Source organism: Anolis carolinensis, chromosome 1 (genome assembly GCF_035594765.1).
Source record: "Anolis carolinensis isolate JA03-04 chromosome 1, rAnoCar3.1.pri, whole genome shotgun sequence".
Lineage (NCBI taxonomy): Eukaryota > Metazoa > Chordata > Lepidosauria > Squamata > Dactyloidae > Anolis > Anolis carolinensis.
The window spans coordinates 169996863-170068951 of record NC_085841.1 but is presented as its reverse complement, the minus strand read 5'-3'; the positions used below and the strand labels follow the sequence as shown (position 1 = coordinate 170068951).

Here is a 72089-nt window from a genome sequence, read left to right as displayed (position 1 = left end):
TCCAAATAACCGAAACACAATCAACTCTTTGGAAGTTTGAGTGGGGAAAGAGCAAGGTTTCACAGGGAGATTCTTGAAGTAAAGTCCAGAACAAGGATTCAAGGCTAGGCAAGGTATTTTGTGGTGGATCTGAAACGCAGTCCAAACTTGACAAGGAGTGGAATGCAACTCCCGGTCTACTCGTGAGTAGCGCATGGGAGGGCCGCTTGGAAGCTCAGGAACAAGAGACAATGTTCTTCTATGAATAGTCACGTCGACACCGCAATAGGGAAAGCTCAGTGCAGAACTTTTATGGAAGTTCAAGAACTCCCCGCAAGCAGGTGTTCAACTCCCCAAATCTTCCCAGAGAATGGAGATGTTTCAACATCGTACCAGATACCTGCCTCCCCGAAACTTCCCAAGGGAAACAGTTTAGTCACAATCGTCTCTCTCCGCTAATCTCGCACTTCACCTTAAAAACTGCTTTTGGGAGTGATGTGTTTTGAGAAAAGCCTTCCTATCAAACACCAAGCTTTCCGGAGAAACAGGCTCTGTTTCAAGGGTGTCCCTAATTGGCTCTGGCACGAAAATGTCAACAGGAGACATCTGGAATGGAACAGAATCTTGCTGAGATGGAAAAAAGCCCAAATCCTCTTCAGTTTGATCTATGATGGTTGCGGGGTCATGGGGCAAAGGTCCTTGAGACATCACACTATCTCCCCCCTGAGGGCCCCACTGAGGGCCCCCCTTCAGCCCGCCCTGAGGAAGCGGCTTGGAAGGGTAGGCGCGATGGAAATGTTGCACCAAGTCAGGGGCATGCACTGTGGAAGCGTCCTCCCAAGAATGTTCTTCCCAGTTAGCATTGTTCTCATTTGCTTTTGAAAGGTGACTTGGTGCTCATTTTTAGAGCCAAGGAAAAGCACTTTATAAAAAGTAATTTTCTAATTACATATTATAGCAGTGTGTGTTCTGGGATGCCCCCACTCCCAAAAGCACTTTTTGTACTGACCTGTTGCAATATTTAAAAGGTAACTTGCTGAATTTCTTATTACTTTTCATAACTTTTTGAAAATAACATCTAAAAGCAATATAAAAATTGAAAAATCCATGCAGGAAAATGCCCTTAAGAATTACTTTTAAAGTAACTGATTTGTGTGTGTGTGTGTGTTGTGAGGAAACCCTTAATTCTTGAGTTACTAGTAATCAAGTCTGACATCCTGTTCAATGTTGTAAATCCAAATTATGACATCACAATTTCACAAATTCACTTTTATAGTTGTCACACAATCATAATGGTCCAAAGTGCCCAAACCCACTACATTTTAAGCTGTTTTTCCAACAGAGTCATTTAGGAGGTTATGGAGAGGAGGGCAATGAGGTATGATGCAACCAGCCCTTTCCTTGTAGCAGACTAGATGGTCCCTGTTGCTGCATTGGGAAAGCTTTCCCAATGCAGAATCTCATTCTAAAGACTTTATTACTAGAGTTGTGCATGGAACCTATGTTCCTTTGTTTCATCCATTCTTACCTTAGTTACCTTTGGGAGCACATAATGGGAAGCCCCCTCCCCCACACAAAAATTAGCTAGTCATGAAAGCAAGTGGGAGCTGATCATCGACTACCCTTCTGCTTTCATGAGCACGTAGTGCTCCATTCCTCCTTGCCTTAGAAAAAGTGTGTGTGTGTGTGTGTGTGTTATGCAGACCCAGCGCACGTGTCTGCCTGCAGCCAAGTGCCTCCTCTAAAGTAAGAAAATCAGAACTTGCCTCCTTGCCTTGAGAGACTGCACGTGTGGCATGCAGGCCTGTCTGCAGCTGACCATCTTCTCTAGAGTAGAAGCAGGTAAGAAGCCTCCTTAAAGCATGCATCTTCCTGCAGCAGAGCACCTCTCCTCTAGAGTAAAACAGCTTCAATGCCTAAAATGATGGGAAGGGGAGCCTGGGGAGCCTGGGAAGCCCTACCCCCCAATAATGGGCTGATAGAAAATTGATCTTTTGGAACTCCAGAGGAAAAAAAACAAATACCTGTCCTCCTGATTTTGGGAGGCTCCCAAAAACGGATTGAGGCCCTCACTGAAACCAGGACATGAAACGGGTCAAGGTTTACCCCGAAAGCACAACCCTATGTATTGCATAAGGTAGGCAAACCAGTGCTGCAGTTAGTAAAACATAAAGGTTTTCTCCTGACATTAAGTTTAGTTGTGTCTGACTCTGCGGGGTTGGTGCCTATCTCCATTTCTAAGCCAAAGAGCTGATGTTGTCCATAGACGTCTCCAAAGTCGTGTGGCCAGCATGACAGCAAGGAGCACCGTTATCTTCCCGCCAGAGCAATACCTATTGATCTACTCACATTTGCATGTTTTCAAACTGCTAGGTTGGCAGAAGCTAAGGCTAATAGCAGGAGCTCACCGTGCTCCTCGAATTTGAACCTCTGACCTTTTGGTCAGCAAGTTCAACAGCTCAGTGGTTTAACCCACTGTGCCACTGGGGGCTCCAGTTGGACTATAACCTTTTACCAGGGTTGCTATTGAATGATGCCATATGCACCACTCTCCTGATTTGCCTCTTTTTTGTGATTCTCCTATCTCTAATTATTAACAGCTAAAACCCATCAGTACTTTCCAGTCCCATAACATTCACCTACCTTGGTGTGATAGGTCTCTTCTGCTTCTGTGCTGGCATATCAGCAGTAAAGTGGGGTGGGATTCTCCTCCTCTTTCATCTACTCTTCACTCTTCTCTAGCTGGCTACTTTCCTTTTATATTACATTTATATTTGTCTTTTCTACACATTGATGCTAAAAATAAGAATTAAGGAACAGCAGTAGTGCAAGAAGACACGATCATGAAAGTTTGTTGAAGTACAATTGTGGGGGCTATGAGCAAGTAAATCAGCGCAGTTGCATGAAGGATGAGAGATGTAATATTGAAATTGCCGAAGCTGGCAATGATGATGCAACTGTAGTGGAATAGCAGGATCATGCAATAATGTTCTACATTTCCAACATGATGACACTTTTTAAAATAGAATTTCATTATGTACTTGTTACTACAAATTTAACTTAGCAATAACCGCATTACCCATTGGCACGGTTTATTGCTTTATTAGTATGCATTGGCAAGATATTCCTTTTAAATGTATTTTTAAAATCTTTAAAAGGTAGAAAATGGCTCTGAATGGTCCTTCATCTGGTCCAATGTTTAGGTGTAACGAGTAAATATTAGTTGTTGTTACACCCAAAATGTAGCAAATTACTTGGCACTACAATATTGCATTAGAGGAAGATTGTTGTACAATCATAAACCCTCAATAAAAGCATGATTACACTTAACTACTACATTGGCACTTGGTATTTGCTGAGCTTTGGTTCCAGGACCTCCCCCTGTCTTCCTGTAGATACAAAATCTGTCGATGCTCAAATCCCAGGATATACAATGGTGTCCCTTTTATATAATATCAAAGTTTGCTTTTTGTCTTTTCAAACAATGAATGATTGAATCTGTGGATGTAGAATCTATGAATGTGGAGGGCCAATTGTACATTACTTATAATATTATTTTCAAGATCCTTAAAACAGTATCTAAAGTGATTTCTCGATTCATTTTAACTGCTTTATTGGCTAGTATGAGCACTTCAAGATAGACAATGAAGAAAAAGGGAACAGAAACAGAACATGAGTGAATAACCAGATAGCAACTTCCCCTGGCACCATTCGATATGGTGCAGGATCCTATTTTCTAGTCTTTCCCTCAACTCTTTCCTCCCTGCCTCCATGCAGTGAAGGAGTCCAGGAATTGAGAAGGAAAATGAATGCACTGTGATGCTATAGACGATCCAACTGTCATCACTCAGCCTGTCACCAGAGGCCCAGTTGCTGCCATTGGCTCTTTGCTCTATGCTTTTGGGCAGTAAAAATAACCGCTTTCTTGAGTTGGAAGGGGAGCAGTGCTACAGGGCAGAAGGAAAAGAAGCAGCCCCAGTATGATTTCATGTAAACTATCCCGTAACCATCTCTAAACTACCTTTTGATGAACTTTGATCTAAAGGCAGACAGAAACCAAATCAAATAAATATATAAGTAAAATGATTAATTTGCTGTGAGTCCCTGTTGAAAATAACTAAAACTCACAAACTGTCAGTGGTTGTCAACACCTATGAATGAAGGTGATATTTTTGTATTTATATGAATAAAAGGACACTATCCACTTACAGAGAAAAAGGAAAGGTTTGGACACAACAGGGAGGAAGGGATTCAATATTCTGTTTCCCTGGAATGAAGGTATGGTTCTATCTTTTAACTTTTGTCTCAGATTGTGCTGTGCGGACTCTCACCATGGGAGTTCAACGTGATATGAGCTAGTCATAATTTAGAGCACTCATCATAGCATAAGTTTTAAAATAAAATAAAGCAACCACAAATATACACATGTTGCTCTTGCAGTTGGACTGGTCACAGCAAGAAGGGTTTTTGCTTCAAATAAACATTTCTGACAATGTGTTTAGGATAGGAGACTAACTGGAAGAATTGTTAAAGACAAATGGATTCCCACTGGGAAAATTGTAGGAGATGACGGGAGAGAGAGAGTTTTGTTCCAAACTTTCCATTTTGAAAAGCACAATTTATGCAATTAGCTCATGCAAGAACCAGTTATGTATTCACAGGGCCGGCCGGAGATATTTTTAAATGTTAAGCGGGGGGCTAAAAAGCGCCCCCGCCACCGGCCCCGCCTCCCACGCCCTGGCCCCGCCCAGCGTGCCCTGGCCCCGCCTCCCACGCTGTGTGGGAGGCGGGGCCAGGGCGAATAGTGCGGGGGCGGGGCCAGAGTTGGCCCCGCCCCCCGTGCCCTGGCCGCGACCAGGAAGTAAGGCCCGAATGGCCTAGCTGTGCTGTGCGCATGCGCACAGCACAGCTAGGCCATTTTGCCCTTAGTCAACAAACTAAGGGCAAAAATGGCCTATCTGGCTGTGCGCATGCGCACAGCCAGATAAGCCATTTTTGCCCTTAGTTTGTTACTAAGGGCAAAATGGCCTAGCTGTGCTGTGCGCACGCGCACAGCACAGCTAGGCCATTCGGGCCTGACTTCCTGGTCGCGGCCGGCGACCGCCCGGGCGATCGCCGGCCGCGACCAGGAAGTCAGGCCCGAATGGGCTATCTGCGCTGTGCCCGTGCGCACAGCGCAGATAGCCCATTCGGGCCTGACTTCCTGGTCGCGGCCGGCGATCGCCCGGGCGGTCGCCGGCCGCGACCAGGAAGTCAGGCCCGAATGGCCTAGCTGTGCTGTGCGCGTGCGCACAGCACAGCTAGGCCATTTGCCCTTAGTTTGTTACTAAGGGCAAATGGCCTAGCTGTGCTGTGCGCACGCGCACAGCACAGCTAGGCCATTCGGGCCTGACTTCCTGGTCGCGGCCGGCGACCGCCCGGGCGATCGCCGGCCGCGACCAGGAAGTCAGGCCCGAATGGGCTATCTGCGCTGTGCGCACGGGCACAGCGCAGATAGCCCATTCGGGCCTGACTTCCTGGTCGCGGCCGGCGATCGCCCGGGCGGTCGCCGGCCGCGACCAGGAAGTCAGGCCCGAATGGCCTAGCTGTGCTGTGCGCGTGCGCACAGCACAGCTAGGCCATTTTGCCCTTAGTAACAAACTAAGGGCAAAAATGGCTTATCTGGCTGTGCGCATGCGCACAGCACAGATAGGCCATTTTTGCCCTTAGTTTGTTACTAAGGGCAAAATGGCCTAGGTGCTTGGCGCGGGCGCGGGGATTGAAGCCCCGCGGGCCCGCGCCAACACCGGAGGCGTCGGTGGCGCTACGGGTCGCTGTCGACGCCTCGACAGCGCCCCTAGCAGCCAGCGCCCGAGGCGGCCGCGTCAGCGGCCGCCTAGTATCAACCGGCCCTGTGTATTCATATTTCTCCCCCTTAGCATAATTACTAGCAGACTTCTTAATGAATCAGTTGAGGTATCAATTACATTACGTAACTATAATGACTAAGGACTTTATCGCATGATGCTGTGTGCATCCTGTTGCCAGTCTGACACCTCTCCACAAATAATCCATCCCTTCGAACCAGTGGGCAAAATTCACAAATAGCTCATAATATCACAAGGTTCCCATCACCTCCCTAGGTATAATGGGTTATTTTGGCTTCTGTGCCAGAATGCCAACAACAACATGTCAGGGGGTGGAATTCTCCTCTCTTTCCTCCCCACATCACAATTCCAGAGCTGTCTGTTTCTAATTTATTTTATATTTTATGTATATGTTTGCCTTTTTCAAGGGAGGATGCCATTGCTGAAAGCAAAATTACTATAAAAACAAAAAAGTTATGAAGCAGTAAGAAGTTAGCCATGAAATGCCACATAACACCAGTGCTGCAGCATCTGCATTGGCTTCCAACTGATTACCGTGGTCTATATAAGATGCTAGTTCAGACCTTTAAAACTCTTTACGGCCAGGGCCCATCGTACCTTAGGGACCGTCTCTCCTTCTCCCATCATCGGAGGTCGCAACGACCATCCCAACGAGACTTACTTTATGTACCGGGTCCTAGAGAAGTGCACTTGGAAAGGACCAGACACAGAGCTTTTTCTATTTCTGCCCCTGCCTTATGGAATGCCTTGCCGCCCTATATGAGAGCCATGAGTGAGTTAGGGCCTTTTACCCTAGCACTCAAGACCTGGCTCTTTACTAGAGCTTTTAATCTATGTTAATTTTATTAATATTTTTATGTATGTATTTTTATCCTTTACAATTTTATCTTGTAAATCGCCTAGAGCATCGTGGATGGAGGGCGATTAATAAGTAATTAAATGATGATGATGATGATGATGATGATGATGATGATGATGATGATGATGATGATGATGATGATGATAGTGGTATGATTGAAGAATTGATGTAACTTTTTCTGGCACAGTTGAGTGAATGAAGAAAAATAAGTATGATATCAAAGGTTCTCCTCCTGGTATGTATTTGCTATCAATGATAGTGCAAGTGACATGGAATACTGGCTATTGATGAAGTCCTTAGAACCCAATCTGTTAAAATTGTGGGATATATAATAATAATAATAATAATAATAATAATAATAATAATAATAATAATAATAATAATAAATGAACAAGCCAGTAAAGGTGGTCCCAGGGTGATTGGCACACTGGGTGCAGTGTCTAAAGATCTTGGCCAGCACTTGGAAACAATTGGCTCTGACAAAATTACCATCTGTCAGCTGCAAAAGGCCACTCTACTCAGATCTGCATGCATTATTTACTGATACATCATATATTCCTAGACATTTGGGAAGTGTGAAATGTGTGATCCAATACAAAATCCAGCATAGTGATCTTGTTTGCTGTGTACTTATCTTGCTGTTTATCAAATGATGATGATGATGATCATTATTCCACTCAGCCATGGAAATCCACTGGATTACCTTAGCCAAGTATCACAAAGAGGAAGAGAGATCACGGACATGGATAACTATAATTAAGGCAGGGCAGACCTTTCCACTCACCTAAAAGATCCCACCCCTGTGCCTATAATGTGATAGCAGGACGATGATGGTTATGTGTTAGGGTAAAGTGAACACTGCTTGTCTTTTAAACTTTGTTTTGAATTAAAGCTGCCATCAACCTAATAGGTTTTTGGAATTTTCCAAGGTATTTGAGGTAAACTGCTCCCACTCTTGCCAACACTACTTTCACCCCTGGCTCCCAAACAACTGTTTATTAAGAGGTTTTTCTGTAGTAACTGGATGTTAATGATGGAACTATCACAAAGGCTTGACGATGGAATGATGCGCTGTAGAGACCTTTTGACAGTTAAATAGAATAAGATTTATTTATTTTAAAACAGACAACTAACCACTCCTGAGAGGTACAAAAAAGCGTGATTTGTTACAAAAGCACTTCAGCTTGAATTGGCTGCTTGTTCAGTTCTCTTCACTGTGTTATAGACAGATCTAAACAAACCGATCTAACTGTTATTAACAAAACCTTTGCTCTATTTCAGCGAATAGTGACGAGTTTGACTAATCTAGCTAGTTAGCACCCTGGGTTCTTAACTAACACTACCTTAGAGTTCTTTCTGTTAACTAACCCGGCCTGGAGAGTCAATCTCTTGTGCTAACTCTCACAAGAAATCAAACTGCTGTCTGACCTTTTCCTGTCAACTCACAGCACTCCACTCTTTCCCTGTGAACCCAGTTTTTTAAATCCTACACCTTCACACACCAGCTCTCTCAGACCTCTTCACTTCCCACCTTCTCCTCTTCTTTTCCTCTTGGCCCTGGCATTCTCTCCCAACATGGAGGCCTGCCATACTGTTATCCAGGTTCCCTTTCCGGCCTACCAGGTAAGATTAACTACACCAAGCCACACTCTCTCCATCTTACCGGAAGTGAATGGCAAACCTCATCTAAATACAATTCACCAAGAAAGCCCCATGATGGAATTGCCTTAGGGTTTCTGTAAAACAAAAATGAAGATAGGCAATAACTAATAACAAAGATAGGGATAGGAATTCTGCAACCTTCCAGAACTTCCAGCAGCCACAACATGGAAATGCAATGATAAGGAGCATGGGGAGTTGCAATTCAATATGATATGGAAGACCCCATGATCCCCATCACACACTGGGTTGAAAACCATGGAACAAGTGGCAGATGCTTGGATTTGTGGGCAGGATTTGCTGAGAATCACAGCAGTTATTTCTCCTGAGGCATAGAAACCCATCCTCCTAGTTATAAGACAAAATTGTGCACACCATACCAACTTCTCCAGCATCCCCTAAGCCTGTTTGATGCCCTTGTGTGTGATGGAGGATGTATTAAAGTCAATTCCATTGATGTCAGCCAATGAATGGTGAATTAAGATTCTACTGTTAATTGAACTGTATCATCCTGAGCTTGGCAGGAACAGTTCTTGGACTGCTTCTCATTCTGTTCAATCAGTATGTAATGTTGTGAGACCTCAAGTCATTTCTAAGTTATGGTGACCCTAAGGTGAATTTATCATAGGATTTTCTTAGAAAAAATGTACAGACGGGATTGTCATTCCCTTGGTTTGAGGCTGAGAGAGTGTGACTTTCACAAGGTCATTCAGTAAGTTTATGTGGCTGAACAGAGATTTAAGCCTTTGTTTTTCAGTGTTGTAGCCCAACATTCAAATGTGGGGTTTCTTATTGAGTATCGTGTATGCACCTTTATGTTACCTGTTCATTTATGAATTTCATAGGGATTTCTTAGACAAGAAATACCCAGAGGTAATTTTGCCAGTTCCTTCCTCTGAAATATTGGCTGGCACCTGGTATGGTTGTTGGTCTCCCCTCCAAGTACTAACCAGAGCTGGGATTTGGAGCCTCCAGGGTATTGAGGCAGTATTATTGCTAATTAAATTAAAAAGAGTGTAACCTGCACTGATCTATAAAGGTATTAGTTAAAACTATTACAACTAGTTTTCTTTCATTTCAAGACTGAAACATGTTGTTTTTGTTGTTTTGCAATTCTGTTTGTAAAGTTAGGTGTGTTTCTGTGTAGTACATAATCTGCATTTACTTATTAAAAGGAAGGGTTATGAACTCATTGAAAAAGGAAGAAGGAAAATTGACTGCCTGTTTCCTTGGGAAGTCTGACACACATTAATCTCCTCTGTATCCTGTAGACAATTTCTTCCATCAGTGATAAAAGATGCCCTGTATTTGAGGGCCTAAAATTACTTACACTCTCGCAGAGTGTGGCATAAACCATTAGGTAGTAAGTGAGCTACAAAGCCTAAAGGGTTGGGGGGAGCAGCGAAGTTCAGAGAAAACAGATTTCTGATTAGGCATCAAAGAAAGGGGAAAATAATAATTGCTCATTTATTTAAATAAGCTTTGCTTTTGATTGAAATGTACACCTCTGGAGAACTTTTAGCCTGCAGTGTTGAATAGCTTGCTGAAGAGCTAATAATCAAAAAATCTACAAATGTATATACAGTACTTGAAAAAATGTTACTTTGTTTATCTCCAACAGGCTTCCTTTCCCTCCATTGCCATAAAATATTTCCATGACACATTTTCATAACTTGCAGTTGAGAAAACAGTTCTGTTAACAAAATGCATATTTCCCCCTGATTTTGTACATTCTATATATTATCTTTTAAGTCTGCCTTGCATTAAGTGTAAGCCACAGTTTACATGGAGATGCATAACAATGAAGTCTCTCAGCTCCAGCTGCGTGTGTAACTCCCATTAAGCAGTACACACACTGCCGGTTCAAATGTCGGTGGTGATTAGAAGTTATTACCATCCAACAGCTGTTCGGTAGTCTACGTGAAGTGAGCCAGTCTTCTCAGTTCGGTACCTGATGTCCATATTATAAAAATTACCACCACAGCTGGCATTAATTGCAGAGTACTTGGCAGCAACCCTGGGGTGGCCAAAGTTTCAATGGATGCTAGAGGGCTTCCTGAGAAGCGGTGGTCCCCTACTGATCCAAACTAGCCTTGACAAACTCTTTTAGGGAAGTTTGTACAGCATGAATTAAGCTTGTCCTTGTTGTCACCAGGCTTTTAAAGAGGTTGCCCTATATTTGCAGTCCTTGAAATATACTGCACATAAAAGCATGTTCCTGCTTCTATTTGTTGGTGCTCTTTCATGAATATTTATAGAACGCAGAAGGGGGAAAACAAAACTTTCATGCATCAAGAGATGATATAGAAAGCACCTTTCCTCTGATAAGGTGGCAATACTAGCAATGAAGAAAGCTTTCTTCTCTGAACCCATTGCGTCTGCAGATTTACGTCCAGATGAGCTATTTAGAGTGTTGAGAATCTTAACTCAGATCCCCTCCCCTCTGAACCCATTATTAAAACCTTCAGTAGCTCACTGTGATGCTTTTAACAACCATTTCGTAAATAAATATCTTGCATAAGAACTGACTTAGGGCCCATCCAGACAGGCCTTAAAAGCGAGACCTGTCACGGTTTTACCAGAGGGTTTCCTTGCTTTGTTCCATATTAATTAAACACATGGGAAGATCTGGATGTTAGGTAAATGGACCCTGAGTGGATTGGGCCTGAGGACTACATCACACGACGTAGATGAAGTATGCTGCAAGCAGCCTATGTTTCTTCTAAAGCCCCGTGTGGTAAAGTGGTAAAATAAATCTCTGTACCGCACCTTTGTATCATACTTTGAATATGAGCAGAAATGGAGTCCTAAGCATTCACTAAATGGAACAGAATTACCATTTAATTATCTAGGAATTTTAAAAAAACAAGCCACAATTAGCTAATTTAGAGGAACATAAGAGACATGCTTAAAAATGTAGAAGTTAAGAGGATATGTTACAATGGGAATATATGAACTTCTGAGAGACCCAGAACACGATAATGCAAAGACATAAACTGGGCTATGCCTGTGTAATTTACTGTGACACTTAATAACACTCTACTAAAATTTCTAAAGCAAGGCTATCTCAGATATTTTAAGGTTGTGTATCATTTAATGTCTAGGTCATCCCAAGCATCAGCAAAAAGTACAACCATCTTTTCTATGAAGCATTTAAAAAGTAAGGGAAAGTGTAATTGTTTGGGTCATATTTCCCAACTATACCTGGTATGGGAATGTTTCACCTTGGAAATTAAAGTAACAGTCTGTAATAAGTGAGCCAGCTATGATATTTCAAGGCACATCAAGGACAGGCTTTACAACAGAACTATCAAAATGCTATTAATAAGAGAAAAAATATGAATGATACCTACATTCTATTAGGAGTAGAAAAAGTTATTGACCGTTAAGTTGATATTCTAGATGGCCTCAGTTTTTTTATATGTCCCCCTGAATGTAACAAAATCCATATAATTCTTTTATTTAATTTCCTTCACTCCCCAGTTACTACAGAATAGTGCTAGAATTGAGTGAAACACTTATTGCTATAATTTGGGAAGGGGACGATGTCACCGCTGATCTATGCCACAAATATGTACTAAAAAAAGTTTACAACTGTAACTATGAAATATCTGCAATCTAAGTTTCCACAAAGGCTGTGGGAATTCATTTGTATTTACCATTTTCTTCTCTTAAAAATAGATGGCAACAATATTCTAGACAGACTGTTAAATGGAAATCAACAATGGATTAGCCTCATGGGGCTATTAAATTAATACAGGAGCAAATAGAATTCCCAACAGAAGGTGGGAATAAGATCATTTTGGGTAAAGCTTGAAACATTACTTTTAAAGAAGTAATCATGTCCCCAATGTTTGTTATGGTGCTTGAAAAGCAATCCATTGTCATTATACATGGTTATTGTTTTTGTGTGCCTTCAAGTTATTTTCCATCTTGTAGTGACCCAAGGCAGGCATGGGCAAACTTTTTTGCCTTGGGGCTGCACTGTAGGCCCGACCGAGAGGGCCCGGCCAGGAGGGAGGGCAGATGGACACACATTGGGTGGGACGGGCCTGGGAGGGACAGGGCCTGTGAAAGGGTGGGGCTGGTAAAGGGCAGGGCAGGGCCTGGGTCATCCTCAGGTTGTCCTCCTGGCATAAGGATGATATGTGGCGACTGCCCCGATCCTCCTCCCCAATCCTCCTCCCCTGATCTTTGGACTGGCCTCTCAGCATTATGCCAGGAGGGTGAGACATGTGGTGGCTGAGAGTGCTCTAGAGGGCTCTCAGCTGCTGCGTGCCTTCCTCCCCCGTCCTTCTACATAAGGATGCAGCGGGCCACTGTGTCCTTATGCCAAGAGAACAGGGAAAATAAGAAGGGCCTGAAGTAAGTGTCCAGGGCCTTAGTTTTCCATGCCTACCCTAAGGCAAAACTATCATTTCTACAAATTAGATATGCCTTTGCCTTCCTCTGAGGCTAAGATAATATGACTCGTGCAATATCACTCAGTGGGTATCCAATGCATGAGTGAGGATTCAAACACTGGTCTCCAGAATTGTAATTTCAATGTTACACATGCTGACTTTCTATTACATATTACAGTGTTTTAAAAAATAAATAATTACATTGTTCAAAACTTTTTATTACTTTTGGGGAGATGGAGACAAAGGCTAGATCTACACAGTGATATAATCCAGTTCCAGAATGCAGATTAACTGCATTGAACTGGATTATATGATAGTGTAGACTCAAATAATCTAGTTCATTTCAGTTAAACTGCATTCTGGAACAGGATTATATTGCAATGTAAATCCAGCCAAAGACTGAGAGATCAATGGTATACAACCTCAAACATTTCTATCAAAATGCTTCTAAATAAATAAATAAATAAATATTTTAATAATACCAATCAATTCAAGTCGCATATCTGGTGACAAATAAATAATTTAATAACACCAATCAATTCAAGTCATATATATACAGTAGAGTCTCACTTATCCAACATAAACGGGCCGGCAGAACATTGGATAAGCGAATATGTTGGATAATAAGGAGGGATTAAGGAAAAGCCTATTAAACATCAAATTAGGTTATGATTTTACAAATTAAGCATCAAAACATCATGTTATACAGCAAATTTGACAGAAAAAGTAGTTCAATATGCAGTAATGCTATGTAGTAATTACTGTATTTACGAATTTAGCACCAAAATATCACGATGTATTGAAAACATTTACTACAAAAATGTGTTGGATAATCCAGAACATTGGATAAGCGAGTGTTGGATAAGTGAGACTCTACTGTATACCCTTAAAATTAATGTTAAAAAGTATGTCAAAAAGTATTACTAATTTCCCCAATAAGTGGCATTCACACTTGTTTGATTTCACTTTGCTCTTGGTCTTCCAAAATGTGTTGTAAAGGATTAATACAAGATTCTGAGCAAAAGTGAAGCCATACTGGCTGATAAACACACCACTATCAGAGCAGAAATTATCTGGACTGGCTCCAGAAGTGGCCACATGCACCTTGGTGAAACTGCTTGGTGAACAGCACTGCATTGGCATTGACATAGGTTATTTTACCTTCTGTGTTACCATCCTTGCTCTCACTTCCATTAAGGAGAAGTTCTTGCACATGGCATTATGCAATAGGGATGAATCAGTTTCAATACTACATTGCTTGCCTTGCTAGTATAGTCCTAAAGACATGTTTAACTTCAGCATTGATTAAGGAATTCAGTGGGTGGGGGAAATCATTAAAATCAATAAAGAATCAATAACTTAGTGGATAATTCCAAGCTCTGGGAATAAACCCCTGTGTGAATGTCTGTGTTTATACCTCTTGCTAAGTTCTATTTGTAATAATCAGAGTGGCATTATGGTGCTGGTGAGGAAGAAATACATTTTAAGAATGTATTTATTTATTTATTTACAACATTTATACCCTGGCCTTCTCACCCGAGGGGACTCAGGGCGGCTTACAAAAATTGGCAAAATTTAATGCCCAAAATACAATCATAAAAACAAAACAATATAAACAGATCCATTAATAACATTGTTAAAACACATTATAAAAACCTTAAAAATGTATATATAATTAATTCCAAGAAAGACTTGTTCTTTATTTTTTTTATTTTTTATTTTTAAAAACCAAATTTCTAATAAAGTGGGATATTAGTGGAGAATTATTTGAATAACCTAAAAACACAGGATATTGTAAAATGAAATAAGTATTCAACAATACAAGAAATAAGTGTTAATATGACACTAATCAGAAATATTTTAAACCAAAATCATAAACATATTAACATGTTTTGAAATAAATTATGAAGTTTATTTATAAAGTGTGCAGACAAAATTGTGGCAATTGGTCAGGCAATTCAGAAAGAGTGCCAAAATTGTTTCACCTGACCAACATGTTATTGATACTCTAGAAAACATGTAACTAATGGTACTGTTCTATTATCTGGGCGGAGGCCACCAGGGAATGGTAGAGAGAGAAGGATAGTCCATTTTATGGGGGTGGAGGGTGAGTTGAAGGAGTAAAATCATTTTTCCCTGTTTCCTGTTATTCCCCCCCCCCCCCCCACACACACACACACACACATGTCACTATTGTGGAAACAACCCTAGTTTATTATATGAGAAGGGGAAAGGGGGAATAACTAACGAAAACGGGTTTTCCTCCTTCAGCTCCCCCCCCTCATAAAATGAACTATCCTTCTCTCTTTAACACCCCCTTGTGGCCTCCACCCAGATAATGGAACAGTACTCATGTAACATAAAATAGTAGTGGAATCTGTGTTACTGATATGTCATTTTTTTCAGAAAGTTCTTCACTTTGTACAATTTGAAGGAAAGAGAAGCCATGGGGGAATGCAAAAAACAAACAAACAAACAATTTGATTACTCCATAATGTAAATGATCCATAAAAAGAGGATGAATATAGCATAACTATAGTGGGCCCTTGATATCTGCTGGGATTCTGTTTCAGCGCTCCTCCTTGCCTTCTGTAGTTACCAACATTTGTGCATGTTCAAGTCCCATTATATACAATGGCATATACAATAGTCAAATAGGGTCTCTTGTATATTATAGCAAAATTAAGCTATTATATACATTTTGGGATGTTGTTTGTTTTGAAATATTTTCAAGCTGTGTATGGTTGAATTCACCGATGTAGAATCTCTGTATATCGAGAACAGTATATTCTAGTGCAGAATCACCTATAAATAGTTAATATAACGCGATTATCCATCTGTTGGTTGTTCGTAACAGTACCTCTGTGAACACAGATATTTCTCAAACCAATTTAATTTCATGATAATGTGCCAGTTTTGGGGAAAATAACAAAGCAACACAGCAAGTGTTCCAATGAAAGGTAGCGGGTCACACTTTATTTCTGGTCTAAGATTCTTTGGGCCCCAGAATTGCTGGCCATCAGTGCTAATGATTTTGATCTTCGGTGATGCTATTTATCCCACTGAGGGAAATGCAGAAGGGAAATGCAGCTGGTACAAGGAAGCATCAGTCTGTGTCCTCTCTGTACAATATGGGTGGTAAGAATGCTGCTGAGCTCTGTTTATGCTCAGCTGTGGTGATAACCAATCTTTCCAGCCCTAACTATGTGTCCATAATGCCAGGGTCAAATGAATGCTTTCTATTCTTCCTTATCTCTAGCCAATCTTACTGACTCTTGGTTTCATTCCTTTCACAGTACAATCCCTATCTGTGACATCAATCCAATACTATCTTTGCTACCCTCTTCCTTTTGCCTTCCAATTATACATTCTTTATCAAATTCTTCAGGAGATCTAGTTCTTATCACTTGACCAGATCATTTAACCTTATTTCTTTGAGGTAAGTTTCTGTGCTGGTCCAAAGCATGACTCAAAAACAAAACAGTTACTGAAGCAATCATGGAAATTAAAAAGCTTGTGAGTTTTCCCATTGAACAAATGACTCAAGAGCTCATAATCCTGTCAACATATTATGTATTTATTTATTCAATTTGTACTGCAGATTTGTCTCAAAAATGGACTTAAGATGGCTCACAGTAAGACTGTATTTTAAAATTTTAAAAAGTTTGTTCTTTAAACAATGAAATGATAATAAAATACAAATTCAACTGTGTCAACATGGAAAATACAGTACTCACTTGATTTAAAAAAACTTCACCAATTCCATATTTGCTAAAGAAATTCCAAAGTACAAATCTATTTGTTGCTAGTGGAAAGACAACTGGGAGACTTTGGCCCTTCCACACTGTCCCTATATTCCAGGATCTGATTCCAGATTATCTTGCAGTGGAGACTCATATAATCCAGTTTAAAGATGATAATCTGAGATCAGATCCTGGGATATAGTGACAATGTAGAAATGGCTAGGCAGAATGTCAAATCATTGTTTCAGGTATCTTTTATTTCTCCAAGCTCTGTAGCAGTGTATAATTACATTATTTTGCTTTCACACTAACAACTATATCACACTGGCCACCGGAATCACCATGGATTGTGGGGAATCCAGCAATTTCCATTGGGGGTGTGGGGAATCAGTCACTCCACAGCCCACATCACCCATTTTATCAGAAAGTCAATCCCATGAGGGGAAGCGTCAGCCCCCCAGCTTCCCCCATTGTTGCTGGTGCAATATGGGAAGCCTCCTGTGTTGCAGCTGTGTTGGTATACACTGGTCCCACTGTAGTTTAGCCATGAAGCCCCACCACAAATTCCTCTATGTCATGGGATGGGAGCCAGCAGGCTTCTTGGCTAAACTACAGTTGAACTGGCATATGATGCCTAAAAAAGCACTGTATTATGAGGTCGTAAGAATAGGGGAAAAAATCCAATATTTTTCTCCTCACTGTGTCAAATTATGAAGGCCTTTGGGCATTGGGGTGGGTGGGGCGAGTGGGATGTAGGTCAATGTGAAAATATAGGGGAGACTATAAGGCAAAATGAGGTTTCCACTTCTGGCTGCAAACTGTTGTGGGTTTACACAAGGCCAGAAAGTGGCTAGTTATACAGGTTGATGTCCTAACAATTTTATTTAACTATATGTAAATTATGTTTTTACCTTTGGTATTGATGTATTTGTATTTTATTGCACCATGTGTATTGTTACATTACAAGTGCTCTGTAAGCCACCTCAAGTCCCTTTTGGGAGATGGTGGCAGGATAAAAATAAAGTTTATTATTATTTTTATTTTGTAGTAAAACAGTAGTGGGAATTTTGTGGCCCTCTGAATATTATTGACTTTCTGCTACACTTGCACAGTTTGCAAAATCATCCTCCATTCTGTAATACCAGGATTGGAGGGAATGGAAATTATCACACAAGAAAGAATGGTGGAACAACAATAATACTGGAATCATTGACATTTTTCCCTGCAATGAAAAGAGACAATCCAATCATGTTACAAGTGCAATGTGACTATGAGAGGGCCATGATGTCCTTGTGATAATCCCCATCAAAAACCGCTTTTATTTGTTGTAATTGCACTTTAGCAGCCTTGTGTGATACAGTTTATAGAAATGAGCAGTGAGTACAAACCAATAGTCTTCAAAGTCCAAATAGGAAAATTAAGTGAACCAACTCCCTGTTACTAAAGATCTGTTCCACAGGAGAATATATTTCATTTTAAGGAATTCCAAAACTTCTGAGGATTTCATAAACTGAATATATTTTAATCAGTTTTTCTGCCAGTAAGATATTTGACCTTCTTGAACCTAAACAGTATGAAGGGAGGAAAGTGCTTATAAATTCCTTGCAGATTAATGACAAATAACTCTTTGCCTGCACAAAACTTGAAAGATACTGGTTCATAGGGGCTGCAAATCCTGTGTATGTCAAGATCAGTAGGTGCTGAGCAATTCAATAAAATAGGAATTATAAGCAATTTTAATTAAATTTTAAAACCTAAATGATAATAAATTCTAGTCAAAATGTGTTCCTCACCTTTCCATATAACTCTATAGATCATATTCTGGACAAAGAATAATAGGCATGCAACTATGGCATACCAACACAAACACTTGGCAAAAGGCCATTTTAGTTTTTATTTTACAACAGCTTTATTAATTGTAAATTGCTCTGCTCCAGCATAAGATCTATGTACTATACAACCAAATAAACTTGTGATGTCATCAAAACTAACAAACACATTGTGGCATAAACTTTCGTAGAATGAAGCTCATCATCAGGCACATGAAGCATTTCCCCTCAGAGAATGCACACACAGGTACAGACAAGAAGAATTTGGGTGACATTCATTTCTATGTGATGAGACCTCCTCTTCCAGACCTTCAGTCACCCAATCCACATAAGTGTGGGAATGGCTGGGAAGTGAGGAGGAATCTACTCCTCCAATTGCCTCAATTTATCTGGTGGATGGACACAGTTAAATACAAACCCCTTAGAAGGGGAAGCTAGAAATGCCTTTCAAAGGCACAATTGTGGGAATTCCTTTTGTACACTTTATCTAAGCTTGTAGGGGAGAAATACGATGGGAAGTTCACTGCCAATGAAGTCACTGTACCTGGACAGCCTGTCTCCCCATCTCAATATGTTTATATTCAGTGTCTCTTACAAGAGGTACGTATTACGTACCTACATGTTAACAGCTATATGTATATAAACATAGACCCATCAAATCCGGAACTCTTTTGTGTGTATGATGAAAGTTTGTGCAATAACAAATTTGTCAATACATATATATTTTTATTTTGAACTATAAACTATTTTATGAAGCTTTTTAATATGCTGTTTTAATGTTTGAGACATTTTTATCTCTTGTATATTGGATTTTTTGGCATCACATCACTGAGATCACATCACTGTGATGTTGGAAGGAGTTAGTAGTGGGTGGAAGTGAACGGTTGAAACTTAGGCCAGTTGATAACCTGCTCATTTCTACCAGAAGTGGTTCTTTCCTAGTGTGAATTTTAAATATTTGTTTGCCTGTTTAGGAAGGTGCAAGTGTGTAGGTAATTACTTATCAGTATATCAGCATTATGGGCCCCTGGTGGCACAGTGTGTTAAAGCGCTGAGCTGCTGAACTTGCAGACCAAAAGGTCCCAGGTTCAAATCCCGGGAGCAGAATGAGCGCCCGCTGTTAGCCCCAGCTCCTGCCAACCAAGCAGTTTGAAAACATGCCAATATGAGTAGATCAATAGGTACCACTCTGGTGGGAAGGTAACGGCGCTCCATGCAGTCATGCCGGCCACATGACCTTGGAGGTGTCTATGGACAACGCCGGCTCTTCGGCTTAGAAATGGAGATGAGCACCAACCCCCAGAGTCAGTCACGACTGCACTTAACATCAGGGGAAACCTTTATCTTTACCTTATATCAGCATTAATACAGAGACATACCTCACTAAATAGAACATTTGTATATTTGCATGCATGACAGAGCCAGTGGCAGCACAGCAGCCAAATCTTGCAGATTGTTGACTGCCTCCTTGTTTACCAGGGGAGAATGTGTGGCCAATTATGGCATTAATGTGTATCATTGTAAAATGGGAAAATGTGGTGCAAAGGTAAGATAAAGATAAATGCTTTGCCCTGACATTAAGTCTAGCCGTGTCCGACATCTCCATTTCTAATCCGAAGAGCCGGCATTATCCGTAGACAGACACCTACAAGGTCATGTGGCCGGCATGACTGCATGGAGTGCTGTTACCTTACCGCCGGAGCAATACCTATCGATCTACTCACATGTACATGTTTTCAAACTGCTAGGTTGGAAGAAGTTGTGGCTAACAGCAGGACCTCACCCCACTTCCTGGATTCGAACTGCTAACCTTTTGGTCAGTAAGTTCAGCAGCTCAGAGGTTTAACCTACTGCACCACTGTGGTGCAAAACAGTTTTTTTTAATCCCTGTTTTTTAAATCCTTAGCTGATTGCCTGGCTAGGTTGATGTCCCCTTCCTTCCTTCCTGCTCCATGTGCATCTCTTCTAAAGTTGTGCACTAGGTGTAAGAGGATGATCATCCCAGATAAGAGAGAACTGTTCTTCAGTTTCCCTTACCAAATAAATTAGCTTATTGAGCCAAGCTGCCTCATACAATGAGCCTCTCAAAGCCACATCACTCAAGTAAAAAAAAAAAACCTTTGGAATGCAGTACAAAGGAAGGAAGTAAAGTGAGAATGTAAAATTGGAGGGGAATCACATAATACTAATGACATGATGACATGGAGGAATTACTGTTAGGAGACAGGGTGAGGAACGTCCTTCCCATTATATATATTACAATACAACATTTTCTTTATTTTTAATGTAGTAGTTATCTATAATCTCAGTCCACCAGAACACCCAAGGCAATGTACAACAGATAAAACATTTTAAAACATCTCACACATAAATAACAACATTTGGAAATAGATTAAAACAACTTCTCCAAAATGGTGATAAACCACAAACAAATGAAGCAGCCAGCTATCCCTAGTTTGGAGGAATGAAGGCCAGTCAAATTCCATAAAGCAACATTTTTCAAGTCTCTTGATAATAAACTATCTTTTAGCACAATTAGCAAAATATTTGGGGTATCTTTTCTTGAAGAGCAATGTAATTAGGTCTGTCATTTGCTCAAGTCCCTATTATCTTTCTTATCAAGATAATTTTAAATTAAAATTATGAAAATGACCAAATATGCAGAAAACCATGGAAGGAAACCATGGAGTGTTGTTGAAGGCTTTCATGGCCAGAATCACTGGGATGCTGTGAATTTTCCAGGCTGTATGGCTATGTTCCAGAAGCAGTATCTCCTGACATTTCACCCACATCTATGGCACACATCCGTAGAGGTTGTGAGGTCTGTTGAAAATGAGGCAAGTGGGGTTTATAAGTCCAGGGTGAAAGAAAGAACACTTGTCCATTGGAGGCAAGTGTGAATGTTGTAATTGGCCACCCTGATTTGCACAGAATGACTTGGTTACTTCCTGCCTGGAGGAATCCGTTGTTAGGAGGTGTTAGCTGGCCCTGATTGGTTCATGCCAGGAATTCTCTCGTTTTCTGACTGTTGTTCTTTATTTACTGTCCTGATTTTAGAGTTTTTTAAATACTGGTAGCCAGATTTTGTTCATTTTCATAGTTTCTTCCTTTCTGTTGAAAATGTCTACATGCTTGTGGATTTCAATGGCTTCTCTGTGTTGTCTGACATGATGGTTGTTAGAGTGGTCCAGCATTTCTGTGTTCTCCAATAATATGCTGTGTCCATGTTGGCTCATCAAATGCTCTGCTATGGCTGACTTCTCTGGTTGGATTAGTCTGCAGTGCCTTTCATGTTCCTTGATTCATGTTTGGGCATTGCTGCGTTTGGTGGTCCCTATGTAGACTTGTCCACAGCTGCATGGTACTCCTGCAGAGGTGAGAGGATCCCTCTTGTCCTTTGCCGAATGTAACTGCTGCTGCAGCAGATAGTTGAGCTTCTTTATCAGCTGCTCTACATGGTCAGTGGTTCCCTTGACGTATGGTAAGAACAGTTTTCCTCTGGGTGGATCTTTGTCTTTACTCTCGTGACTTGTTCTTGGCTGTGCAGCTCTTCTGATGTCTGTGGTGGAGTCTCCATTGGCCTGTAAGAGCTCAGTTTAGGTGCTTCAGTTCTCCTTGGAGGAGGTGGGGTTCGCATATTCTTTTTGCACTGTCTGTCAGTGCTTTGATTGTGCTTCTTTTTTTAACTTGTGTGATGGTTGGAGTTTTTATGTAAGTATCTATCCATGTGTGTAGGTACTTGTGGAACAGGGAGAATTAATAGAAGTTAAGGTATTAGCATCCACAGTGTTATAAAACGCAGAGCATCTCCCTCTCTCTAGAACAGTCATTTGCTCTTAAAAACAAAACACAAGCCCAAACTTATTGACAATAGCGTAGAGAGAATTTAATATATTTATTTGTGATGCCATTTATCTAATGAAGACTATAGTCTTAAGTATGGACTATAACATATTAGTAGGAGTGAAGGAAACAAAATAAAAACATCAATGATGACAGAGCTGCCAGGGTTTTTTTCTGTTGTTGTTTGACTTTCTTGCTTTCATTAGAGTAATTAACTGATTAAATCAATGTTTCACAGCTTCGCACGGCAGTTGATGCTTGCTTGTAATGCTTATTGGGTGGCCTTGGCCAAATTGCTGTTGTGGCACTAATCTTGTACTGTCAGCTGGTGTTTAAAAGGGTCCACCCGCTGACTTGACCATGTGTGCTGGGAAACAAATGCTGAACTGTGCCTTACATGGGAAAGCCATGATCATATCTCCAAAGGCTGTGTTCACCCTACTGAAAAGCAGTTGTCAGAGTGCCTTTGTGAATTGCATCAGGGCTTAGGCAGTAAGCATTGAACACCTCCCACACATGTGCTGTTTGCATCATTTAAATCCCTCCCTTCAAAACTATGATTAGATACAGATGGGAAGAAGGATTCAAGTTTTCTTCCTTGTGGATCATTTTTTCAGTCCAGACACAGCATTCCTTTCTGGCTAACCTGCTGAGAAACCCTATGTGTGGACCATATCCCCTCTTCAAAAACATAAACATCTGTATATACTCCTTCTTTCTAGTCACATGGGTGTCTTCACCAGAAGGAGGCACCCATACACCAGAGAGAAGGAGGTGAGATGCTCCTTTGCTCATGAAAATCATGTGACTGACCTTTTCTGATGTCATCTAGAAGCTTGCATGGGGGGTCCATGGCCAGCTAAGTGTGGTAATGGCAGTGGCATGAAGGAGGTAAGATATGGGCCACCCTAGCAGAGGAGGTGTGCTCCCCAGCTATCTGAACACAATCCTCGGATTTGGTACAAAACTGCAGATCTAGGGCTGTTTCAGGGCATATTTACACTGGACTAAATTGACCAGTGTACATGAACTCAAAATGAGAACACTCTGACAGCAAAGCTATATAATGTGCCTTCTCTACTCTGTTAGTTATATGCTAGACCAGAGAGACCTATGTGTTCATTTACATTTTCTCATTTGACTCTAATGCATACCTGAGCTTTAGGCCACCACAGGGGCCTTCCAGACAGGCCCTATAGCTCAAGATCTGATCCCAGGTTTTCTGTTTATCCCACATTATCTGGCAGTGACGACTCATATAATCAAGTTTAAAGCACAGTCTCGCTACTACAATATTTTGGCTTTATCTGTGCATCTAAATAGGAGAGCAGAAATGTGTGAAACATCAAGACACACAATCATACTGTGACAGAGATGAGATTGAATGCAAGTGTTTGAAATCCATAAACTATGTAGAAGTCACATACACTTTTTGTCATTTGTGACTTTTTTCCAGATAATATATTTTCTAAAAATGGAACTCATATAATTTAATTTATTAAGAACTGCAATAAGTTTTCAGGATGGTTGGCAAGCAATGAATGACTGTTTTTGTTACATACTATCTAGAAGCCTCAAATCTTTTTTGTTCTTTCTGTCAATGTAGTTTCAAGAAGAGTTACTGCGAAATGTACCATTAAAATTTCACAGACTTTGTTATCAGCTTCCTCCTTTCTTCCTCCTCCCAGCTGGTTCAAAACCAGAACTGAGAACTCCCATCAGCACTCGGAATCTGTTGCCATCCCCCAGAAGAGAGCTGTACCACAATTAGCCATTGATCCAGCTGCTTGCATCATGACAAGGGGACTCAAGCTCCCTCCTCCTTGAGGCAATCACTCCACCGGGACATCTTTGAACATCACCAATTCTCACAACACATTTCTTAACTGAATAATCAGATGCATAGCCTATTTTCTAGAGTACAATAGGATACACACACCACTTTCATTAAGTTAGTACTTTCATCAAGAGCTTGTGCACAATTTCTCTATATAGGAAATGCATTTGAATCAGATCTTTAAAAACACACAGATTTGAGTGAATTCCCTGAAAATGATGTTTGGCTAAGGATACAGGACCCCATGAAAGTAGAACTACCATGATTTTTTAAAAAATGCCATTTGTTTTAGTCGGAGATATACTGCTCTAATGATATCTAGGACTTCCTGATTAGTTGACCATATAGTCGTGCTGGAGGACTAGAGTTTCCTAAAGAGAACATGAATTATTATAATAATTCAAATTCATGAATAATCAAATCTGCAAAAGTGAAACCTGGAAATGTGGAGGGTTGACTGTACACATAATATTTCGATTACAGAACGAATACTTGGAAGTATTTGGAAGCAAGTGTCTTTGATTTTTCATAGACTTTATTTCCTACTTAGTGTTTAAGAATAATTATGAAAATAATGATAATATGTTAAGCAATTTATTTCAATAAGCTTCTGACTAGCTCCATTTGCATTATTTATGTATTTCAGATGTTTCATATCTCCTTCATTTCAGACATAAATATCCATCCATTACTTTCCTATCCTTGGTAGATTTTTTTTCGTGTCAAGAGCGACTTGTGAAACTGCTTCCGGTGTGAGAGAATTGGCTGTCTGCAAGGACGTTACCCAGGGGACACTCGGATGTTTTGATGTTTTTACCATCCTTGTGGGAGGCTTCTCTCGTGTCCCTGCATGGGGAGCTGGAACCGACAGAGGGAGCTCATCCGCACTCTCCCCGAGTTGAATTCGAACCAGCAACCTTCAGATCAGTAACACAACCTTCAAGTCATCAGTCCTGCCGGCCCAAGTGTTTAACCCACTGTGCCACCAGTAGATGTTGTCATCAATTGCAAAGCTAATCTCCAAAGGTGCAAAAACCTTTGCAGTAAATTCTATTAAGCTTTCAAACCAATCCAATGGACCAATCTGACAACAAATTTCTACTAAGGCCCCTTCTACGCTGCCATATAAACCAGATTATCAAAGTATATAATCCACATCATCTGCTTTGAACTAGATTATATGAGTCTACACTGGCATATAATCCAGTTCAGAACAGATAATATTGCAGTATAGAAGGGGCCTAAGAAGGAACTACTTTCTCTCCCCACTATTTTCTTCTCAGTGTTAGCAGACTAATCATATTGTGATTTGTAGTTTTTCAGTAACCAGTTCTTATTATTTCATGCACTTACCTGGCCAATGAATCATTGTTTCTTTGATTATGAGAAGTTGACACAAGCCAGGATTGCAGTTAAATAGTTTAGCTGAGAAGATAATATGTTTTTATTCTGTCCACACTACATGGAGGGGGCAAGTTTTATTTACATTTGGATACTTTATTTAAATTTAATGTATTTCTAAGTAGAATTAATTTTCAGAAGAGCTTTGCTATGTGAACAGTTTGTGCACCTTTTGTCAAAATCATTTGAAAAATAAATTATGTTACTTTTTTCTATTTTCAGTTTTTAAGGATGGATCGAGTCAAGCGAGCAGGGCTGCTTAATTCTGAAGTGCTTTCATTGGTGTACTTGACACAGTCCTGCATAGACCCTTGCATTCCTCAGAGGAGCTATTCTTTTCAACAAATCCTCCTGCTGAAGCTTGTTCTGTAGATTGGCTTGCCATACTTTTAGCTTCATGTCTTGCCTGTTAAACAGGAAGGTACTGTAGAGCCGGTTTCCTGTGTACTGTTCAATTTATGACAACCTGTTCAAATTCGCACCCTACACACTCCTATTTTTAATCATATCTATCTCACCATGTAAAATGATGTTGAGAGAAATAATGTGTTGCAAAGAGGTCACCCAGGCTAACCCATTAACCTTTGAAATATGGAGGTCAGAACCTGAGTTTTGAACAAGGAAAATGTATTGTAGTAAAGTGTGAGAAGTAAAGAATTTTTCTAGTCCTTGAACTTTCTCCTTCTGGCAATTTCCAGGTGTGAATGAGAAATGTCATAAGGCTTGTTCAAACATAACAATGGTTTCTTAACCGACTGAAGGAGTTAAATTTTGCAGGTAGACACCAGCATGATATAGGATTTTCTTCTTGTTCTAAGTATAGCACTCACTTTATAAATCTGTATCATAGTGATATTCTTTATCATTGTCCTAGCCACATAATATCTTTTCTTTTGTTTTATCCTTTCTACAAAACTGCTGAGTGATCTAAACTATAGACCTCTACTGAAACCAGCATGACTTTCTTCCAATTAAATGTTCATGGTAGAAGTAAAAGAAAATATTTGATCCACCATGCAGTGAGTAAAGAATAACACTGGGATGAGAAAATCAAATCCAAATCACTTTCACCTGTTGTGGTTTAACAAATGAGAACAGATAATAGTGCAAGATATTCCCTGCACCTTTTCAGTCTATTTTTGCTAAAACAGATTTGGTCTTTTTGATGAAGCTTTTATAAACACTGAAAGATGGTTCCTTAGGAGAACATTAGCCTGCAGATAACAACTCTTCTTTGTTCTTTCTTCTTTCCTGTTATATCCATTTCCCCTTTAAATTCTTCCTCCCAGTCTGTCTTTTCTGTGAGATTTTTGACTTATTCAGAAGAAGAAAGGGAGACATTTTCCTAATCCAACAATCAAAAAATGAGGAAATCTAAGTAAGAGCATGTAAACATAAATGGTGAACAGACATGAATGGTTTAATTAATTATATAAGAATCTTGAAAAAATAATAAAATTAATATATAAGAATATTTTAAAATGTTTTCCTGAAATAATACATATAATACAGCCAACCTCTCATCAATTTTCATTTTTACTATAATAAAGCTGCAAGAATAAATGTATAACCATCATGTGCTTTGCCTACTGGTAGTTCTGAAGGTACATATTAAGCAAGCAGGTGGTAATGTGAAAGCCCATTGCATGAGACTATGGATACACCCAGTCATCAGTTTTGAAAATACTAGATTAAATGCAGAGTTTGGAAACGTATCTAGAGTATTCTGGGAGCTGCAGTCCAAAAGAGTTTTCTTTATGAACAAGTAGTCTGAGCTAGTCCAAGTCAAACTTCTTAAGTATGTGAAACTCTCTTAAATCTTATTGTTATATCAGATATAGGGGGAGCCCCTGGTGGCGCAGTGAGTTAAATCCTTGTGCCAGCAGAACTGCTGACTTGAGGTTGGGTTTCTGACCTGAAGATTGCTGGTTTGAATCCAACCTGGGGAGAGCGTGGATGAGCTCCCTCTATAAGCTCCACCTACATGCGGGGACATGAGAGAAGCCTCTCACAAGGATGGTAAAAACATCAAAAACATCCGGGCGTCCCCTAGGCAACATCCTTGCAGACAACCAATTCTCCAACACCAGAAGCTACTTGCAGTTTCTCAAATTGCTCCTGACACGAAAAAAAATCAGATATAGGACACCAATTGAACTAATGACAACCCTGACACAAATTCCATAGATCCAATATATTAGATAGTACTAACAAGAGGATTCAAGCCTTAATTTGGCCATTTTTCCCCTTCCCATATTTATTTCCCCATTTCCTTCCCTTTTCAAACCACACGTCTCGGAATTCTATAGTATTGAGCCAAGGCTGCAAGATGTATCAAACTGCATTTATTCTAGAGTGTAGGTGCACCCAGTATCTAATTCACAATCACAGCTTTGAGTCAATGTAGAACAATGTCATCTCTTGGCACATGTTCAAAGCATCTAACCATATTTATTTTATGTTTTGTTTAGTCCTGAAACAAGACACTTCAGCCTGGGACACTGAAAGAAGCTAATGATGCCTGTTTCATAAGCATCCCTCAGATCTTTCTGAGAATTAAAACCTAAAGTCTACTTCTGAAAAAGAATTTGTAGTCTATTATTATATTGTATTAATAAATGTGTATTATTAAATGAGATTTTTAAAAAGAAAGTGAAGCAGGAAAGGAATGAGACCACTAATAGCTAGCTGTATGGTATATTTCCAAAACTTAATTGTATCAGATGTTAATTCCTAAGGAAAAACTGTACAGGCACAATAGATTTTTTTTTTTGCTCCCACTAACCAGCCCCCTATCCCATCCCCTTAATTCTACAGAGACTTTTTGGTATAAACAGCATGAATTTATTTCATTTATAAAATTTAGCAGGATTATTGAGGCTATCAAGACAAACACTTAGTTCATTTTTTATGTTTAGCACTATATACATTCAAACAAATTGTCCATGGGTTTAGAACACATTTGACTACAAATTTGTGTTGCTGTTGTTGTTGTTGTTATTATTATTATTATTATTATTATTATTATTATTATTATTATTATTTGATGCACAACAAGATTAGTACACAGCAAACAAGATAACTGTGCTGGTTTTTGTATGGAATCACACGTTGCACACTTCCCAAGTGTCTAGGATTATGTGATTCTATGAAACTAATAAATAAATAAATAAATAAATAAATAAATAAAATAGCTTGTATTTATAATTTCCCCCTTCCCTTTCTAGTTGTTCAAGTGATTAATACATATTTATAAAGTCAGGAAAGCAATTTTGCAAACTTTCATTTAAATAATTTATAGATAATGTATTTGCCTACCCCTATGTACACAACATTAGTTCTTCAAGGCATCTTAAAAATTATCACACACTGGAAAAAACACCTGTTAAATAGGCAACCCATGGTTAAAGAAGGCTAGATGAGGACTGGATACATAACCACCCACTTTTCTTCTTTCTGTATCAAATATAATAATGCTTATCACATGGCCGATGGATGACTCTTCCCAATCCATCTGATGTCACTGTTGTATTTTTAAAAACATTTTTGGCAGACCTTACACAACTCCATTATTTTGTCTCTTCAGAGAAACGTTAAAACATTTTTGTTCCTATGGAGCTGTATAATATTGATTTTTTTAAAAAGAGAGGGGGGGGAGAGAAACAATTATGGGAAAGCAGAAAATATTTATGGTTTTACTTATGGTATTTCTCTGGTTGCCACCAGAAGTATATTGCTGGTCGATTTGACAAAGGAAAATCGAGCAGTAGGAAGAGATCTCCTCCAAAACATGACCCAAAAGACAATGATGGAATTAAAGAAAAGTGTTTACTGTTTGCCATCTTTACAAAAGGTACTCATGGCAGATCCTTTGCTTATGGTTGCCTATGGGATAACATACCAAACTGCCCATGCATCATGTGATAGGGCCCATAGGAATCATTATGCAAAGGGTGTCAAAGAAGGGTATAATACTGTGTAATAAGCTCCTAATTCTTAAAAAACAAAACAAAACAACCAAATCAAAATGTCCAAGAAGAATGAAACAGGTAAACTAAATCATCCTGAATTCACTATGTTTTAGCTGTGTATTCTTGTATAGCAGAATGGGGTTGAACTAGATGGCCCTTGGGATCTCTTTTAACATTATGATTCTATTTTTTATGATTCTAAAAATTGCATTCCACAATCATCCTTCCAGACTTTTAAAAAAAGTTATGGTAGAATGAAAAAGGCAAATGATTTTTGCATAATGATAGGCATTGGTAAGGCAATAAAATAAATTTCATTTCAAAAAGTAACTAGAAGAGAATTTCAGGCTCTAATTCTGTTTCAATGAAACTTGAAAATGAGAGTGTATATGAATGCTTTACTCAGCTTAAATATGTCATTAACACCAGTTTTCCTGGGGAAGAGCAGCTACTAATTTAGTGCATTCTAATCTCACTTAACTATAGACTGGAAAATACAGAAATAACGTGTGCAGTATTTACCATCAATCTCTCGCCAGTTCTGCTGATACATGGCCAAATGGCATAAAGAAAGCAGTTCGTCAAGACTACACTGGTCACCTAAAGCAGGCAGTACACCAAAGAGGCGTGTTTTATCACCTGAGCTCTGGAATGAGCTTGCATTCTTAAATGATGTTTTACACGTTATGTGAATCTGATCATCTATGGGACATAAATGATAATTTGCTGTGTCAAGCAGATGATGACTATGATTATGCATGTCAGCAGGAAGAATAATCTGAGCAGAACAACATGGAAAAGGAAATATTTCCCACACTGTAGGTACATCCCTGTGCTGTAACGTTTAAGCAGTTTTTTTCACTTTTTTGTAGGGGACCTTTGCCTCTAACCCAAGTGAATGTAGAGGGTTGTAAAATCTCTCAAGATCAGCTGCTGGCAAGGCAGTCCTGAGAAATGCTAATCTGAAACCTGAATGGCTGACATCTGTGAGCGCAAAGCAGGGTTGGAGTACGTTCAACCTTTAAGGTGTATATAGCTCCAGCCCCACTTTTAAAGCTTCAAGCTCCTCGGGAAACCCACAAAGCCAGCTCCCAGTTTTGCAATGTGTCTTTACATGTGAGGGTTGTTGTGTGTTTTCCGGGCTGTATGGTCATGTTCCAGAAGTATACCTCACAACCTCTGAGGATGCCTGTCATAGATGTGGGCGAAACGTCAGGAGAGGATACTTCTAGAACATGGCCATACAGCCTGGAAAACACACAACACCCTGTGATCCTGGCCATGAAAGCCTTTGACATTGCAGTAATTTAAAACTTCAGATTAGCATTTAGAAATACAGTTTTGGCTCCCAGAGAAAAGGGCCAGCAAATTACCAAGGCAAGCTCAGCCATTAGAAGAGCTCTAGGCATGAATGGTTATCATTGTCTCCCATTCTGCAATGCTAGAAATTTGGAGACTGAAAGAAAATTTTAACTGCATCTTATTTTATTTCATTTTATTTGAAATGCAATGCCCTCATTTTAATCTCCCAGCTGCCCTCCTAGGCTTATGTCATCTCACCCCCATGATAATCAAAACAAAGGAAAAGTTGTATACTATTTTGTTTACAGTTCAAAAGTAAGTGCTAATTCACAGCAATTCAAATTTGTAGATAGAGTTACAGAGTTCATGGAATCATTCTCATTCATGACTACATGACAAATCTTATACAGTAATAACTTTTTAAATGTTTTAGCAGTTTATGTTTTAATACTGCTTTACAGGGTTTCTAAATATATATACAGGTTTAGTACTCCTTATCCAAAAATACTTGGGACTATAAATAATATTTTAGATGTAGATGTTTTTAAAATTTTGAAACACCTGTACCTGCATATATAAGAAGATATCTTGGAGATGGGACCCAAGTCTAAACATGAAATTCACTTATATTTCATATACATTTTATACACATAGCACCAAGTTCATTTTATGCATAACATTTCTTATTTATTATTTATTTCCAAGCATGTGCACATTGAGCCTTTAGGAAGCAAATGTATCACAATATTAGCAACCTGTGTGGACAGTTTCAGATTCTGGAATATTTTGGATTTCAGAATTTCAAATAGGAGATGCTCAACTTGCATAAGATTACATTCAAGCACAAAATCTTTGGTAATAGGATGGGAGATAATATTCTAATGAAAATAAAACAAAGAATGCTTAACACTTAAATACAGAGCCAGGAAAACAAAGGCATTCTAAAATGCAAAACAGATGATAATCAAGGGCCAGTAGCTCTTTGTTTGTGTCTTGAAGTCAGAAGAATTCGATGGACTATTGCACTCATAGTGCTATGGATATATTTAGTAGAAAGCAAATCAAAATTGTTGGACAGTAACAAGATTTACAAAAGGGGCAATGCAAGCTATTGGGGGGGGGGCTATTCTGTGGTTAGTGTGCCATGTGAGACACCTTGCAGAACTGAGATGTGTGATCACATTTTTCATCTTGATAGATTTCTTTGTTGTAGGAATAATAAAGCATGCCACATGTCTTGTTATGTATTATTTGCAAAGCAACGATTTCTTAGGCTTTCTGTTTTATTTTTTTAACCTTCCCTTTACCCCTGTGATTTTATTTGTTTGAGACCTGTACTGTAGATGACCCTAAGTTTTATAAAAACACGAGGTCATTTTCTCTGGCTAATTGTGCTACTTGGGAAGGTTCTCCCCTCCCTTCCCCTCCCCTCTGTTTTCCTCTCCCTGACCCTGATACCTGATACCTTCATTCATTGGAATCTCTGGCTTGGCTCTTAATGTCAAATGGTTCATTCCAAGGGCAACCTTGCAAAATTTCCTTGAAGCAAGTGTCTGTTTCCCTGTACTTTGGTAGACATCATTCATACAGCACTCCAAAGGTCAGGCATTTATCCCTTTCCTTCCTTGAGGGCTGCTAGCAGGTTATTAATAAACTAGCTTTGTCCACTTGACAGTACAATATAGTGGAACCAGACAAACCTGGCTACCTTCAAACCATGAAGAATAATAACTTTAGACTGCACAACTCTTGACATGTCTTCTCTTGCAGAACAAGAACAAAAGTATTCTCAAGGAGATCTTGCAAGGTAAAAGGACTTGAACTGAGACAGTGTAAAATGCAGTGTTCAAAAACACAGCAAAGATTTAACTGTGGATCAATACTGTTAAAAAAGGACTATTCACCCACCTGAGCAGTCTCATCATCAGAAGTTTATAGAACAAAAATACTAGCTCAAATTGTAGCTTCTGGTGTCTCTTACTTGCACCATCTGTAATATATTCATACCACCTATCATCTAAAAGAAAAGCTATCTTTTGCGTTCACTCATTTCTAAAAACAAAAGAATCTGTTTATTCATTCACCGTAGCAAAGATATAATCAAAATATTTTTGATATATTTTTAAGCCAGCAAAATATATATTCCCAGTGTTTTATATTTCTTCTTCCTTTAAAATTTATTCACTCACAAAGTACAATTCTATATTGTCCAAGAGTGAAGAGTCCCTAGACAACTAAGAAAAAAGAGGTTATAGAATACAGAAAGAGAACAGTAAAACATGATGTAAACTAAAACATAAAATAAAAGTTAATTGAGATACAATAAAAGAGACAGTCAAAAAGCAATAGTCGTTCAAGGATCTTAAACATACTAACACAATGTTCTTAGAAAACCTAAAGGATGAAAATATCTGGAAGAACAAAAAGATCTCTGTCTGGAGCTCTGTCTCTGGTAGATTCCTGCCTCATGTCATTCAGCATCTGGAGAAGGATCTGAGAAGATAGTTTAGGTAGATATATGCATATTACCAAGAAATCATTAAAAGTTGCTTTGGCAAACTTATCTTATGTTTACTTTTCAGATAAGAATATCTGAGCTTAGCAACATTCAAGATAAGAAATATCTGAGATCTTATACCTGGGATTTTCAGGTAGTCAGGTCTTTATGGTCCAAATACCAAGAAAAATGCCAAGGATTAAGGTCAGTTCATCTGAAGGTCAGCACATCTGCAGCTGTTGCATTTATATGAATAAAGACTGGAGAGGATGAGTTAAGTATAGACAATTCCTATATGTCATGGTTCCCAAAGTGTTGCCAGTCTTAAGCTCTTGGCCAAAAAGCAATCAAAACTATAGATATCCAAAGGGGCTAGACATGTCTAAGATCATGCTATGCACATGCGAAAAAACAACAGAAATACTGAGAGCACACTGTCCAATTCTGCTGCAGATTCTTTCAGAGAACTATTGAATTTTCAGTTCATTTTCTTGTTTTCAGCAAAGAACTTGGAAAAGGAATCACATGGTGTAATGTTAATCTAGGAATAAATTCCGTTGAACCCTAACATGTATATTTACGTAAACACACAGGATTTAGCTAGGCCTGCTTTAAGCAAGTGTGGAAAGCTGGCTTCATTTTATTTCTGTTACATTTGAAAGTCACAATGTTTGTAGAGGCCTCCGTTTTATATTTGTATGTGTGATAATGCTAGAGTGGATACTTTTCCTACATCAAGATTATTAATATTTTCATGAAATAAAAATGCCATGTAGCTCTTGATAAAGCAACTAGTGCTTGGAAAACAATAAAGTGAAATGTGCAAAGCATAGCAAAGTCTGCATGAAATGCAGGAATCTTAGAAAAAGTTACTTGTTTAAAACATTTCTTCAAGGCCAAATTTTAAAATATTTATGAATTAATCTATACAGTCTTGAACTTAAAGGGATTACATTATATGTGACCTTCTTTTTAAGAATTATACATTTGAATGCTGGACATATTTTATCTATCTGGTTTTATTAAGAACTAGCTGTGCCCGGCCACGCGTTGCTGTGGCAAAGTGGTGGTGGTATTGGTTAAAACTTGTTGTGGAATTTTTATTTGACGTTATTTGTATTTTTTTAAATTAATTTTATTGTCACTTATCTTTTTTATTTATTATATTTTATTATTTTGTTGTATTATTTTTAGTCATTTTTATAGTATTTTATTGTATTAATTATTTTAGTGTTTTTTATAATTTTTTATTGTATTATTTGTATTTATTTTTTTATCATTATTTTATTAACACTGGGCTGAGTGGGTTGCTAGGAGACCAAGTGGGTGGAGCTTAGCCTTGTAACTGGCAGCAATTGGATAAAAACTATTATTCCTCTCCCTCTAATTAGGAATTTATTTTTCTTTTCTTTTTGTTGTATCAACCTAGAGGCATGGATGAGGGGTTGTGATGTCAATTTTCGAGGTTGTGGGGTGTTTACTTTTGTTGTTTTGTCCGCTGCCCTGATGCCATCACTCTTTTATATATATAGATTAGTTACAACAAATAATTGAAAACATTCCTATACAGTAGCCTTGAGCTCGAATATGTTTTTAGCTGTTTTCTTCAGCCAATCTGGCTGGTCCGGCTTGTTTGGTTGGCCATAACAGCAAAACCGGCTGCCTCCAGTTACAAGTGGAGTGCAGGAGGGAGGCAGCCATTAGAAGGAAAAGTGTAAGGTGGTGGTGGGGGGGAGGCAAGATCAAAGTATGGAGGATGCATTTAAGTGTGAGTAGCTTAGGTGTTCTTTTGTAAAAGCAGGTCCGCAGCAGTGGGTTAAATACTTTGATAAAAGAAGAGATTGATTAAATTATCAAATCAAGAGAAAAAAGGGTTTGTTGGAAGCCGAGTGTAGGATATATTGCTGTTCCTTCCCTGCCCTGGAACATGGGAATTCAAGACTCCTTAAAATGCCTTGGAAGCATGCTGTGCAGGGAGGGAGAAAGTGCCATGTGTGCCTATCTCCTCTAGAGTAGCATTAAACCCGACATTAATGTCTTAATGAAGGATATAAGGACAAAAAATGTCTAAAACAACGGGAAGGGGAGCCTGGGAAGTCACCCCACCATAATGAGCTGGATAGAAAATGGTTCTTTCGGCTTCCCTTGTCAAAAATGAATTTCTTTCCTCCAGGAGGCTCCCAAAAAACAGATTGGAACCACCACCGAAATCCAGGACACTGAAACGGATTGCAGTTGGCCCAGATTGCATAAACCTGCTATACAGTACAAGAAATTAGTAAGTTTTTGAAGAACTGGGCTTCAATGAGTTTATAAACAAGAAGAAAGCAGTTTCATAGTTTTGAAGCAAACATCAAAACATTTTGGCATATACCTTTATTGAATAGATCATATTGTCCAAGTTTTAAATTCCAGATAAACTTTTCCAACTCATGATTTATTGATGAAAATGTTTATGAATTCCATTCCTGCAAGCGAGTCCAAAGACATTTAAGTTTTTTCTTCCTACTGCAGGAAAGTTGTCAAAAACTTCCATTTTCAGTGTAGTTCAGGCTTCTCATATAGCTGTTTTTGTGCAGAAAATTAAGTTTCTTGCATTAAAAAACAGCATTTCTTGCTTAGTTTTTTTATTTGTGACATGCATACAATGTTTATGAAGACAGCTATTACATGAACAATATATAGCACCCTGCACAGAAAACAACTGTTTCTGCATAAGAATTATTTTCTGTAGAAAAAAATAACATTTTATGTACTGAAACAAACGTTTCTGCCAAGAAACAAGAGAAGATTGCTCTGTGGTATATAAGCAAATAAAATGGCCAAAATTATTCATTTCTTTAGGAAGAAAACTAGTAAGGAATTACATCTCTACCCACATTCCAAGTCAGGTAACTGATCCAGGATGATATGATTGTTAATTGTTTCAAAATATATTTAGAGGTCCACAATGGTCTTTTTCCATGGCAGATTTCATCCTCAAGGCAACAAAAGTTTGTTGGCATCTCAACACAAACTTTAGAGATAGCAATGAATCTAGACAACCAGCACCATCCAAGCATGTTTAAACTTCACTACCTCTTCTTCACTCATCATGCCCAGGAAAGGGATTATGTCCTCTGCATTTGGATGCAGGTTAGTTTCTTTTGAAGCAGCTTGAGTATTGCATGTGGTCCCTTCTCAAGGAGTGTACTATTGCCTGATGGATTGTCACCTTGACGTGGTGAGGGGGCTTGCGTGTTCCAATGAACCTGAGGGCACAACCACTGGAGTCATGCACTCCCAGGAGTGGCCACAGGGGAGGATCCAGACCAAGAACAATCCGAAGACCCTAAGACCTCAACGGCAGAGCAGGCGGAGGATAACATGGTACATGTTACAAAAGCTGTGAAGGCGGAAGAAGGCTGCAACAGATTGAGAAGCCACTCTCGTTGTGTTAATTACACCACTGCTGGGACCTCAATCTGTGAAGACTGTGTGTTGACCGGCCATGCACCGACCTCCACACATTTAAAAAAATCACGCACAGGCATCTTCCAAGAAATGGAGGACCATCATCCTCGAACTACGAGGGATCACCTAAGAAGAAGAAGATTGTCTGATGAGAACATTCTAAATTCTTTATAAATGGCCACATTTATATTTTGTGTTTTTGCTTTCTAATGTTTGCTATAGCAGTCACTGACTAGTAAAAACAAACTACATCATTTTAATTAATTATTACACATGTACTTGTCAGAACCCTGCTACTAGAGCCTGGATGTGGCTCTGAGTTTCAGGGTCACTGACATTGATAAGACACCTGCGGCTCAGGACTCGGAGAAGAAACGGCTGCTGGACTTGGCGGGGAATTTGCGCGGGGTTTTGCTGAGCGGGAAGAGACTTTTCAAATGAGGGGGAGGGTATATAAAGGATGGTTGGCCGGAGCCTCCCATTCTTGGCTTTTTTGATGTTCATGTTTCCTACAGTAAAAGTTTCTGGTGATAACACAGAGAGTCTCGTGTGTTCATTCAGGAGCGGCTGTGGTGAGCTGACACTAAGCCAAGAATACGGACACCATCCCGCTGTAGCGGTGAGGTGTAACATGCAAGTGGAGGATGAAGAGCTCTTGGGCGCAGGAGGAGGAAGGTCGGAAAGGGCCACTCCCGAGCCGGACGCTGAGTTCCACCAGCTGGCGGCCCTGGCGTCATCCACCGCTTATGCCCAGCCAAATGGGGTAACCCAGAGGCGTGGAGTGGTGCGGGGAGACAGCACCGGAGGAGAGGAAGGTTCGCCTTCCCCAGGCCCACAAAGGATGGTGTTTCTGGAGGAGAGGATGTCGGCGATGGAGACCACCCTGGCAGTGATGTCGAGGGCGATGGAGCGCCTGGCGGTTTTGGCGGAGCCAGAGAGAGGAAGGGAACTTCGGGCTGGCTCAATGTGGGACGTGAGCGTGGGAAGCAGCCAGGGCTTTGCAGACCTCCCAGCACCGAAGGGAAGGGAAATGCGAAAGGAGCCCGGCGCCCGGCCCAAGACCCAAACAAGCCTGACGCGGGTGGAGGAGAGTGACGACGAAGGGGAAAAACCTCCGAGAATCCCAGCTACGCTCCCAGCTGAGACCCTGGTGCCCCTGGCGAATGCCGGGCGTGGCACGGGGCCAAGAGAAGCAGCAGCGGGGCCCACTGGTCCGCAAGGGGGCTTGCGACGGGCGGAGAATTGGGGATTGCCACCACAGGGACCCCTACCGAGACGAGAGGAACTAAGGATCGAGTTTGGGGGAGAGTCCTCTGAACTGGATTTTTTCCTGACCACGGTGAGGGGCTATATGGAGGACAATGCTCACACTTTTAGAACGGAATCCAGCCGGATACGGGCCATTGGTGCAGTGTTGAAGAGGGGAGCGGCCAGCTGGTACGTTCAGCTGCACGCGCGGCGCGACCCATGTCTGGGGTCACTCCGACGCTTTATGGGGGCCCTGGAGACCCGTTTCCGAGATCCACTGGAGCAGATCCGGGCGAGGGAGAAGTTGAAGACCGTCTCCCAGGGGCAGAGGTCGGTATCTGAGTATGCGGAGGAGTTCCAATGCCTCGCCGAAAAGGTGCCGGAATGGTCTGCAGTAACAAAGATAGAACTCTTCAAAGAGGGTCTCAGGCGGGAGATCCTCTCCTGGGCGGTGCATCGTGATGAGCCTGACACACTGCGCGGATGGATTCAGCTGGCGGGGCGCGTCGAGACATCGCTGGCCCAGGCGAGGAGGCACCGAGGAGGGCTACAGCAGCGGCCGCAGATGAAAGAGGGGAGCCGGAAGGAGGGATCAACCCCAGCCGGAAGGAGAACGGAGCCGACAGGGAACGTGAGCGCCAGCAGGAGTGGCTGCTTCGTGTGCGGCCGGTTGGGCCACAGGGCTGCCGAGTGCTGGCAGAGAAAAGGGGAAGGCGGAGGCCAGCCCAAACCCAGAGCCGTGGCAGGAAAACGCGCCGAGGAAGAAACACCGATGAGGCACCACTCGGGGGGGTTGGTAAGTCAGGACAAAGCTATGATAGTGGTCCCCATTCAGCTTGAAAATGGCAGCAAACAAGCAACCTGCAAAGCATTTGTGGATTGTGGATGTTCCAGGAACATCATCTCCCCTGAATTAGCCGAGGGATTGGGATGCGAAAGAACGAACCTAGAATCCCCAATAGCTTTTTCGCAGTTGGACGGATCCACAGCATCGGGATCGTTAGCTAAGTACAGTGCCGAAGGTGTAAAGTGTAAGATAGGGAGTTGGGAAGGAAAGGTGTCATTTGTGATATCACAAATAGCCAGCTATAATGTTATACTAGGCATGCCGTGGCTGGGGCAGGCCAACCCGCAAATCAACTGGGAGGATAAGAGCATGATCTTCAGGATGAATTTGGAAGAAGGGAGCCAGGAAGTTGAGAGGGAGCCAGGGAAAAGGGGGGAGGAAGACTCTATCAGAATAGCAGAACTGGCAGATAAATTACCCCCAGAGTATCGGGATTTTGTGGACGTGTTTGATGAGAAGGAAGCAGACAATTTCCCACCGAAGCGGAGAGTTGAAGTGAAAATAGAGCTAGTCCCAGGAGCAGAGCTTCCCAAGGCAAAAATATACCCGATGTCAGCTAGGGAAAAGGAGGAACTGAGAAAATACATTGATAAAAACCTAGCGAGGGGTTTCATAGAGCCTTCAAACTCCCCTCTAGGGGCGCCTGTGTTGTTCAGGCGGAAAAAGGACCAAACGCTGAGGCTCTGCATTGACTACAGGGGCCTAAATGCAATCAGTACTGTAAATAAATACCCCCTACCCTTAGTGAAGGACTTTATCGCCCAGTTATCGGAAGGACAGATATTCACTAAATTGGACTTAATTGAGGCCTACCATAAATTGCAGATCAAACCAGAGGACAGGTGGAAGACGGCCTTCTCCTGCGCATTCGGATTATTCAATTATCGTGTGCTCCCCTTCGGTTTGTGCGGGGGAGGGGCCGCGTTCATGCAATTAATCAACGAAGTATTGCATCCATTGTTGTACAAGGGAGTCTTTATTTTTTTAGATGACATATTGATAATGTCTCGAACTAAGGAACAACACGTAGAACTAGTCAGGGAAGTCCTACAAAAGTTGAGAGAAGCGAAACTGTATGCGAAGCTTGCCAAGTGCGAGTTCAATAAAGACCAGATAGACTTTCTGGGGTATAGGATTTCCTCCCAGGGAGTGGCGATGGACCCTGCGAAGGTGGAAGACGTGAGGGGGTGGGAAGCCCCCAAAACACGGAAGCAGCTGCAATCCTTCCTAGGGTTCGCAAACTTCTATAGAACATTTATCAAGGACTTTGCGCGCCTCACTTTGCCATTAACGGATTTGTTAAAAACTAAAGGCAGGGGAGAAACAGCCAAAGTGAAGGCCCCAGGGGCCAAACTGACATGGACAATAGAATGCCAGGAAGCTTTCGAAGCCCTTAAAAAGCGTTTTACTGAGGAACCTGTCCTACAGCACCCTGATATGTCTAAGGCCTTTGTACTACATTGCGATGCGTCAGACCGGGCATATGGGGCAGTTCTGCTGCAGAAAGACGAGGGGGGGAACCTGAAGCCATGTGGCTATCTGTCAAAAAAGTTTAGCGATACAGAAAAAAACTGGCCGATTTGGGAGAGAGAAGCCTTAGCGATTCTAAAAGCACTAGAGTGCTGGAGACACTTTCTGGAAGGAAGTGGAACACCGTTTGAGGTGTGGACTGATCATAGAAATTTACAGTATCTAAGATCCCCTCGTAAACTATCGGCGAAGCAAATTAGATGGGCCCAATATTTCAGCCGTTTTGATTTCAGACTCAGATTCTTCCAGGGGAAACATAACATACTCGCTGACGCTCTCTCTCGGATGCCTCAGCACGGGGGAGGAATTCAGGAATCTGAAGGGAGCCTGTTCCTAGATAAGCAGTGGGGCCTGGCAGTACTAACTCGAGCACAAGCGGCCAAAGAAAACAAACGTACTGCCATTTCCACGGGGGGAGGAGAAATATGGGAGGAAGAGTTGAAGCGAGCGTATGGAATGGACAAATGGTTACAAACTAACAAGGAAAAGGGAGAATTGTGTGGGGATTTGGTGTTTGTAAATAAGAAATTGTATATTCCTGAATGTTTAAGACGAGAAATGTTAAGGAAGTGCCACGATAACAAGGGTGCGGGTCATCTAGGCCCCACCAGGACTATTAAACTGTTGGCCAAACAATGCTGGTGGCCCGGAATGAGGAAAGACGCCAGGGGGTACGTCACGCAGTGTGAATTATGTGCAGAGGGAAAAACACCACCGGGGAAGCCCCAGGGGCCATTGCAGAAGGTGGTGGAGCCCATGAGGCCATGGGAATGCGTGGCCATGGATTTTGTAGGCGAACTACCCCCCAGCAGAGGCCACAGATACATTTGGACAATATTGGACCTATTCTCAAAACAGGCACACTTTGTGGCCCTGCCGAAACTCCCCTCAGCTGAAAAACTTGCTGATTTGTATGTGAAGCATGTATATCGCCTACATGGGTGTCCCGACAAAATAATTAGCGACCGGGGAGTCCAATTTACTGCAAAATTTTGGGGAAAATTCTTACAGCTGTTAGGAGCAGAAAGGAACCTGAGCTCGGCTTTTCATCCCGCAACCAACGGGGGAGTCGAACGCACCCAACAAACACTGTGCCAATTCTTGAGGATGTACACCAATTATAGACAGGATGATTGGGCGGACCTTCTACCGTTTGCTGAGATGGCTTTTAACGGGGCCGTACATTCGGCCACAGGTCGTGCCCCATTCGAAATAGTATACGGACAGGAGGTGGCACCTTTCCCCAGGCTACCCGAGTGGAAGGAAGGAGAGGGCCAGACCGACGAGGAATGGCCGGCCAAAATTAAGCAAGGGTGGCAGACCGTGGTGGAGGCATTGCGGGAAACACAAAAGAAGTACAAGCTCTTTGCCGATCGTAGGCGCCGAGAGGGGGACAAATTGGGCGAAGGGGATCTGGTTTGGCTGAGCACAAAAAACCTGAAATTGGGGTTCCCATCTAAAAAATTGGCTCCACGCTATATAGGGCCGTTCAGGGTAGCAAAAAGAATAAACGAAGTGACCTATGAGCTGAGGCTACCCAAGGACCTAGGAAAGGTACACCCGGTATTCCACTGCAGCCTGTTAAAAAAGTATAAAGGAACTCTGGACAGCGGAGAACAATAGTTGTGTTTAATCTTTTCCTTCCAGGACGAAGGGGAGGAGGACGCCATGTCAGAACCCTGCTACTAGAGCCTGGATGTGGCTCTGAGTTTCAGGGTCACTGACATTGATAAGACACCTGCGGCTCAGGACTCGGAGAAGAAACGGCTGCTGGACTTGGCGGGGAATTTGCGCGGGGTTTTGCTGAGCGGGAAGAGACTTTTCAAATGAGGGGGAGGGTATATAAAGGATGGTTGGCCGGAGCCTCCCATTCTTGGCTTTTTTGATGTTCATGTTTCCTACAGTAAAAGTTTCTGGTGATAACACAGAGAGTCTCGTGTGTTCATTCAGGAGCGGCTGTGGTGAGCTGACATGTACTCACAAGAAGTATGGTATTTCCATAGCTGACATTGCACTGTGTCACATATTCCTTTGGGCAAAGGGAAAGATCTATATAACTAGTAAGCACAATTTTAAATACATTCCACATTGAATTATGAGTGTCATGTTTCATTATAAATTAATTTATGACTGTTTGCTTAAGCCCTCATCTCCATTTCCTTTGCAGTGTAGTAATTTTTGACATGAACAGAATGATAGTTGAGTGACTTTTTTTTAATATGAATGGCATTCTCATATATTGACATAATAACTCACATGAGGATTTTGTCTTGCTTTTTTCTCCTTTTCTTTATTGAAGATAATTAATTATTTTTTCTTGATCTGTTTCTTTGTCAAACTACATTTTGAGCATAGTGCATGTGGGGTTTTTTAAAGTCAGCTGGTAGGAAATGTTCTTCTTGTTGCTGTATTTAATAGTTGTGCAATTCATGAAGACATAAAAAGTAGCACAATGTAATTTATATACTTTGGGCCCTCTGGATCTACAAATTCCACTGACTACAAATAGTTACAACCTATTATTAAATGGTGGCAACATGAACGTGGACAAACAAATGAGTGTGTGTTCCTGTTGCCTTCTCTTAATATTATGGGGCATATTTGTATTTTTTTCAAGTCTGCATAGAATTTCAGAAGTGAACCCAGAAGTGAAACTAACTTTTCAACTGAGAAAGCATAATAAAAGTGAAAAATGTGTATGTGACAGAGTATGTGGCAGAGGCCTCCCACTGTAGCCACAAATAGGCTACAGCTCCCACTGAGCAGCAGACACCAATGCCCTCCCTGAGAGCACCATTAACATGTCGCCCACACCCTGCCAGTGTCCTCCAAAAACACTATTCTGCCCCCACCCAAGTGAAGGCTTTTATGTGGGGACCATTTCATCCTAGATATTCTGTTTTTCCTCCAGAATGGACATCTCAGGGTTCCTTTGTTTGCATGACTCCACCCACTATCTCCACCTTAACCCTTTCCTACCCTTTCCTATGGAACACAGTTAACAGAGGAATTGATCAGCAACTGAACAAGAGGTTTGGGGGAGAATTCACCATGATTTACAAGAATTGTAGTTCACCTACAGCCAGAGAGCACTGTTAACCCAACCAACAATTGATCTGGACCAAACTTGTCATGGGTAATGAGACTTGCAGTACCTTCACTGATACTGTGACCCCCACCGACATTGGACTAGGACCAAACTTGGCACATGACCAACTGAACATACTGCAGCGGTTAGTGGGAATGGACCTACATTTTGGGAGTTGTAGTTCACCCTTATCCAGAGAGTCCTGAACCCAGCTGATTATGGATCTGGAGCAAACTTGGTGTACAGACCCAACATGGCCAACTGTGAATTCTGTCAGGGTTTGGGGATAATTGTCCTGGGAATCTGGGAGTTGTAGTTCACCCTTATCCAGACAGCACTGAATCCAGCCAATGACTGATATGGATCAAACTTAACTAATATTACCTACAAAAATGCCTTCTTCTAATAACCCACACACTCCTGGGTCCTCAAGCTAGTATCTAATAATGAACAGTATCATTTGGAAACAAATTCAGTTTGAAGCAGTTTATTCACATTTGAATTCCCTGAAATTATATAAAATATGATCAATTTTAGAATGCAAATGTCAGCATGACTGAGTAACCAGAGCTCTCAGAGTTGTGATGGTCATGCTATCGGATATAACCATTTCCATCCTTTCTTTCTGCTCAAGTTAGGAAGGTCGATGTCTGCACTTCTTTTCTGCCTCTGTTCACACTGCCCATTCCCATATGATGTAGATTCCTGATCAGGCTCCGAGCCCCTATGGGAGATGGTGGTGGGGTATAAATAAAGTTTTATTATTATTATGAAAGAAAATCTGAATCAAGCCTCACAGGGATGAAAGAACCTGTAGACTTCCAACACAAATCCCAGTCCTTAAAAATCTGAATGAATTTATGATGTTATGTCATCGTTATGCTTACTTATTTCAACACTTGTCCTTTTCAAGTGAATATTTAATCTTAACTTAGAGTGGTTCACATTCATGGTTTGTTTTTTAAAGCCAGTGTTATCTATCCATTATTCTAATTAATGTAATGTTACTTCCACACTGTAAGCACCTTCAGAAACCATCAACATGACATTGCATTCAGCTAGTAACTTTTAGATGTATTAAGGCTGTACCTTGATGTCAATATGAATTTAGGGGGCAATATACATAATTTTTCCCCATGGGTACTAATGTCAGAATTATATCTCCTTGTTCACCTCTTTTCTTTTGGTCACTCACCTCTTTTGAATCCATTGCCCAAAGCAATTGCTACCTTTGCTAACAGTTAGTTTTCTGTATATGAGTTTTAAGAAAAAATTACAATAATACTGTTCCCACCTTCCTGTGTTCTGACCAAAGAGGGCAGAGGCTGTATGAATAGTGACCAAAAAGATGACTTAAGTCATTTCCATTAGATGTACTTGCCAATGAAAGAGGAAAAAAGATTTATAGCATAATTTTGGGAGGTTTTATTATCACTTCCCCTCTCTGCATCCCGATGTGTTCCCAGGCATCATGCCAGGCAAACTGGGAAATGTAGTTTTTCTTACTGTCCTTATCAAGTAGATGGGGAAGCCAAGAAGAAGGTTTAATGAGAATTCTCCTATTTCCGTGCTAGAGGACAAAGGTAAGTGGGGATTAAGGGGGATGAGGAAGGGCTATGAAGACTGGAAAAAATTCTGGGGCTGTAGCGTTTGCCTTGTATTTGAGCTGAGCTGCCAAAATTAACATTTTGGAGCCAGGAAATATAAATTTCAGTGACACCGCCCACTGGCATTTAGGCTTTTTCTGTTCACACTGGGTTATGACGCTCTTTCAAATATACCCTTTGCCTGCCAATACCACAAAATGTCTGGCTGTGCGCTAGATGAAAACAACTATTTAAAATGAAATAAATATCACTGATCAAATACTAAAGCTCCATTTTCATACCACTCTAACTTCAACCATGAAAAGCCATACCAAATGGTTGCACAGAAAACAGAAAAGATGTTGGTCTTTCACACCAGCATTCCGCTGCTCCACACCTATTCCTCATCTAACAATCCTTTTAGTTGGGCTAAATAATAGTGCCTATAAGCAAATTGGGAGCCCCTGATGGCACAGTGGGTTAAACTGCTGAGCTCCTGAACTTGCTGACTGAAAGGTTGGCAGTTCGAATCTGGGAATGGGGTTAGCTTCTGCTGTTAACCCCAGCTTCTGCCAACATAGAAGTTCTAAAACATACCAATGTGAGTAGATCAATAGGTACCGCTCCCGCAGGAAGGTAATGACGCTCCATGTAGTCATGTTGGCCACATGACCTCTGAGGTGCCTACGGACAACGTCAGCATTTTGGCTTAGAAATGGAGCACCAACCCCCAGAGTCGGACATGACTAGACTTAACGTCAGGAGAAAACTTTATCCTTTACCTTTACCTATAATCAAATACGACGAGGGATCTACATCAAAAATTGGAAGATAATTAATATGAACATCCTCTCCCATTGCTGAAAATTGGGACGCTTCTGTCTAAGCAAATCAGAACGTGGACAAGATACAAAAGTTCTTGATGAGGACATATCAGCTAGGGAAGAGTGACAACCATTTGTTTTTGTCTAAGCCAACTGAGAAGGATAAGATATTGCCCTCACTGAGTTAATAGGGTACAATCTACTTTTGTCCTTTGGATTCAGTTTGCAGAAACTGAAGCCAAGAACAAAGGAGGGATATATGGGTCAAATTTGGACATTTTAAAAGCAACCAAAAATGTGATGTTGGCAGAACCTTGATAGCAGCCAAACGCACCCACAAGAGATTATTGGAAATATCTTTAATGCCAGGTTACTACACTACAGCAAAGTTATGACTAAAGAAAATGTGGGCAACCTTTCAGTTCAATACCCTCCTGAAAGCCCACCCTTTCAGTTCATGGAAATTCTTCAGGAAGCCTCCTCCAGGTCCAGCCTAAGCTGGTTCTTAGTCTATTCCCAGGCTAGTCCCAGTTTACCAATCTTTTCTCATGCTGGGCCTCCTAATGTTTTGCATTCTTCCACCTGGTTGAACTCATGGCATGGAAGTGCTCTGGTGTCTCAAAAACACCAGACTGGAATCATGGCAAAAAGGGAGGACAACAAAGTATTTGACAAGGAAATGTTCCTGCCAATTTGGAACAGTTGGACACAGAATATGAGAAGAACATTTTATTTAGCAAAGAAATTAGTTTATGTACATGAAAAAGAAACTATATAGTTAATACATGTGGACCATGAAATTCTATTGATGAGAGGCATAAATGATAGAAGAAAATAAAATAAATAATAGAGTACTGTCAAAGACACTAGTCCATGTTTGAAATTGGATACGCACCAGAGAGAACATATGAGGGTCCTTCCACACAGTCATATAACCCAGAATATCAAGGCAGGTAATCCACAATACTTGCTTTGAACTGGGTTATCTCAGTCTATACTGCCATATAATCCAATTATCTTTGGATTTTATACAGCTGTGTGAAAGGGACCTAAGAGAGCCAGTGTGGTGTAGTGATTTGAATAGGAACTGGGACACTGGGAGACCAGGGTGCAGCCATGGAAACCCACTCAGTCAGTCTCAAAGGAAGGCAATGGCAGATCCTCTCTGATCAAATCTTGCCAGGAAAACTCTGTGATAGGATCACCTTGAGTTGCCAACAAAAACAAGCAAAATCAGGAGGAGATAATGTATCTTAAACTTTTTCATTTTAGTGGGTGTATAGCAATTGACTGCATCACCTTTTGCTTAAAGTTATCTTTTCAGTAAATATCTTAAAGGTCCATACAGTCTTGGGCAGATGAAGGATCGGGAGCAAAATTTAATTAAGTGATGTGTTGTGCTTTGAACACAAGTACAAATTCCTGCTTCATGTAGAAAAGGGAAAACAGAAATATACCAACAATTAGGAGGAGGCAACCAACAACAAGAAGAATCTACTGGAAGAAGAGCAAGGAGAAGGAAGGAAGACAGAATGGAGGAAAAATAAGAAAGCACTTTAAATTTGCAAGATCATTTTTCAATTGGTGTGCTATGACATCCATGGCAAACATGGGCCTATCTCAATTGGTTTCCAGACCTATGCACTCAGCAGGTTATATTCTTGATGCAATCTTCAGTTTGGAACATACGGATCTGTGGGCAGAGGCGAAAAATACTTCTGTGTTGTCATGGACAGATCACTTTCTGATCAAAGCTAGTATCACAGCTGCAACCTACCCCTGTAGGGGTGGAGGATCTATTAAAATGATCTGCCCTCAAATACTAATGGATCCTTTGAGATTCCAGGAGGCGTTAGAAGGTTCTATGGCGGATATTACTGATGGTCCTGGTCAATAAGTGGAATCAAAATCTAACCAGAGATATTGGCATGATCACTTCCAAATGTCATCTCTGATCCTTTATTAACCCAGCTCCTTTGTATACAGAGACTCTCAGGGAAATGAAATTTCTGATTATACAGTTACTAGCCTTCAGGTAGGAATGATCAAAGTATGTTTACCGTGGTTTGTGTCTTTCCATCAGTTAGGCAGCATCAGCTAGACATCATAATAGCTTGTGCCCCTCCTTCAGTTGGGCAGCATTAGTCAGATTTCATAATGGCTTGTGTCCCTTCTTTAGGTAGGCAGCATCAGCTGGAGGTCACAATGGCCTATATCTTTCCATCAGGTAGGTGACATTAGCCAGAGGTCACAATGGCCTGTTTCTCTCCTTTTTGTAGGCAGCATTATACTAAGTTTACAATGCTTTCTCTCTCTCTCCTTCAGGTAGATAGCATTGGGTATGATCACAATGACTCATCTTTATACTTCAGATTGGTAACATCTGCTAGAGTTTACAATGCCAACAACAGGCACGCTCTCTCCTTCAGGTAAACAGCATTGGCTGTATCTTTATACTTATCTCCTCTATCAACAATAATGCTACTGGTGTGATATTGGAAAAGTGAGTTCATGAGATAAACGTCCTTCAAGTTTACTTAAATCTGATATTTGTGTTTCACTGTCATTTCCAACATACTCAATCCTGATTGAGTTCAAAATCTAAGCAGGGCTATACTGGGGCTAATTATTGGCTGAGAGGTCACTATGAAATATCAGGATTTTCCAAGTTGGTCTAAAGAAAAATCCTACCTGAAACTCTGGAGATCCACTGCTCAGATTTCACAATATTAGGCTAGGTGGACCAGTTGCATCAATCTCTATAAGGTAACTTCCAATGTTTGGCAACTGGAAGGAGATGTTCCTGTGATCATGTCATAATTCCAAAGCAGGAACAACACTTTACAACTGAAAACCTCTGACAGCTGGCGATAATGGGAAACCTTTCTTGTGTCTTATTTTATTGTTTTTCCTTCTCTTACTCTGTTATCTTAAGCAGAGGTGATCCATTTGAAAAGACAGTATGGAGGGTTAAGGTTATAGTAACCATGAAGAATAAATCTTTGCAATCTTATTGACAAAATCAACCAGATAAAAATATCAAATGCAAGTAAGGTGTAGAGGCAGAGGAGAAATGATATAAAGATGAATAATTATATGAAGAATTACTAATATGCCAAGCTATTTTGTTATAATCAGTATTTCTCACTTTGAGATTATGCTCATTGCAAGTTCTACCTTACAACAGTTCTTGGTCAGGATCTGGGTGAAAGAATGTTAATGACTTAAGATGGCCAGCGGATGTATGCTAATGGAGCTAATGGCTGGAAGATATCTTGAAATCTCTCTGGAATGTCTGAAGCAGGAAAGCATGGAATCCCCTGATTAATGGAAAGGGGCTAATACAAGGTGCATCTCTAGAAAGGAATGCAGGAGGCAAATTCATATAAGATCCTGATGATTAAGCCAAGCACCACACACAGATGTTCTTTAAGAAAAATCAAGAGAAACCAAAATAAAGGAGTTTTTAGCTCTCTGATGATATATTTCAAGCTACTATTCAAAGGAAGAACTTCAACTTCTGCTAAATCAAGGATGGTTGTTTTGTTTTGTTTTATTAAGATGGGGCAGATTCTTCTTAACACTGATTGCAAAACAAGTTTTTATCCAGAAAGCAAATTTAGGCAATACCTTTATTAAGCTAATGACGATTAAAAAGTCTTTTGAATGCTTTTCCTGATGGCTATGTGTTCAGATGTCAAAAAATAGGAAAGTTGACGAATCACACTGACTTGATGTTAATTCCATGGGAGTTCCAAAGTGGAACTCCAAAGGTTCAAAGGATCAGCTTGAGGTGTTACCATGTTGCACCTGTAGGGATGGATAATCAATTGCCTATTGTGTATATACGTGGCTTCAAGTTGCCTGTTTGTCTTATGGTGACCTGTGCATTTTATGAGGGTTTTTAAGGCAAGGAGCATTCAGAGGTGGTTCTGCCAGTTTCTTCTTCTGAAATAAAGCCTACAGCACCTGCTATTCATCTGTGGTTTCCCATCTAAGTACTAACAAGGTCTGACCCTGTTTAGCTTCCAAGCTCAGAGTAGAGCTGATACCTATAAGGTATACTGTCTCAATGATCTATTATCTTCTTATAGACTGAATGGATTGTAGTGAATCAATCAACTAACTGTCCACTACATGGTTTTTGTTCATTACTGCTTTGTAATACAGGGCCCTTCCACACAACCATATAACTCAGAATATAAAGGCAAAAAATCCCACAGTATCTGCTTTGAACTGGGGGGTGCATCCAGACAGCTCTTTAAATGTGAGAGCTTCCACATTTAAACGTGGGGTGTCCAGATGACATCCCACAGAAAAGCAATTGCATTCGTCACAAAGCAGGAAAACTTTGCTTTGTGGCAAAATTATTTGTTAGTGGGTTTGTTCCGTGCCTTCTTGGAAGGTGCGGAGCAAACCCACTATGGCTGCTGTCTGGACTGGCCAATCAGAAGTCCTGTGACTTCTGTAGCGGCCGTCTGCACAGCCGTCTCATGTTTTCCCAGGTGAATCAGACCCAGGAAATGCAAGAGGGCTCTAATCCCCTCCCCAAACCCCTGTAAAAAGTGTTTTAAAAAGAAAATTATAGGGCCGACATTTCCTTTCTGTTGGCCGTTTCCTGGCACTTAGTAATGACGCAATTTTCCTCCTCCCCCCTTCTCCTGGAACATCATTCCTAAGCCCCAGGAGAGAGCTGGCAGAATGGAAATGTCGGACCCGTAAGTAATTTTCTTTTTTTAATGCTTTTTAAAGGGGTTTGGGGAGAGAGTGGGGGTTGTCTCCCTGTTCTTCTGGTAGGTACTTGGAAAACATGTAGACAATGGCCGCAGAAAGCACAGGCTTCTTTGGAAGTGTGCAGACTACAGTGTGCGCAATTCCCCCCCCCCCCCCCGCTTAATATTTAAAATTTTCTCGGGCCGGCCCTGACTGCCATATATCCCAGTTCAAAGCAGAAAATGTGGGGTTTTATTTAGCTGTGTGGAAGGGGCCACAGTGTTCCGATTCTCCAACTATAAATCCAAAAAGAATTATCCTCTCATAAAGAACTTTAATTTTTTTTGGTTGAACTGCATAAAATTGTCTTCTCACCTTGAAACTCATACATTTTGCTTTTATCTCAAATTTACAAGCCACATGTTTGTAATATTTTGAAGCTCCACAAAGCTTAAAGATGCACTGTGATGGGAGAAAAGAAGGCAATGGTAGAAGAATTAAAAAAAAGTGTGTATATAAGAGTGGTTCAGAGTGTAAGGCCTTTTCTACACTGCCATATAAATGCCAGATTATCTGATTTGAACTGGATTATATGGCAGTGTAGACTCATATCATCCAGTTCAAAGCAGATAATGTGGATTATCTGCTTTGATAATCTGAACTATATGGCAGTGTAGAAGGGGCCTCAATCAGATATTCAAATATCACTCCCTTCCACTGTCCACTGTGAGGAGGCAGGTGATATTGAGCCCTGCACCCCTTCATTGGTAGTTCCATTGCTTTCTAGACCTACAGAATGAGACTTTGTGTTTCTGCTGAGGATACACTGGATTTTATTGCATGAACCTACTATTCCACTGCAGTTGCACTGGTAGTAGATACAAATCAGGTTAGGCACCTTTGATATTGTATATCTCTTCAATAACAAGTGAATATATTTGACAATTTGTGGTGTCACAATCATTTGTCTGCATATCCTCATAACCCCACCTCATATTTTTCCTGTTCCATATTTTTTTTCATTTTAGAGCAATCCCTAACATTCAACTTCAAAAAAGGAAAGAGAAATATAACTATAAAACACATTTTAAAACTAAGCAGATAGCTCTGGAATAGCAAGGGGAAGATGAGAAGATTCTACCTTCTGACATCACTTTACTGCTGGGCATATCAGCACAGAAGTGGAACAGATTAATCACAACAGGTGATGGAACTATTATAGAGAGCTACTAGCTGTGCCCGGCCACGCGTTGCTGTGGCAAAGTGGTGGTGGTATTGGTTAAAAATTGTTGTGTAATTTTTATTTGATGTTATTTGCATTTTTTTAATTAATTTTATTGTAAGTTATATTTTTATTTATTATATTTTATTATTTTCTTGTATTATTTTTAGTTATTTTCTGTTATTATAGTATTTTATTGTATCAATTTTTTAGTGTTTTTTATTATTTTTTATTGGGTTGCTAGGAGACCAAGTTGGAGGAACTTAGCCTTCTAACTGGCAGCAATTGGATAAAAGCAATTATTCCTCTCCCTGTAATTAGGACTTTATTTTTCTTTTCTTTTTATTGTATCAACCTAGAGCCAAGGATGATGGGTTGTGTTGTCAAATTTCAAGGTTGGGGGGCCTGTAGTTTTGTTGTTTTGTGGGTCGCTGTGATGCCATCACTCTTTTATATATATAGATAGATTGAAGGGTTTTACCCATCAATACTGAAGGATGGGATAATCACAGTGAGAAGGCAGAATGGCAGCATTATGTGTACAGCATTGTGTGGTAGGGACTGTCATCAAAACCGATGGTCCATGTGTAATACTAGTTTCTCAGCCTCATGCAATAAAGTCCACTCACTATTTTTGTGAAGATAAGGATAACATTTGTAATGGAAGAAGGGTTAATGTGCTCCCCCTCCTCCAGAATTTGTGAATGACAGATTGTAAGTGTCTGTGTGAGTGCATGCGTACATAAGGGTGGCTTATGAGCAACTCCTGTGTACAGTATATGTATGATTACTACATGTCAGTATATGCAAATGGGCAGAGATGGAGGGCAATTATGTGCAATTCATTTTTGTCCAGTAAGAAACATGTAACTACATTGTGTTATCATGGGGCCTAATATTATTCTTTTTCTGGTGCAATGGATATGTTTAAAGCTCCTTTAACAGTTGCATATTACATGGTGGAGCAGGAATATCACACAAGGAATATGCTACTGCCACATACTCTGCTCCAAGGAAAGAGTATGAAAGGAACAGAAATTTGTGTGTTGTACTTTTTTTAAAAAAAATCATAAAATGTACCATCTGAAATAGAATTTAAAGAGCTATTTTAAAATTGAAGCTATAATGGTATTTGGAGGGGGATTTGGTGGTGTAACTATGACCAATTGCTTTTTAAAATCTTCATAGATGTGGCATATTGAAAGAGGTTAAAGTAAGAAAGGATGCAAAAAGGACATGGCACATCCACAAATGTATGGAGTTATCAATTCGACGTCTAGTAAAATAGACACTCAGGAGACTATGTGTTCATGTGACAACCATTCCAAAGTCCATCACATTGTTTGGATCTCCTTTTCATAGGTACTGCTCCTGGGCAAGTAATGGCTGGAAACATAAAGTGCTGAAAATCCTGGCTGCAAATTATTGGCACGACTGCATATGGAAGCTTGAGTTTCACCTGTGCAAATTATGTCTGGCTCTGGGAAATGCAATTAATCTTTTGTTTTATGAGCCCCAAATTTATCAACAGCTTGGAATCATTAAAAAAGGGATGTATATCATATGGTTCAGATGTCCCTGTGTTGTTTAGTAAAATATATAAATCATGAAATCTTTAACCTCCTCTTCCCTGACTAAAAAGATCATTTCCAAACACTTTTAATCAGAGGAGTAGCTGTGAGCAGTCAAGATTAAATTGTAAACCCAGAAATTGCTTCTTATCAGTCCAATATTGCAATGGGATGCAATAGAAAGGAAACTGAGACATGCTGATTTTTCATTAACTTTAATGGAAATGGCAGCACGTCTGGTGCCTCCTACATTCCAGCATTAAGTAACTAGAGCAATGTCTATAAAAATAAGAGTTAAGAACTTCAATAGCTCTTCAGCATGAAGCTGTCAACTGTTCAGGATTCTCTTATGGTGACATTGATTTGTCCATTCCGACAGAGAGGCAGGGGGAAGAGGGAGAGCTGTGCGCACAGGGGGAATGAGAGAAGAAATAGGTTTAATTAATCTTAAATGTCTTTGCAATCCATGAATTGTAGACCTGGAAGAGTTCCTGTACTAACATGATTAGCAAATATTGACTTTCGAGTACAATAATAATGTGTCATCTGAAACCCTTGATAAGTAACTAAAGTACTTCCTTAGCTTGCACCTTATTAAATTAGATGAGGAATATGGTGGAGACACATTATACAAAGCCACTGAAAATGAGAAATCCAACGTAAAGATTTTAACATTGATTAAAGAAGAGAAATGTTACAATAAAAATAAAGCTGAAAGAGTCACATTCTCATCTCCCTTGTATAGGCATAAATTTGGGACCAAACAACATGTTGTGTGTTATTTAGGAAAGGCAGGTAATACATAAACATTATTATTATTATTCTTATTATTATTATTATTATTATTATTATTAATAATAATAATAATAATTAATTAATTAAAAGGTGTTAAGAAAAATGGAGATGGGAATGCATGAAAAAAGCTCATTTCCCCCCTGCAAAATAATTCTTCCATAACACTTTGGAATGCTCGAATATTGGGAGAATACTACAGAGAAATACTCATTTTCTCCTGTAGTAAAGTAAAAAAAAATACTGCAATCACATATAGTAGCATGTTTTATTTATTAGCCCATTGGCTGTATCAAAACACTTGAAAAACATGCTTGACACATACACATACAGCCTTCAACCCACATTAGAACAAAAAAATGTGTGGATCTAATAGTGGAGGATTTATTTTCTTCACTAGAAACAATGGAAGGCAATGGGGGAAAAGCAGGGAAGGAACAGGGAATTTTTTCAGTCATGCATGAGCATGCTTTCTTGTGTGAAAAAAAAAAAAAGCTAGATGTCCTGCCCAAATCTGTGCTTTACATAAGAATGCGGGAGGCTGAGACTGTTGGTACTGAATTTGGTGAAGTGCTATGGGCAAGCTTTCACTAGGCCTAACATGTATCCCAAATAGTTGGCATCAAACTCTCTCCTCTCCAGCACTAATGGATATCATTTAGAAAGAGAACACTTTGGGTTCAGCAAATCAAAATACAGGAGAATATTTGCTAAAGCAATCTCCTCCAGAATACTCAAAACTTGAAAATTTTATAAATTTTACTTTAAGGCATGTATATAACAGGAAATATGCATTTTAATCTACAAAGCATGATACACTTAATAATAGTTATTTCTAAAACTTTCCCCATTGTATTTTCAAAGGGTGTACGTTTTGTATGTTTTACATGTTTTGATATGGTCAAAACTGACTAATCAATAAAGAGTTGTTGTATTTTCAAAACTAGCAGCTTTATCCTTCCCCAATTTACACACTATTTTAGTGGACATAAATAGTAATCCCCTTATCATATTAGCCAAGTGAAGTGTCCAGCTTTACCTGGCATCTGGGAGGAAAGAGGGAGCAGCAGAGCAAATCTGTCGCCCCACGTACAGCTACCTCTCATCACATGGGGAAAGTGTTGCCCTCCTGGAGAGGCTCCATGCTGACTCCACTGGAGTCAGCACAACGCGGGAAGCCTTCCATTTTGAGAGGGAAGTGTCCTACGATGCATTCGCTTCAGATGGAGGAGGGGCTTCCACAGGAAGCTCCCTTGTGTCATCTGATGGCCAGCGAACCCATCAGTCCTCCAGCTGGAATGGAAGTGTCATAGGATGCTTCCCAAGGTAAAGTAAGTGGTTAGTTGAGCTGGAAAATGAAATCAACTTTGATAAATACAGTGATAAATTCTCTCACTCCACAATTTTTTAAAGCATTGACATCAGCTTCTTTTTTTTAGCTTGTTGTTGTTGGTTGCCATTAAGTTAATTTATCCTTTGGCAAACCTATGAAGGAGAGACCTCCAAGTCACTCTATTGTCCACAGTCCTGATTGGTCTTTTGGGCTGATAATCATGGCTTCCCTTGACTGAGTCTACCCACCCGTAGACTCTTTCTCTGTCTTAACAAGCATTCTTGTATTTTCTATAATAATATTTATTTTTGTACCCCACCTCCATCTCCCCGAAGCAGGCATGTAGCTAGGGGGTGTATGCTTAAGGGGCTTCACCCCCCCCCCCAAATTCTCAGGGTGGTCCGCGAGAAGGCCTTACATTTATTATTTAAACTGTTATGTTTATTCATAACATGACCTGATCATCATGCTCAATATATCCCATATGCATGGGGTATTGGGATAACGATACAAAAGCTTTGCTAGAATAGATCCTCTCTCACCCAGACTCAGCCCCCCCCCCCCCCCCGAACCAAAATCCCAGCCCCTCCCAAATCAAAATCCTGGCTACGGGCCTGCCCTGAAGGCTCGGAATGGCTAACATGGGGCCAAGCCCAGGTAAACACACCAAAACAGGATAAAATACATACATCATACAAAACAGACAAGATAAAATAAAATTATCCGCAGTGACATAATAAAATAGCAAAAAACAAAAATGACATAGTAAAACATAATGTAGAAACAAAACCAAGGTTAAACAAGAGCAAGCTGAGCCAAAGTGCAAGGGCATAAATTGTAAACCCAATAGGTGAAGTAGATGGGTAAAGTGCTGCATTTAAGAGAGGGCTTGGGGGTGGGGTGAAAATGAAGTTATTTCAAGTTGATGGAGCAGAATAAAATATGTCAGACATTATGATTGTTACTTTCTATTGCATCATTTCTTCTTATGATATGTCCAAAATTTCAGTTTAATCATCTTGGCTTCCAGTGAGAATCCAGGCTTGGCTTGCTTGATATGTTTTGACTTTGTTGTACCCCGCCTTGAGCCATTAGAAGAGGCTGGTAACAAAAGTTATCTATCTTTCATTCTGACAGTCAATGGTATCTGCAGAACTCTTCTCCAACACTACATTTTAAAGGAGTGCATTTTCTTTCTATCAGTATTCTTCAGCTTTACCATCAAATACATTTTGTCAACAAAATTGTATGGACAACAATAACTTTATTATACAATGCTGTATCTTTAGACCTTTAGGCCTTATCTAGTTCCTTCATAACTACCTTTGAAAATCCTATGACCTCTTCACAAAGGCCAGGCGAAATGTCCCATTTGCCGCTGAACAGAGGGGGCAGTGATGTGAATCTATCACCCTGCATGCCACTCCCTCACAACAACATGTGAGAAGCATCACTCTCCTGGCAAGGATGTGTGCCATTGGAATCAGGACAACACGGGCAGGCTCCTGTGTTGTGGGGAAAGCATCCAAGGATTGGGGGAGGAGGCTCCACCAAAAGTCACACAATGTGATGGCCGATGTGGGGCTCCATCCCCAAGACAGGGTGGAAGCGTACTAGGATGCTGCAATTGTCCCAATCCAATGAGGCCCCTAGTTTTGTTCTAACAGCAAAGCCAAGGAATGTGAAATCTTTACCTGTTTCAGTGCTTCATCCTCCACTTTAATAATGTGTAAATCATTTGTCATTAAGTTTGTTTTCTTAATGTTCAGCATGTTTTACTTTCATCCTTGATTTTCTTCAGTCATTGTTCTAAGGCTTTGCTATTTTTCTGCTGGTAGTATGTAGTATGTTGTCATACCTACATTATTTTGATTAACTAATTAAGAATGAAGTTGTTCACTTTCTCATGGTAAATTTGGTTTTTGACTCAGCCCTGCTTCATATATTAGATGAATTAGCAGGTTTGCATACTCTGTAACATCTGTGTACTCTGCATGTTCTGTCAACACTTTTCTCTTTGACTTTCTTCAGTAATTGTTTATTATTTTTTCTGAGTAGTATGGAGTCATCTGCTGCTGATCCCAAGTCCCTATTTTGGGAGAAAGGTGTGATTAAAATAAAGTATAAATAAATAAATAAATCTGCATATCATAACCAAGCCTCCTACTGATAGAGTTTCTTTGTGGATGGGAGAACATCAAAATGACCCAGTTACAGAAATGATCCTAAATCATACCTTGATTTTCTTCAAATGCATACTCTGCTCTTAGAAATCACATAACTGGACGAACAACATATAAATGTGTTGTACAGAATCTGCACTTCAATACGAACACCTAAAAGGATGCCCCCCTTCCAAATTTGTCTAATAGAAAATGTGGTTTGGCTTACCTAGGGACAGCTGAGGATATGCCTCCTGCGCCCTCGTCAAACTACCCAAATACCCAGGCTTTCTTAAGAGTTCCCTGGTGGTTTTTACATGTCTAAGCAAAGCCAGTGATATCAGTAGTTCAAGCAACCATAGTAATCCAAAATGTGTGCATGTCATAGAAGTGCAGAAAATGGCTGTTTATTTATTACCAGGATATAGGATCATTTCTTGTCAGATTTTACTGATAGAGGTGATAGATTTTACTGATAGAGACAGGTGGTTGTGAGATTTTCTATCTCATGTGCCAAAATAACTTGGCCAGCTTTGACTACCCTTGGGCTCCCAAATTTATTGTATTGGTTCTGGGTTTCAACCCCACTTGGAGTTCATCATGATAAGTGCCATTTTGACTTTCCTTCTTTGGAATGCTTCTCCAATGGAAGTTTGTCATTCCTTCTTCGTTTTCCATCTTTGCTGGAGATTTGTCTTTCCAGACAAGCATATCCTTTCTAGCTGACACATTCCAACCACTATTGTATTATGCTATTTGAATTTATTATTTTTCTTTGTATTTGGCTGTTCTCTGTTACTGTACACTAGGGTTGTGTGCAGATTTAATTTCCTCTGTTTCTTCCATTTCCTCTATTTACTTCGGTACTTTTGGAGCCCTTAATGGTAACGGCCCTCCCAGTTTGAAAATCTGCCTGACATAAAGGCATCACAGATAATTTTTTTTATTTTTATTTTCCTGGTTCTTTTTATTTAGTGGACCTGACTGGGAGTTGGGGATCTGAGGGACAGTAGGTAGGGTGCTTGCACATGTGTTTGGGGACTTGGAGACAGAAAGTCACCCCTTTACCTTCTTTTTCTTCTTTCCTTCCTCTCCTTCAGAAAATACTTCTAAAAGATAATAATAGTTATTAATAGTAGCAATTCCAGCAAGCAAAAAGAGAAGCCTACCTCTCCTCTAGAAGTAGAAACAGTTTTAAGGAAGCAAAACAGCAAGCAGAAAGGAGATTGCAGGCACTGAAAACAAGGGATTTTAAAAGTAGCCCAGGGAGGATAGCTCTACTAAGCTACAGGTCATAGCTCTTCCTTCCCTGGGCTTCCTTAAAATGCCTCTTGGAAAGCTGTGGTGTGCTGGTGCTGTTAGGAGAAAGCATGCCTGCCTGCCTCTCCTGTAGGTGACCGCCTCTCCTCTAGAGTAGAAAGAAAAAAAATAAGAAGCCTCCTTAAAGTGTATGTGCCTGGCTGCAGCCAAGCACCACTTCTCTAGGCTAGAAACAGGTTAGAAGCCTCCTTAAAGCGTGCATGCCTGCCTGCAACCAAGCGACTCTCCTCTAGAATAGAAAAACAGCTTTAAACAAGAAGCCTCCTTAAAGTATGCTCCTACCTACAGCCAAGCACTTCTCCTCTAGAGTAGGAACAGGTAGGAAGCTTCCTTAAAACACATGTGCCTACAGCCGAGAGCCTCTCCTTTAGAGTAGAAACAAACAGCTTAAATGCCTACAATGATGGGAAGGGGAGCCTGGGAAACCTCCCCCCCCCATAATGGTCCAATAGAAAATGGATCTTTTGGCACCCCCGGAGTGAAAACAAATCTCTGCCCTCCCATATTCAGGAGGCTCCCAATAAAACAGACCCCCCCCCCCCAATCACCACCACCACTACCAAAAGCCAGAGCACGAAACGGCTCACTGTTTACCTGGACTACACAACTCTACTGTACACCACTCAGAAATCCCTGTTGTGGAGATTGTGGAATGAATGGACAAATGAATGAGTGAGCAAGCAAGCAGACCTTAGCTGTGAAACAGGAGATCCCCAGTGGAAATCTCACTTATGCCATAAATTAACTTTTATTTGGTAAGTTACAGTCAACCAGCTGCCTCTTCCACCTCCTAAAGGGTTTGGAAAATATCGAGCTTCCTTATAAGGTTGTGGTAAGAATGACTAAGTTAATGTATATTAATATTCTATAGTGCTATATAAATGCTTTCTTATTTCACTATGGTTTCTGGAGTATTGTTAAACTGGTTACAAAATGCAATCCTGACAATAAGGCATATTGTTCTATTGTTAACCAGCAGACTCCTGTCATACATTCATTCAGTAGTATGGCATTTTTATTTAGGGACTTGTCTTGAAACATCTGACATTTCCTCATCTTTTAAATCAAGCTTTTAAAAATCTTCTGAATATGGTCACTCATATATTCCCCCTGTTCTTTTTGCCTATACCAGTTGGTCCCAATGGAAGGCCTTTGTCAGGACCAACCCTGCCATTAGGGCCAGGGTACAGGACATCACAAACAGCAGCTTTTGGATATAAAATGGGACCCAAAAATGTTAGTAAATATAATTTTTTTAACAAATTTGATAACTTTATTTTTGGACCCTGCCTCCATCTCCCCGAAGGGGCTCAAGGTGGCTAACATGAGGCCAAGCCCGGATAATTACAAGGAACAAAATAAATACGTACATAGTACATTTCATCAGGGCTTTGTAGGTGATAACCTGCACCTTGAATTGGGTCCAGAAAATGAATGGCAGCCAATGGAGTTCCTTAAACCGGGGGGGGGGGGGGGGTGAGTGTTTGTGATTGCATTTTTACTACCAGGAAAGAGTAGAAGCTAACATTTTCTCCACAAGTGAAAAAATAATTTAATTGGCCTTGACTTTGGAGTGGGGTTGTCTTTTTTTCTTGTTCCTCAGACAGCAATCCATGTTTGGCTGGCCCTGGCCCTGGCCCTAAGTCAGCCTTCCTCCCAACCTTTCTTTACTTTGAAAGAAAGGTTGGTGGAAGGTGGAAGATTCCATTCATGCCCTGATAAGGTCCTACCTGGGGAAAGAAATTCTGTGAGCAAATGTGTGTTTGATAGATACCTGTGAGATTCCACTAAGTTTGAATGAATGTGTAGTCATTGTTATCTTTTGCACAGTAAATGCTGTATGTTTCACAGTGCAACTGTAGTACACATCCATTATTTGTGACATTCTGACAGATGCAATCAATCAGTAGATTGTGTATGATGACTGTGTAATTTTAGTTTTATGGAAGGCTAAGCAATACAGATTGTCAAGAGCTTTTGAAGTTAATGCACAGAAGGAAAGCTGGGTCACACCTCTGTGCATGTGAATATAGGCAAGCATCATTCATTCAGCTTCCTTCATAAGGTTTAACTTAAAATGTGTACACTAAGTCAAAAGTTAAAAGATGTGATCTTTTTTCTCACTAAAAGCTGACAGATCTTATGGTATTGATTAGTTTTGCGATAGTCCTGCAGCCTGAGTGCTACAGCCAGAAAAAAAAAACTTAGAATAAGAGGGAATGGATATAGACTCCAAATGCCATCAAAGCAAATGGTCTGTGAATGTTGCTTCAAAGCTACTCATTAGTTGGCAAGATATCTCACCAGAAAGATTGCAAAGAGGTTTTTTTCTGGAAGGAAAGGTATGGTAAAATGCACTTCTTAGCAAGATGCTTTCCATTTCAATTGCAGGCCCCTTACATTCTTGCTTGATATGTAAAATTAATTAGAGGATTAACATATTTTATGAAATTTTGCCAGAATCACTCTGAGAATGCCCCCTTTCCCTGCTCTCTGCCCATTTTGCCAGGAATAGATCTCAGGCCTTTTCTGTACTCTAATCAAATGGCAAATTGACTTGTGTTCCACTGATCCTTGACTAAAATGAATGATTAAAAATGTGTTGCTTACAATGCGATGGATCAGCTGATATCTCCATAAGACCTTTTAGACCTATCCTATGTAGCAGACAAAGGGTCGAATGTTTAGAGCCTTTACTAAGGCAATAATAATCTTGATGTTGCACTCTCATTTGTCCTTCCACAATCCTTCATTTCACATCAATAATGTTGTGGTAGGATTTACATGTTTTTCCCCAAGAGCAGAACTTGGGCTTATGTCCTGTTTGTGGTAAGTAACATAGTCTTATTTTGGCCAAAGCAAATACAGTTGCCCCCTCTTCTCCTCACTCAAATAAAACATATATTAATTTCCCACTGGCTTCCATATTCTTCTGACAGGTATACAGCTGAATATAACATAAAAGTATGGAATTAGTGAAGAAAATCCTAATCCAAGACCATTCATAACAGAATGAAAACTGAAAAAGGTTATTGCATGCTGGAGAAATATATGCTAATGGAAAAATGGGATAGAGAAATTGTGGCAAAATATCTCTGACTTTCCATTGGTAAAAGCTGGCTATCAATATTACCACCTAATGATGTAATTCTCAACGCACAAGATAGCAATAAAAAGTTACACAGGCCCTGCAACTAGAAACACAAGATGCAAAAAGGAAAAGAATTGGAAGGAGGTCAAGATGGCAGATTGGGTTGACAATGCTGGAAGTGTTGTAAAAAGGAACAAATATCCTATTGGACCAAACCGACCTACCCTAGTCGTCAGCCTTCCTTATGTAAAAGTGTTGATGTTCCAGGTCTGAGTATTCATTCTAGCTGAGAAAGGGAAAGAAATGTGCTGTGGTTGTTCTTTCTCTGGCTGATACAATTAACTTCCCTTTTCCCATACAGCTGAGAGGTAGGAAGTGCTTTGCCTCCACCGTGAAAGAGACGGAAAAGAAAGTAGCTCCATCTGGAGCTACTTTCTGGGGGGCAGAGCTACAATGTTAGCATTCTGCCTCTCTTCTTTATTCCTGGACGTTGACCCACCCTCCTGCCCATTAACAGTATAATTAAATTGGTCGCCTTTTGGGGCTGGACAGGAATTTTTCTCCCTATGTTCTTGGTTTTTGTTTTTTTTCTCCTACCCTATACTGTTCAAAGAGGGCAAATTGGGAAGATGCGGTTTTAAATAGGCATACCGGAAAACAGTAAGGGATTTGATTTTGGTGTACTCCTAAGGTACCCACATTTGTGTGTAGGCCAGAATCAGGAACCCTCACCTGTGGTTAAAATAACCGAGGTGAGGGCAAACAGAAATGGCCTAGGAAAGGGAGAGTCTGGCCTCAATAAATCCTTGGGACAGAATTATCTCTCACATTTCCCTTAGTGGTTGCCCAGGGTTATTGCAACCGAGGATCCAGGCGTTTCGCCCAAATTAGCCGAGGGTTAGGTCCGAGATGGGCACTGCTTCAGCTTTATTCACACCAAGTTCATGCCACACTTTAGAATTATCTGCAAGTTACAAAGTTACAAAGTTTAATTAGGTAACATTAGCAAAAAGTTGCCTATAGTTTAACCCACATCTGTTTGTGTCGTCTCTTTATTTCGGTGGTTGGGTGGGAAATGACTAAATTGGTTTCTCCCTTGCCATAATATTGGAGAGAAAGGGTCCAATGTCCCAGTGTTCTTGGGACATTGGCAAAGGCCAGATTGCATGCCCCTTCATCTCTTCAGTCCCAGAATATCTTGCAGATGGAGCAAAGTGTTCTTTTTGATTAGAAAGAAGAAGCCAGCTTCCTGCGCTTGCTAAGTCACATCCATACTATAAAGTTAGAGCTGTATAATATCATTTTAATTTGCATGGTGTGAAGGAAAGGAACGCTTTTCAGGCAGGGGGGGGGGACTTTTATTTTTGATATTTCACTGCTGCCACCAATAAATATTATATTTGAGGGAAAGAGGAACCTTTCAGGCCGGGGGGGGGGGGGGGCTTTATTTGTTGATATCCCACCACTGCCACCAATAAATAGAAATGGAAGGTGAAGGCTTTGTCTGGCAGGGGAAAATCTTATATTTCGATATCCCACCTCTGCCAAATCCTGTGCGATGGAGGAATACACAACTAAGGGCCCTTCCACACAGTCATATACCCCAGAATATCAAGGCAGAAAATCTCGCAATATCTGCTTTGAACTGGGTTATCTGAGTCCATAATGCCATATAACCCAGCAGAAAATGTGGGATTTTATTCAACTGTGTGGAAGGGTCCTAAAACACTTCTGGGTCTGCCACCATCCAAAGCAGTTAATTCCATCCATTCTGTGGGGAAAATATATTATTCAGATTTTTCTTCAGTTGTGATGATCTCTGGTTCATTGTTAACCAGGAATGGAAAGCAATGCATGTTCAAATTTTGATAAACAATAACCCCTCATTCCCAACCATTGGCCATGTCAGCTGGGACTGATGGGTTTTAGGCTCCAGTAGATAGTCATATATAAGCACTTCTCTGCTCTTCTTCTCATTCTAGCTTACTTCATCGGGATATTACAAGGTTATTTGTTTGCATCCATCAAAATTATTTTAACAAACAAAATGAATCTTTGTAAACTGCTTTGGAGATCTAGTTTGGCTTGAGGCAGGTTAAAATGTAATCTTTCCAATGTTAGAGTAGAAAAATAAAATAATAAAAAAATGTTGCAAAAACAATTTCAACAATATGGCTATGATCTTGAAAATATTTGCCTGTACAGTTTTAGGTGATACGTATTTAAATTATTTATTTTAATGTATAGGCCTATAGGATCTGGATTATTAAATGGAACAATGTCATAGAATCATAAAGTTGAAGAAGACCCCATGGGCCATCTAGTCCAACCCCCTGCCATGCAGGAAAAGCACAATCAAGGTACCCCTGACAGATGGCCATCCAGCCTTTGTTTAAAAGCCTCCAAAGAAGAAGCCTCCACTAGAATTTGAGGCAGAGAGTTCCACTGCTGAATAGCTCTTACAGTCAGGAAGTTCTTCTTAATGTTCAGGTGGAATCTCCTTTCTTGTAATTTAAGACCATTCCTCCATTGAGTGCTAGTCTCCAGGGCAGCAGAAACCTTCTCTTCTGCAGGCTAAATATACCCAGCTCTTTAAGTCGCTCTTTACAGGGCATGGTCTCCATACCTTTGATAATTGTTGTTGCCCTCTGGACATGTTCCAGTTTATCAATATCTCTCTTAAATTGTGGTGCCCAGAATTGGACATAGTAATCCAGGTGAGGTCTGACCAAAGCAAAATAGAGGGGTACCATGACTTCTCTCGATCTAGGCCAGGTGTGGGCAAATGTGGCCCTCCAGGTGTTTGGGACTTCAGCTCTCACAAGTCCCAGCCATTTTACCAGCTGTTAGGAATTGTGGGATTTTTTTATTCCAAAATACCTGGAGGGCCGAAGTTTGCCAATGCCTGATCTCAATTATACTCCTTCTGATGCAGCCCAAAATCCCATTGTCTTATATTACATTGTTTGCTCATGTTCAACTTGTTGTCCACAAAGACTCCAGACATGTGAACACTTTAGTTGCCATCCTCTGGACACATTCCAGCTTGTCAATATCTCTTTTAAACTGTGGTGTCTAGAATTTAAAATAGTTTTCTAGGTGAAATTACAAATCCACCTAACCGTTCCCAGTTCCAAACATTTTGGAACACATATCCCATTCAAAACTCTAACAATCAAATGGCAGGTCACTAGTCAAAACAATATCTTAGTTATGGATCAACTAAGCCTGACTCAAGACTGTACAGTTTATTGCATGATAGAGGCCAACTAACACTGAATCATTGTTGTGTGTGCAGTTGCCAGTCTACCTCCTTCCCATGATAAATCTGACCACTACTGGCAGGAAAACTTGTCAGTAGCTGCAGATAGCATCATGTTCCCATAACCTACCTGGTGTAATGGGGCCATTCAACTTCTATGTTAGCATGCCAACATTGAAGCAATGCCATGAGATGGGATTTGTTGAGGCCTGTGAAGCTTCTGTGGATGAGGACGAGGATTTTCTGGTTGAGCCTGGTGTTTCTGTGTGGGAAAGCGAAAGTGTTTTTTGAGAAGATGGAAATGTTTTGGATAGATCTGTTGTTTGGGACACAGACAGCGATTCTTATGAGAATTGGCCAGGGATTGACTCTGAAAGGAATGTGGAGGAGGCAGGAGGGTTACAGATAACTCAACGTTACGGATCTGATGGGATTGTGTGAAACAGAGACAAATCTGGTGTTCCCAGAGACTGAAAGATAAACAAAAGGAATGCAGGTGTGAGAAAGAGTGATGTCATGGGCAAGAGGGAGTAGTCTTAAGGAATTGGAGGCAATGATTGGTGAGGAGATCAGCACTGGATTTTCATGTGTCAAGTTGCCTGTCTTGGGAGCTCTGAGTTAGGAGTCTGTTCTTGGACCTGTATCTTGTTTTCCTGTTTAAATTTCATGTCTCCTGTTTGGATTATAAATCTTGTTTCAAGTTTCAAGACTTTGGGATTATAGACAGGTTCATGTATCAAGCCTTTAGATCAGGGGTCCTCAAACTTTTAAAGCAGAGGGCCGGTCCACAATCCTTCAGACTGTGGAGGGGCCAAATTATTATTTGAAAAAAAAAAAAAACCCGGACAAATTCCTATGCACACTGCACATGACTTATTTGTAGTGCAAAACAACAACAACAATGAAAGAACAATACAATATTTAAAAATGAAAACTATTGTAACCAACATAAACCTATCAGGATTTCAATGGGAAATGTGGGCCTGCTTCTGGCCAATGAGATAGTCAAGTTAATTAGGATTGTTGTTGTTGTGTGCCTTCAAGTCATTTCAGACTTTGGCCGAGCCTAAGTCTAAAATTAATTATTTATTTACTGCATTTATTTATTACATTTATATCCCGCCCTTCTCACCCCGAAGGGGACTCAGAGCAGCTGTATGTACATACAATATATTATATTATTAGCATAACACAATATTAGCATTATATATTACTATATTGAACGATACCACTATACTGTAATATTATATGTAATATACAATTAATATTGTTATATGGTATTATTATTAGTATTATATTGTATAACATAATATTATTATCAATATCTATATATATAAAAGAGTGATGGCATCACGGCGACCCACAAAACAACAAAACTACAGGCCTCCCAACCTCAAAATTTGACAACACAACCCATCATCCACGCCTCTAGGTTGATACAACAAAAAGAAAAGAAAAACAAAGTCCTAATTAGAGGGAGAGCAATAATTGTTTTTATCCAATTGCTGCCAGTTTAGAGGGCTAAGCTCCGCCCACTTGGTCTCCTAGCAACCTACTCAGTCCAGGAGACAGGCACAGTTAGGCCTCTTCCACACTGCCTATAAGATACAGATTATCTGATTTTAACTGGATTATATGGCAGTGTAGACTCAAGACTATATTACCCATTTAGAATCTTATATTATCTGCTTTGAACTGGATTATCTTGACTCCACACTGCCAGATAATCCACTTCAGTGTGCATTTTATACAGCAGTGTAGAAGGGGCAGATACAGGCAGATAATATAAGATTACAAATATACAGTAGAGTCTCACTAATCCAACATAAACAGTGTCCTCTATCCTCACCACTTTCACAGTACACAAACAACCAAATGCATACTAAACATAAAGACAACCATACAACAGACATTCAATACCACCACAACCTCAACAATTTCTCACCAACACCACCAGACAACGCCACAGCAACGCGTGGCCGAGCACAGCTAGTATGTATATAAAATATATTATATTATTTAAAATGATATAAAATATTATATTATAAAACTGAGGGCGGGGGCCAGGTAAATGACCTTGGAGGGCCGCATCCGGCCCCCGGGCCTTAGTTTGGGGACCCCTGCTTTAGATTATGGTCATGTTCATGCTTTCAAGCTTTTGGATATAATTCTAGTTTAGGTGCAGCAATGCTTGGATTATAGTTTCTTGCTTTTGCCTCAAATGATTTTGGGATTCCTATTAGGAATTGGTTCTTGCTTTTTGTTAAGCTTCTGGGAATCTTGCTCATGGATGTATTTAGAAGGGTCGTTTTGTAATCTTTTTAATCTTTTACATGCTTTAACTGTTATATACTTGCCTATCAGTGATGGCATTCTGAATTTTATTATTATTATTATTATTATTATTTTGAAACAGTTTTTATATTATATACCATTTTCTTAATAAATGTATTATGCTTGTTCATCTGTATGGTGTTAGGGTGAAAGGGGGATTAAGTAAGCAGCTGGGCTGCAACAGGATTTGCCTCTCCCACTCTTCCACCTTCCCCTCTCTATTGCCAATACAATTTTTGGATTGAAAGTTTTATTTTGATACTTTAAAATTAAACATAGATGGAATTTTGAAATTGTTTTTAAAAACTATTAAAAACTATGGAACAGTGGCAGTGCCCTAGGTTGAAGTTATAAGCTTATGCAGAAGTAGGAGTGCAAGACCACGAATCAGAAAATTGGTGTATATTGAGGGCATGTTGATGCTATTAGTGCTTGTGCAACTGCCCTGAGATAGTGACTTTGTGTGATAAAGTCCTGGAGCTTCTGAAGACAGAGTTTTGAAAAGGCAGCATCATATCCCCCAAATCAAAATGTAGAATACCCTAAGCCAATCAAATTATTTAAGCATATGAGGAAAAATCCTATAAGCATTTCCCATCACCCCTACTTGTGAATAAAATAATAATGTAATTAGTAATAAATAAATTAAGAATTTAAATGCCTTTCTAAGACACTCTAGTCTTTTAACTTCAGGCTGCTTCCTCACTGCACCCAAAGGCAGAGCTGGGACTGAGTGTTATACATGGACATCCAAGAGCAATAGTGAACATGAATTATGATGGACTAACTCCTGAACATGATTATTTTAAAAACAGTTAGTCAAAATATTTAAGCAATACAATCCTAGAGTGGAGTCGGTGTAGCATAGTATCTTGAGTGTTGGACTACACTCTGGAGACTAGGGTTTGAATCTCCACTTGGCAATGAAAAATACCTGGATGACCTTGGGCAAGTCCCCATTATCAGCCTTAGAAACCTTATGATTGGGTTGCAATAGGTCAGAAATGCCTTGAAGGCACACCATCATCATCACCATCATCATCACTACAACAACAAAACAACAGATTGCATTTTATGCCTGGCAAACATAGAAGTTGTTCCACTGAATCAAGAGATTTTATTAATCCATAGATAAATGGTTAGCCCACATTTTAACCACTGTTTATGGCCTTGGCAAAGACCCAGTAGCTACTTCACCTTGATATGATTAATTTCTTGCATAATGTGAGGCTTTACGTAAGTGGAGTTGAAATAATCTTAGGAGGCAGAAGAGAAATAAAAAGGTCTTGTGTGCTTCAAATCTTAAGAAAGTCTGAAACAACATCAGAATTTTATGTTTGCCAATAATAATACTGGCTAGTCATGAAAAAAGGTGGCTAGTCATGAAAGAGACAACCACAAGAGACATGAAATTGCTGATGGGAGTGGGCTGTGTGGAAGTAATTGCTCGTTTTTAAAGCCAAACACACTGTACAGGGCTTCCTGAAAAGTTAAGAAGTGGAAGGAAGAGTGAAACTCAAACATTCAACATTTCATGATGGTGGCGTTGTTGGCTGTAGTTTTACTAAACACTTTTTTGTCACAGCATTACTTTGCCAACCAAAGTTTTCCATTCTGCTGATGAATCCCACACAAGGGAATAAGATGATTCTTGGTCTATTGAGACACTGAATGCCTAGATGCTTAGGTTTAAGTAATCCTTTTCATTTCATTAAAATTACTTTGTACTTTTGGTTGATCACAGTAGAACTATACCAGAAAAGAGTCTTAATAAAAGGTCAGGATACTACACTTTTAAAAACTAGAGCACATATTACTGTGCTTTAGAGAAAATACTAAATATAATTTAAGCTTAATGACCACCCTGTTTCAATTGGCAATTCCCATAGTTTGTCATGTAGGGAAGCTACATACAGAATCAAAGTTCCAGATTGTCTCAGGATCATTCTTGATAGGTGATAACGCTGACATTGGAGTATGATACAAACAAACAAGAAAAAACTCTTAGGGCTACATGAAGCAAAGTCAGGGGTTCCACAGGGCCCGTACAGTCCCTGCTACTCCCCACTACCTAGAAAGCACATGGCCTGTGAAGACCCACTTCTGCCAGCCTGGCCTACACTTGAAAAGTGCATTTCCTGCATGGAGAAACAGGTTGGACTGGGTGAACCCTGGAGTTGCTCCTATTGTTATTATTAATAATAAAGCCAATGGGATTTTGGGCTGCATCCAAAGGAGAATAGTGTCTAGATCAAGGGAAGTCATGGTGCCTTTGTATTCTACTTTGATTAGACCGCACCTGAAATACTGGGTTCAATTCTGGTAACCACAGTTCAAAAGAGATATTGACAAGCTGGAAGGTGTTCAGAGGAGGGTGACTAAAATGATCAAAGGTCTGGACACCATGTATCCCTATGAGGAGCATCTTAATGAACTGGGTTTGTTTAGCCTGCAGAACAGAAGGCTGAGAGGAGACATGATAGCCATGTATAAATATGTGAAAGGGTGTCATAAGAAAGAGGGAGCAGACTTGTTTTCTGCTGTCCTTGAAACTAGGACTGAGAGCAATGGGTTCAAATTACAGGAAAAGAGATTCCACCTGAATATTAGGAAGAACTTCCTGACTGTAAGAGCCATTCAACAGTGGAAATCTCAACCTCGGAGTGTGGTGGAAGCTCCTTCCTTGGAAACAGAGGCTAGATGGTCATCTGTCTGGGACACTTTGTGTTTTCTCTGCATGGCAGGGGGTTGGACTAGATGGCCCATGTGGTCTCTTCCAACTCTATTATTCTATGATTTTATGATTCTATGATTGCAAAGGATGGATGGCCCTTGGGGTCTTCCACTGAAATACTGTTAAGTTAATGCTGGGTAAAATTGTTCTTCATTTTAAATATTATATTGTTCTTTCTTTCTTTTTGCACTACAAACAAGATATGTGCAATGGCCATAGGAATTTGTTAATTTTTTTTCAGTTAGTTCAAACAAGCATTCTCCATCCATCTGCCACCAGCCTGGCCCATCTATCAATTTTTAATATGCAATGTGGCCCCTGTGTCCAAACATTTACTGGGGCTCCATGAGAAATCTTTCCTTTAAAAAGGGCTCTGTGGCTTAAAAAGTTTGAGAACCCCTGGTCTAGATGAAGGGCAAGATAGCTGCTCCTTGTTCCATCTTTCTTTGCCTTCATGGAGAGAATTGTTGACTGCTATTCTCTGGTTGAAGAGGAGAGGTTTTGGATTTTGTATCTCACAATCAGGCCTGTATGCCAGATCTACTCAAGAGGGTAATTTTATGGATGGTATTGTCTTTCCTGATGATTGAAAACTCACTCTCTGGGACTCCAGTGTGCTGACATTTTCTTTTCTCTGGAGACTGATTGAAGAAAGAGAGTTATTGCCATGAAGAAACAAAATTACCTTCTGGAGTCATCAGTAGGATTCAGTCAAAGGAGATCCCGGGTGCCCTCTCTAACAGATGTACCCCCAAACCTTGGGGGATAGCACATTTCAAAGCGATCAAGCTACCAAGGATGGAGGTGGGTTTGTAATATGTATTTTTTTTCAATATCAAATCAAACACTGATCTAAAGCCAAGTTTTGAATAATTGAACACAGTGTTTTTGTAAAAAAAAAAAATCACTTTCTACTACAAGTTGAACAATGGGAATGAATGGAAAAACTTTTGGCTAAGTGTGGATTAATATCACATCTGCCCATGTGCACATACTCTGTTTCTTAACCAATTATTGTTGCCCCACCCCATGTATATTACCTGCCTAGGACTAAAATTGCTTTACGGAATAAAGGGAGAAAAAAAATAAAGCCACATATAGCCAAACACATTCAAGAAAATAAGATTAAAATAATATTAACCTATCAGTTAAATTAAAATTATATAAAACATACTAATCCTGGAAAGAAGGATTCAACATGCATTCCCCACACGCATCAGAAGGAATGTGAAAACGTTGGGACACCATCTAACTTTGTATTAAATTTCTTTTAAGTCACTCGATGTGAAAGTTTTAAAAAATCCCACCTTTTTTTAAAAAAAAATCTAAGAATGTTTATGTGAAGGGATTTGGAAATAATTGTGTATATGTTCTCTTCATTAAAGCAGCATAACATACTTTTTATTGCTGGTGAATTTATTTATGCAGACAAAAAAGCGGAGCCAATGTCTGCTTATTTTCACTAGCAGCATTCCAAATCTCCATAATATGAGTATTATTTATTTTCTAATAATGCTGGAAAGAGAAGTTGAATCCTGCTTGCCTTACTTCAATATAAATGAGTCTTCCTCTCCTCCCTCCCATCTTCACAACAATTGGGCTTTGAGACCAAGAACTGACCAAGAACAACCACTGGGCTTCATGATAGAAAAGGGGAACTGGCTTACTATATTAAAGTTCCTGAACAATTTAAACTGTTTTGCAAATATTAAGGTTTTTTAAAAAGATGAGGTAGGTGACTGACTACAAATATGCTTCATAAGCATCAATAAAAAAATAGTTTGCAGTC

The 72089-nt window shown here is 40.2% G+C and overlaps 2 long non-coding RNA genes across 3 annotated transcripts; one reads left to right on the top strand and one right to left on the bottom strand.

Moving 5' to 3' along the window:
- Nucleotides 1-43827: 43827 nt before the first annotated feature.
- Nucleotides 43828-48012, bottom strand: LOC134292902 (uncharacterized). Its single transcript, XR_010000007.1, has 2 exons — nucleotides 47827-48012; nucleotides 43828-44080 (listed from the first exon to the last, which is right to left on the bottom strand). It is a non-coding gene; the product is annotated as an uncharacterized LOC134292902 (long non-coding RNA).
- On the top strand, nucleotides 47949-53263 carry LOC134292901 (uncharacterized). Of its 2 annotated transcripts, XR_010000006.1 has the most exons (4): nucleotides 47949-47997; nucleotides 48096-48195; nucleotides 51508-51683; nucleotides 53064-53263. It is a non-coding gene; the product is annotated as an uncharacterized LOC134292901 (long non-coding RNA). The 2 variants fall into 2 exon arrangements; XR_010000005.1 differs by lacking the exon at nucleotides 47949-47997 and having other exon boundaries at nucleotides 48051-48195.
- The last annotated feature ends 18826 nt before the right edge of the window (nucleotides 53264-72089 follow it).